This window comes from Hylobates moloch, unplaced genomic scaffold (assembly GCF_009828535.3).
Source record: "Hylobates moloch isolate HMO894 unplaced genomic scaffold, HMol_V3 SCAFFOLD_15, whole genome shotgun sequence".
NCBI classification, from domain to species: domain Eukaryota; kingdom Metazoa; phylum Chordata; class Mammalia; order Primates; family Hylobatidae; genus Hylobates; species Hylobates moloch.
The window spans coordinates 54,269,970-54,329,931 of NW_026652290.1; the positions used below are offsets into that span (position 1 = coordinate 54,269,970).

A 59,962-nucleotide genomic window follows, 5' to 3' on the forward strand; every position below is an offset into this window, starting at 1 on the left:
AAATTAGCTGGGCGTGGTGATGCATGCCTGTAATCCCACCTGCTTGGGAGGTTGAGGCAGGAGAATCACTTGAACTTGGGAGGCCAAGGTTGCAGTGAGCTGAGATCGCACCGCTGCACTCCAACCTGACAGGCTGGTCTCAAAAAATAAAAAATACAAAAAAAGAATGTTGGAGCTTGGCGCAGTGGCTCATGCCTGTAATCCCAGCACTTTGGGAGGCCGAAGCAGGCAGATCACCTGAGGTCAGGAATTCGAGACCAGGCTGGTCAACATGGTGAAACCCTGTCTCTACTAAAAATATAAAAATTAGCCAGGCGTGGTAGTGCACACCTGTAATCCCAGCTACTTAGGAGGCTGAGACAGAATTGCTTGAACCCAGGAGGCAGAGGTTGCAGTGAGCCAAGATTACACCACTGCACTCCAACCTGGGCGACAGAGTGAGACTCCGTCTCAAAACAAAAAATGGGTCTATAACTAATGTCCTAGTATTATCAGTTGAGAAAAGCTTGTGGTTGCATGATGGGTATAAAATGATCTCATGCCTCTTTTCCTTTCTCCACCATCGTGGGGTGTTCTTGACTCCGCCTCACCATGTCTTCTCACAAAACTTTCACGATTAAGTGATTCCTGGCCAAGAAAAAAAAGCAAAATCATCCCATTCCCCAGTGGATTCAGATGAAAACTGGAAATAAAATCAGGTACAACTCCAAAAGGAGACATTGGAGAAGAACCAAGCTGGGTCTGTAAGGAATTGTACATGAGATGGCATACATATTTATGCTGTCTAAAGGTCATGATCACGTTATCATATCAAGCTGAAAATGTCACCACTATCTGGAGAGTACGACATGTTTTCCTCTCCGAATCTGTTATGAACGCATTGGTTGGCTGGGTTCAGTAATAAATATGTGAGGCCTTTCATTTAAAAAAAAAATCTCATTTCTGTAATTACAATACTTCACCCAAACAAAAAAGAATAACTAGCACATGAACATGAAGAACAATATAGATGAGAGGAAAATAGGATGGATACAAAACAAAGTTAAACTTGGAGGAAGAGGCTGGGCTCAGTGGCTCACACCTGTAATCCCGGCACTTTGGGAGGCTAGGGCAGGCGGACGGTTTGAGCCCAGGGTTCGAGACCAGCCTGAGCAAAATGGCGAAACCCCATCTCTATGAAAAAATACAAAAAAGTTAGCCTGGCATGGTGGTGTGCACCTATAGTCCCAGCTACTCAGGAGGCTGAGGCAGGAGGATCACCTGAGCCCGGGAGGTAGAGGCTGAGGTGAGCAGTGATTGTGGTACTGCATTCCAGCCTGGGCACAGAGCAAGACTCTGCCCCCCAACCTCCAAAAAAAAAAGAAAAAAAAGATATATGTACCAGGATACAACTGCAACATTATTTGTAATACAATAGATTTTTGAAAAGTAGTAACCTGAATATCCATCAGTGCCAATTATGGTAATTTATTCAATTTACCATCCAATACATTGTGGAACTTTCATTTTATGGACGATTTTGCAACTATTAAAAAACTATTAGTCCAGGACTGGGCGCAGTGGCTCACACCTGTAATTCCAGCACTTTGGGAGGCCGAGGCTGGTGCATCGCTTGAGCCCAGCAATTTGAGACCAATCTGGGCAACAAAGTGAGACCTCTGTCTCTACAAAGAATACAAAAATTAGCCGGGTGTGGGCTGAGCACGGTGGCTCATGCCTGTAATCCCAGCACTTTGGGAGGCCGAGGCAGGCGGATGACCTGAGGTCAGGAATTCGAGACCAGCCTGGTCAATATGGTGAAACCCCATCTCTACTAAAAACACAAAAATTGGCCAGGCGTGGTGGCAGGCACTTGTAATCCCAGCAACTCAGGAGGCTGAGGCAGGAGAATTGCTTGAACCCAGGAGGTGGAGGTTGCAGTGAGCTGAGATCGAGCCATTGCACTCCAGCCTGGGCAACAAGAGTGAAACTCTATCTCAAAAACAAAACAAAAAAAAAATTAGCCAGGCATGGTGGCACGCACCTGTAGTCCCAGCTACTCAGGAGGCTAAGGTAGCAGAAACACCTGAGCCTGGGAGGCAGCGGCTGCAGTGAGCTGACATCACTGCCACTGCACTCCAGCCTGGGCAACAGAGCGAGACCCTGTCTCAAAAAAAAAAAAAAAAAAGCCCGGCGCAGTGGCTCACACCTGTAATCCCAGCATTTTGGGAGTCCAAGGTGGGCGGATCACTTGAGGTCAGGAGTTTGAGACCAGACAGTCCAACATGGTGACACCCCGTCTCTATTAAAAAATGCAAAAATTAGCGGGATGTGCTGGCCCACACCTGTAATCCCAGCTACTAGGCGGGTTGAGGCAGGAAAATCGCTTGAACCTGGGAGGCAGAGGTTGCAGTGAGCTGAGATCAGGCGGGTGGATCATTTGAGGTCAGGAGTTTGAAACCAGCCTGGCCATCATGGTGAAATCCCATCTCTACTAAAAATAAAAAAAAATTAGGCCGGGCATGGTGGCTCACGCCTGTAATCCCAGCACTTTGGGAGGCCGAGGCAGGCAGATCATTTGAGGTCGGGAATTCAAGACCAGCCTGACCAACACGGAGAAACCCCGTCTCTACTAAAAATACAAAATTAGCTGGGCTGGGCGGCACATGCCTGTAATCCCACCTACTCGGGAGGCTGAGGTAGGATAATCGCTTGAACCCGGGAGGTGGAGGTGGCTGTGAGCCGAGATCATGCCATTGCACTCCAGCCTGGGCAACAAAAGCGAAATAAAAAAAAAAAAACTAGCCAGGTGTGGTGGCTCACACCTGTAATCCCAACTACTCTGGAGGCTGAGGCACAAGAATCACTTGAGCCCAGGAGACAGAGTTCACAGTGAGCCGAGACACTGTCACTCTGGGTGACATTCTGTAAAAAAAAAAAAAAAAAACACTAAAAATCCCAAGTGTATACATGTGCATCTGTATAGAGTAAAATGTGGAACATTACAAATGAATCTATTAATATTACTTACCTCAAGAGGGGGAAGAAGATACATTTTTAATATTTTCCTTATGTATCCATTTCATTTCGTTTGTAACACTAAGCACGTTGTACTTTTGTAACTTAAAAACTACTCTACTTAAAAAAAAGTACTTGTGCAATATCCATATAATGGAGTTTTATTTGGGAATAAAAAGGAATGAAGTACTGATACATGTTACAACATGGATGACCCTGAAAAGCATAATGTTAAGTGAAATAAGTCAGTTACAAGAAACCATATATTACATGCTTCCATTTATATGAAATGTCTAGAATAGGCATATCTATAGGGGCAGAAAGACTGGTGGCTGGGACATGGAATGGGATGAGGGACAGCGAGTGTCTGCTAATTGCTAAGGGTTTCCTTTTTGAGGTGAAGAAAATGTTATAAAATTGATTGTGGTGATTTTTGCACACACACTTCTGTGAATAAACTAAAAACCATTAAACTGAAAAACACTTTATATGGATGTCCCAAAAAGGTGTTTTAAAAATACCATCCCCATTAACATTTGTTTTATTCACCATCAAAAGACTAGTACTTGATATCTTTGAAAATAATCTGAAGAATGTGCCAGAGACTCTAAAGACAATCCCAAAAATGAAAATCCAGAATGTATCCAGTCTGAAGAAACTACTTTAAAGAGGACATCACGTTTTTGTTTTTTTGGTGTTTTGTTTTGTTTTTGAGGAGTCTTGCTTTGTGGCCCAGGGGATCACTGCAACCTCCAACTCCCGGGTTCAAGTGATTCTCCTCCTACCTCAGCCTCCCGAGTAGCTGGGATTACAGACATGTGACACCACATTTGGCTAATTTTTGTATTTTAAAGTAGAGACGGGGTTTCTCCATGTTGGCCAGGCTGGTCTTGAACTCCTGAGCTCAAGTGATCTGCCTGCCTCGGTCTCCCAAAGACTGGGATTACAGGCGTGAGCCGCCCCGCTCGGCCGACATCACGTTTTTCGATATGTAAATTATTCTGTTTAAAGAATATTTCGGCCGGGCGCAGTGGCTCACGCCTGTAATCCCAGCACTTTGGGAGGCTGAGGCGGATGGGTCACGAGGTCAGGAGATTGAGACCATCCTGGCTAACATGGTGAACAAAAAATTAGCTGGGCGTGGTGGCGGGCACCTGTGGTCCCAGCTACTCGGGAGGCTGAGGCAGAAAAATGGCATGAACCCGGGAGGCGGAGCTTGAAAAGAAAAATTTCTACAACTTAAATAAACTTAGATCATAGATATTTTCCAGTTCAACACTACAGATCTGATTAATAGCTTTTCAATAACTGCAAAATAGTCCATAAAATGAATCTTCCGGCCGGGAGCAGCGGCTCACGCCTGTTATCTCAGCACTTTGGGAGGCTGAGGCAGGCGGATCATCTGAGGTCAGGAGTTCAAGACCAGCCTGGCCAAAAAAACCTGTATCTACTAAAATACAAAAATTAGTTAGGCTAATTTAGGTGGTGGCGCACGTCTGTAATCCCAGCTACTAGAGAGGCTGAGGCAGGAGAATCGCTTGAACCTAGGAGGCAGAGGTTGCAATGAGCCAAGGTTGTGTCACTGCACTCCAGCCTGGGAGACAGAGCAAGGCTGTCTCAAAAAAAAAGAAAGAAAAAGAAAAAGTTCCACATGTATTCGGTGTAAGTTGAATAAATTACCATAAGTGGCATTGATGGATATTCGAGTTACTCCATTTTTTTCTACTATAAACAATGCTGCAGTTGTATCTTGGCACATAAATCTTTATAAATTAATTCTTTTATTTCTGTAGGATAGATTCCTAGACATAGGATTACTTTAGTGATACATATATAATAAGCAATATGAAATGCATACAGAGTATACTGAATCACATTTCAGAGCTCTAATTTCTCTGCCTCCTAAAGTTGGACTGAAGTTTATGTATCTTTTGACTTGTTTACTTTTAAGATTCTTGTGACCAATTTGCATTAAATAGCTGTTTGTTTGTTTGTTTATTTGTTTTTTGAGATGGATCCTCGCTCTGTTGCCTAGGCTGGAGTGCAATGGCAAGATCTCGGCTCACTGCAATCTCCGCCTCCCAGATTCAAGCCATTCTCCTGCCTCAGCTTCCTGAGTAGTTGGGATTACGGGCCCCCACAACCACGCCCGGCTAATTTTTGTATTTTTAGTAGAGACAGGGTTTCGCCATGTTGGTCAGGCTGGTCTCGAACTCCTGATTTCAGGTGATCCACCCGCCTCAGCCTTCCAAAGTGCTGGGATAACAGGCGTGAGCCACTCCCCCGACCTAAACAGCTATTTCTTAAATGCTTTCCAATGTGCAATCAATACACGAAAGAAATGCAAATATAAATAAAAATCTGGCATCTGGAAATATCCTCCCCGGGCTCAAAAATTTGACTAGCACCGAGGCAAATTCTTAATAAAATCCTTACTTTTTTAAGTAAAACTTTTTTTCTTTTTTCTTAAGTAAACATTTTAAATCGAAATTTTTTTTCTGTACAGAGAAAGTTGAAACATCCATTCTCATGTTTGGGATGAGAGAAGATAAATTATTTATGTTATTGGAAAACAGAAGATTATAGACTGTCAATAAACTTTTACTTTTAAATGAATAAATAATACATGACAATTCTTTTCACATGAAAGCGAACGTCTGCTTCCATTTCCTCCTAAAATACTCTGGCGGCTACACGTGTTAACAGCGCCGCTGGTGTAGTGGTATCATGCAAGATTCCCATTCTTGCGACCCGGGTTCGATTCCCGGGCGGCGCACGAGCGTTTTGCTTCTCGCTCTCCAAAAACCAGATAGCTTGAAGAATCTTTATATATCTTTCCAAAAGAGGAAAGATTTAGGCTTTTTACCGTCCCTGAAGGTTTCCACTCCCTTATAATTCGCGGTCGAAACACTCGAATCCGCAGCCAGAAGACAAAAAAGTTCACGCAAGTCGTGAAGTAGTTAATCCTTGCGCCTGCGCAGTCTGAGACGTCCCTCGTGTCGGGTGGAAGAGCGGCTGCGCAACAAGTGAACCTATGGATTAAGGTGTAGCCGAGCGGCCCGGAGGTTGAGAGTGCAAGGTTATGCTGCGCCTGCGCGGCCCGGGTAACTTTGCTGGCTGCTCCTAGGCTCCCGGCTCGCCGCCATCTTGTATCGGGGCTTCATTGTTCCCGCTGGGCCGGGCGGTTTAGTGTAATTGCCGCCGGAGAAGGAGGCGGAGTAACCTCTGGTCAGCCGAGAAACCCCACTATCCCGTAGCCATAACCGCTTAAACGATTTGGGAGGTAGTGAAGGGCAGGGAGCTGGACCCGGAGGCGCCGCCGCGACAGCAGCAGCCATGGAGGACGAGATGCCCAAGACTCTGTGAGTCTGGGGCAGCGATGAGGGAGGCGGGATGGTGGTCGTCCCGGAGGGAAGGCCTCGGCCCTGCGCCGCTCCCAGCCTATTGTTCTCCGTGGACGCCTCGATGTCGTGGTTTTTGTTTCCTTAGCATGCACTTGGATGCTTAGAACCAAGACCCAATCTGTGAGAGGACCAGGTGAAGAGAGATGGGGCTCAACCCTCTCAATTAATCCCTTCACTTTAGCAACACCATTGCATGACTTTTGCTCTCGCCACGGGCCCTCTGTGGTCTTAGACCTGGAGAAAAGACTTCAATTCAGACCTCTTTTTAGAACTCATCGAACCTTCCTTTTGTCCTATGCTTTTTTTCCTTTTTTTTTTTCCTTTTCCCGCTTCTCCCCCTTTTTGATTAACCTTTTCTTATCTTTACAGCCGTCTCCCTTTAATTTTACTTTTGATTTCCTACTGAAATTCTTCCTTTCATTTTCTTCTCGGTGATTAGATTTTTTCCCCCCTCGAGGCTACTTGTACTCATTTTCAGTGCAGTAAACTTTATTCTTGCAGTTGCCAATTGGAAAAAAGCCAAGCATTTTTCTTTAACCTCTGGTTTTCCTTCTGTAGCACCCACCGACCAAAAAGCCTAACCAGATACCCCAAGGATTTGGAAATCTCACCCAGAAGGAATATATCAATTGAGGGGAAATGGATTTAGTATTATTTTTATAGTCGTTTGCTACTGTTTTGATTGACATGGTGTTGAACGAGCGGGCTGTAAATGCCCTAACATATTTACAGATAATTTTTAGAGTTAGCGTTAAATTATCGGAGCGTGGATATGTTCTTTGTCGTGTGGCTTCCCCCACTGCGTTCTTTGTTTTTCGAAGTATTATCGGATGAGTTGATCCTGCCTTTGTTGGCATTTCTCGGAAGAAGAAAAGCTCAATGAGTTCTTGACATAGCTTTTTGTTTATATTCTTGGAATGCAGTTTGAGAGCTCCATGCATTAAAAATGCAATTTTAGGTTTCTCTTTGCAGCTCTCTAATAAAGTTGCTCTGAAGTACTATGTAATTGTTTTTTTTTACCTCCAAAATTTTTCCACTTTTAAGTTGCTATTTTTTATCTATATTGGAAATGTGGTTACACTTGTTTTCTTAATAGATTGTCAGTTAATCTGTTAGTAACCTTGAAATTTCTTTTCTCTATTCCTGAGGCTCAGAAAGTATCTTTTCAGTAGGACGTAGCAATTAGTGCGCGACCTTTGTTTTAGGAAAGATAGTATCTGTAGATGAATACTCCCTAAAAAACTACTAGCCTCACGGTGTTGGTGGAATCTCTTCCCGCTTGCCTCTTAGCTATGACAGTCATCAGCATTTTGGGTTAAGGCACGGCTGGTGTTTTATAATGTAGACTTAATATTCTCCGTATTAGTTTGAAAATGTTTGATTTTAAAAACTGCCAGAAGTATCTGACCACTTAACTTTTTAACTTTTTAATTTTGTTTTTACTTTGTAATTTTTTGAGATGGAGTCTCACTTTGTCACCCAGGCTGTAAGGCTAGAGTGCAGTGGTGCGATCTCGGCTCACTGCAACCTCCACCTCCTGGGTTCAAACGATTCTCCTGTCTCACCCTCCCAAGTAGCTGGCATTACATGCGGGCACCACCATGCCCGGCTAATTTTTGTATTTTTAGTAGAGATGGGGTTTCACCATGTTGGCCAAGCTGGTCTCAAACTCCTAACCTCAGGTGATCCGCCTACCTCGGCCTCCCAGAGTGCTGGGATTACAGGTGTGAGCCACTGAGCCTGGCCTGTCCTCAACTTTTAACTATTACATTTATGACTTATTTTGCCTTGTATCTCTCACTAAAACACCCCATCCAAGAGACTCTTCCTCAAAGTAGTCATACTGTAAAAGTCTTCTCTTGTTTCTACCTCCCTCAACCCAAACTCCCATTTTTCTAGTCAGGCAAACCTTTACCAAACATGAGGGTACTAATCCCTAAGTTTTCCTAGTAGCGTTTTTAATTTTAATGTAAGATTTTTGCTTTAATGACCCTGGAAGTCAGAGGCTTTTAATATATGTTCTTAGCACAGTTCTTAGCACATTAAAAACTCAGAGCCTCTTAATATATGTTCTTAGTGTGGTCCATGGTAAGTTATGAGTAAATTTGTTTAAGAAACTGGTATAATTGGCTGGGCACAGTGGCTCACACCTGTAATCCTAACACTTTGGGAGGCTGAGGAGGGTGGATCACCTGAGGACAGGAGTTCAAGACCAGTCTGGCCAACATGGCGAAACCCTGTCTCTACTAAAAATACAAAAATTAACTGAGCATGGTGGCGCATGCCTGTATTTTTTTTTTTTTTTTGAGACGGAGTCTCGCTGTCACCCAGATTGGAGTGCAGTGGTGCGATCTCGGCTCACTGCAGGCTCTGCCCCCTGCGGTTCACGCTATTCTCCTGCCTCAGCCTCCCTTGTAGCTGGGACTACAGGCGCCTGCCACCTCGCCCAGCTAATTTTTTGTATTTTTAGTAGAGACGGGGTTTCACCGTGTTAGCTGGGATGGTCTCGAACTACTGACTGCAGGTGATCCACCTGTCTCAGCCTCCCAAAGTGCTGGGATTACAGGTGTGAGCCACCGCGCCCAGCCCACATGCCTGTAATCCCAGCTACTCGGGAGGCTGAGGAAGGAGAATCGCTTGAACCCGGGAGGTGGAGGTTGCAGTGAGCCGAGGTTGCGCCATTGCACTCCAGCCCTTGCAACAGGAGGGAGGCTCCATCTCAAAAAAAAAAAAATATCTGGTAGAATTTCAAGCAGTGAATTAAGATTTTACTCTTTCTTGAGGATAAAATAGAGTCTGAATTTTTGTCACCCGCATACCTAAATGGCTCACTGGAAATTCCTTCATTTGCTACATCTGAGTGGCATCTCCATGTTAAGTTAGAGAATACCAGTATTTGATTTCTTGTCACCAATACTTTGGAATCATATTCTGAGACAAACTTCCCTAAAGTTTATACTGCAGGATTATTTTGAGGAGTATTCAAGGTACAGTTATTAAGTTCAAACATTTGTAGTGAGCATATGGGTGATATATACTACTATTCTCCATGTATAAGTTTGAAATTTTCCACAATAAAAAAAATAAAAATACGTGTATAGTGAGTCTGAATTGGCCTTGGTCACTTTAAAAATACTCAACTAAAAGCTATACACTAGACTAGAAAAACATTGCTGGTGTTAGTTGATGAAAGTTAATTCCCTCAAATCCAGACACCTTAATATCCTTTGTGTGGTTTACTCTCAAATGCATGAATGTTCTCTTTTGAGATAACTATACTGTTATTGTGTGGCTTTCACATTTGCTAAGAGTGCAGATCTATAAATTATAGACCATCTTTAAAAGCCTCCAGCTGGCCAGGCATGGTGGCTCACACCTGTAATCCCAGCACTTTGGGAAGCTGAGGTGAGTGGATCACCTGAGGTCAGAAGTTTGAGACCAGCCTGGTCAACATGGTAAAATCACATCTCTACTAAAAATACAAAAATTAGCTAGGTGTAGTGACACATGCCAGTAGCCTCAGCTACTCGAGACTCCGGAGGCTCAGGAAGGAGAATCGCTTGAACCCAGGAGGTGGAGGTTGCAGTGAGCCAAGATCACGCCACTGCACTCCAGCCTGGATGACAGAGCAAGACGGAGCCCAATTAATTGCTATATACTAATGTGGGCCTTGCCTTTCTTCTGCTCCATGCTTATCTTTCATTCTTGTTGTCTACCCCACTCTCCAAATAGTATTGGCCTTGTAATTTGTATGAAATAAAATCTCTTGTATTGAGAATCAGACCTGTCTTGGAGACGGACGTCTCGCTCTGTCGCCCAGGCTGGCATGCAGTGGCCCGATCTCGGCTCACTGCAAGCTCCGCCTTCCGGGTTCACGCCATTCTCCTGCCTCAGCCTCCCGAGTAGCTGGGACTACAGGCGCCCGCCACCACACCCGGCTAATTTTTTGTATTTTTAGTAGAGACACGGTTTCACCGTGTTAGCCAGGATGGTCTCCATTTCCTGACCTCACGATTCGCCTGCCTCAGCCTTCCAAAGTGCTGGGATTACAGGTGAGAATCAGACCTATCTTAAAGATTAGATTGAAGGCAAGGTTGACTAAAATGAGATATTTATTAGGTAATACTTATGTTTCCAAATAACTGCTAGTAATTAAGAATATGCTAGAAACATTACATTCACTCAGTAATATTGAGAGCATACTACATGGCTGTCACTCTTCTGGAAACTGGGGATATGGTAGTACATATAATAGGCCTTTTACGAATTTACGTAAGTAATTATGTTAGATGGTAATAAGTGCTGTGGAGAAACAATGAAGGGTATGCATGGTAAGGAGGAAGGGGTGGATATTTATAGAGAATAATAAAGGAAAGTCATCCTTTGATAAGTGACATTTGAGGAAAAAAGTGAAGGCAATGAGGGAGAGCTATGCTTCTATCTGAAGGAGGAGCACCCTAGAAAGAGCTAGTGCAAGGGGCCCTTGGGGGCAGGGCATGCTGGTTGGTTAGCCTGAAGAGAGTAAATGTAGTAGAGGAGTAGGAAATGAGGTCAGAGTGATAAATAGGAATGTTAGGGGAGATAGAAAATGCCAGATCATGGCCGAGCGCGGTGGCTCAAGCCTGTAATCCCAGCACTTTGGGAGGCTGAGGCTGGCGGATCACGACGTCAGGAGATCGAGACCATCCTGGCTAACACAGTGAAACCCCGTCTCTACTAAAAATACAAAAAATTAGCCGGGCGTGGTGGTGGGCGCCTGTAGTCCCAGCTACTCGGGAGGCTGAGGCAGGAGAATGGCGTGAACCGGGGAGGCGGAACTTGCAGTGAGCCGAGATTGCGCCACTGCACTCCAGCCTGGGTGACAGAGCGAGACTCCATCTCAAAAAAAAAAAAAAAAAAAGAAAGAAAAGAAAAAAGAAAATGCCAGATCATACGGGTCCTTATGAGGGCTATCTTATCTGAGTAGGAATGGAAGCTGTAAGTGGGTTTCAAGCAGAGTAGTGGTATAGCCTATCTTAACCTTAAAACTGGCAGAAGCAAGTAGCCTAGTCAGGAAGCCAATCCAGGTATGAGAGAAAGCAGCGCCTGTAATTGTAGTTAGTGCCGGTGAAAATGATGGGAAGTAGTTGAATTATGGATATGTTTTGAAAATAGCAACGGGAATTACCAGTGGCTTAGATGGGGCATGTGAGAATGATGTCAACAATAAATGGATTTATTTTAAAATGTGTAATATCAGTTATCTAAAATGTTATAGTTTGTTGCAAAATATAAGTAAAAATGAAAAGTCTTGAGGATGGATATCCCTTAAGATGTCTGCAGGCATAGTATTGGATACATTTGTTCAAGCTGGTTTACCTAGTGAAGGAGGTCCCAACTAATAAGGCAGTTTCAGCCATCTCTTGTAACAGATTATTCTTTTTTTTTTTTTTGAGACGGAGTCTCGCTCTGTCGCCCAGGCTGGAGTGCAGTGGTGCAATCTTGGCTCACTGCAAGCTCCGCCTCCCGAGCTCACGCCATTCTCCTGCCTCAGCCTCTCCGAATAGCTGGGATTACAGGCACCCGCCACAACGCCCGGCTAATTTTTTGTATTTTTAGTAGAGACGGGGTTTCACCATGGTCTCGATCTCCTGACCTCGTGATCTGCCCGCCTCGGCCTCCCAAAGTGCTGGGATTACAAGCATGAGCCACCGCCCCCGGCCACAGATTATTCTTTGTGATGGGTATACATTTGTTAAATAATAAGGTTAGGATGCTGATGTATAGTATATACACAAGCACTTACTATTCTACACAATTTTTTATTTTTTTAATTGAGATAGAGTCTCATCCTGTTGTCCAGGCTCTGGTGCAGTGGTGCGATCACAGCTCACTGTAACCTCGACCTCTCAGGCTCGAGGGATCTTCCCACCTCAGCCTCCTGAATAGCTGGGACTACAGGCATGTGCCACCATGCCTGGCTAATTTTTAAAAATATTTGTAGAGAAGCGATCTCACTGTGTTGCCCAGGCTGGTCTCCAACTCCGGGGCTCAAGCGATCTTCCCACCTTAGCTTCCCAAAGTGCTGGGATTATAGGTGTGAGCCACCGTGCCTGGTGTTCACACAGTTTCTTCATTAGCAAAAGACATAACTAATCTTTTCCCCCCAGGGTAACTTAAGCAAAATGAGAGAATTTTCTAACAAATTGAAAATGTTCAGAGACAGTATATTTAACTCCTTAACAGATATTTATAGAGCAATAAATATCACTGCAATGATATGCAATGTTCCAGGCAGTGTTCTAGACTAGTAGTCCCCAGCCTTTTTGGCACCGAGACCAGTTTTGTGGAAGACAATTTTTCCATGGGCGGGATGGTTTCAGGATGAAACTGTTCTACCTCAGAGCATCAGGCATTAGATAAATTCTCATAAGGAACACAACCTAGATCCCTTGCATGCCCAGTTCACAAATGCTGCTGGTCTTACAGGAGGCAGAGCTCAAGCAGTAATGCTCCCTCCCCTGCTGCTTACCTCCTGCTGACCCATAATGGTCCATGGCCTGGGGGGGAGTTGGGGACCCGTGTTCTAGATAGTAGATACCAACTAAGAATAAAAATGAAAACCTCTTATGGAATTTATTATTAGGTAAAAAACTATTCATACTTTTTACTCAAATTTTCAGAGACCTTACCAAATTCTGCCTTTTTTTTTTTTTTTTTTTTTTTTTTTGAGATGGAGTCTCTGTCACCCAGGCTGGACTGCAGTGGCGAGATCTCAGCTCACTGCAACCTCCACTTCCCGGGTTCAGGTGATTCTCTCGCCCACCACCACACTTGGCTAATTTTTTGTGTTTTTAGTAGAGACGAGTTTCAACATGTTGGCCAGGCTGATCTCGAACTCCTGAGCTCAAGTGATCCGCCCACCTCAGCCTCCTAAAGTGCTGGGATTACAGGCATGAGCCACCGCTCCTGGCTAATCCTGAAAATTTCTTATAGGCACAAGAATGAGGTGAGAGTAGACACAGAAGAGATGCAGAGATAGTATACAGAGTTTTGTTTTTTGTGGGGGAGGGTTTTGTGGAAGAATGGCATGATAACCTTCATCTAGCATCCCTTAATGTTACCATCTTATATAACCGTGGTATAATTATCAAAATTAAGAAATTAACACTATAGGCTTTATTCCAATTTTTCCACTGATATCCTTTTTATATTCTAGGATCCAATTCAGGAAAATACCACATTGCATTTCGTCATCGTCTCTTTATTCTCCTTCATTCTGTGAGATGTCTATCTGACCTTAACACTTTTTTTCTTTTTTTAGTGGTAAGGTCTCACTCTGTTGCCCAGACTGGAGTGCAGTGGCACAATCATTGTTCACTTCAGCTTCCCAAGTGGCTGGAACTACAGGTGTACACCACCACACCCAGCTAATTTTTTCTTATTATTTATAGAGACAGGGCATATCACTATGTTGCCCTAGCTGGTCTCAAACTACTGGCCTCAAGTGAATCTCTCACCTCGGCCTCCCAAAGCACTGGGATTACAGGTGTGAGCCACCACACCCTGCCAACACGTTGGCCTCACTGATTTTTGTATTTTTAGTAGAGATGAGGTTTCACCATGTTGGCCAGACTGGTCTCTAACTCCTGGTCTCAAGTGAACTGCCTACCTCGGCCTCCCAAAGTGCTAGGATTTCAGGCTTGAGCCACTGTGCCCAGCTTTCTGTTTCTTTTATTTATTTATATGTTAGAAATCAGGTCTTGCTATGTTGCCCAGGCTGGACTCAAACTCCTGGGTTCAAGGGATCCACCCACCTCAGCCTCTCAAGTAGCTGGGACTGCGGGCTTGTGCCACCACTCCCTTTTATTCAAGAACAGTCATCTGTTGTTTTTGTTTTAGGACAATTTTTTGAAGAGACTGAGTTGTCTTATAAAATGTCCCACATCTGGATTCGTGGAATTTTTTATTTGCCTGATATCCTATAAACTTAAATCTAATTTTCAGCTTGGTTAGATTTAGGTTAGACTTTTTTATGTAAATATTTCATAGGTGATACTGTGTAATTCATATTATATATACACAGTGTCTCATTGGCCGTTGCCCATCTATAAAATAATTGAAAATTTTATCACTGGGTCATAGTGGTAACAGCCAAAGCTCTCATTTTTAAGGTAAGGTTTTCCCTTTGCAATTTATTAAGTAATCTATGTGATAACTTTGACACCTTGTGACTATTTCCACACCAACCGTTCATGTAGTAGTTTAAGCATAAATTAAAGATCCTTACCTGAATCAGTTATTTCATTAGGGTTTACACATTGTTAATTTAATACTATCTTTCTACATTTATTAACTAACATTCTTCTGTAAAGGAGAACTTTTCTAAACTAGAGCTATTAGATTACACTATTTAGTAGGAGTTTCTACTTAATAGGATAAATGCTTAATTCTGTCTCTTTTTCAGAATAAAGACTTGGTGTAGTAATAACTCCCAATACTGGTAAATTGCTGTTGGGTAAATGTTGCTGTTACTTTCTCTTTTGAGTACCATTATTTTACCTGATCTTTAAATGTCATTTGTTATTAAGACTCAGCATTTCTTCCTTTGCCATCTTAACCTTTTCTGAAGGCTTCGTGTTAAGCACTCAATATGTGTTTATTGAATGGTAGATGGAAAGAAGAAATTGAATCCACACTTTGTGAGCATGTATGAATATTTATTTTTCTGGGGAGAAAGTCCATACCTTGTATCAAATTTTCTGAAGGGTACCTGAGAGACAAATGAGAAACTACCATTCTGGGGAGACTGCATTCCCTGATTCCAGAATTGATAAACCTCTAACTCTGTAAAATGACTAGAGGTAATCTCATTTCAAAATCTCATTTAAAAACTTATTTATAAACCCTTTATTGGCCGGGCGCGGTGGCTCACGCCTGTAATCCCAACATTTTGGGAGGCCGAGGCAGGTGGATCATGAGGTCAGGAGATAGAGACCATCCTGGCTAACATGGTGAAACCCCATCTCTACTAAAAATACAAAAAACTAGCCGGGCATGGTGGCAGGCGCCTGTAGTCCCAGCTACTCGGGAGGCTGAGGTAGGAGAATGGCATGAACCCGGGAGGCGGAACTTGCAGTGAGCCGAGATCGCGCCACTGCACTCCAGCCTGGGCGACAGAGCAAGACTCCGTCTCAAAACAAATAAATAAATAATAAACCCTTTATTTTCTTTTTAGAGATAGAGTTTTGCTCTGTCACCTGGGATGGAATCCAGTGGCATAATCATAGCTCACTGCAGCCTCTTAACTCTTGGGTTCAAGTGATCTTCCCACCTCAGCATCCGAAGTAGCTGGGACCATGCCATGGGACATAGTGACACCATGTCCAGCTAATTTTTTATCTTTATTTTTATTTTTTGTAGAGACGGGGGTCTCACTGTATTGACTGGGCTGATCTTGAACTCCTTGGCTAAAGTGAGCCTCCAAAAGTGCTGGGATTACAGATGTGATCCACTGCCCCTAGTCTAAACCCTTTAAATGAAGATCATCACAGTCTTATGGTCTTGTAATGCACTATTTATATTTTTATTGATTACCAACTCATAATCTGTGATCTTTCTACTCCCTTTCACCCTTCTTCTACCAATCAGTAATGTTAAATGGAAGGTTTCTCATCCCACTGTGAGCATTCAAAGCAACTGATAATTTACCTATAACTTTTCAAAAATGTGTTCATTGCATAACCAAAGTCTACCTAAATTGAACAAATAAGGGAAATAATGTTAATATAAAAATTGGGGGTACCAGCCTGGCCAATATGGTGAAACCCCGTGTCTACCAAAAATATTAAAAAATTAGCTGGGCGTGGTGGCGGGTGCCTGTAGTCCCAGCTACTCGGGTGGCTGAGGCAGGAGAATCACTTGAACCTGGGAGGTGGAGGTTGCAATGAGCCGAGATCGTTCCACTGCACTCCAGCCTGGGTGACAGAGCGAGACTTTGTCCAAAAAAAAAAAAAATTGGGGGAACGTCAGTGTTCTTAGTAGTAGTAATACCATAGAAGTAGAAATAATTGCAATGCCTCTTAGGTTTGATTGTATAAATTTTTTTTTTTTTTTTTTTAATTGAGATGGAGTCTCACTCTGTTGCCCAGGCTGGAGTGCAGTGGCACCATCTCAGCTCACTGCAAGTTCTGCCTTCTGGGTTCACGCCATTCTCCTGCTGCAGCCTCCCGAGTAGCCGGGACTACAGGCGCCCACCACCACGCCCAGCTAATTTTTTATATTTTTATTAGAGACAGGGTTTCATCGTGTTAGCCAGGATGGTCTTGATCTGACCTCGTGATCCGCCCGCCTCCGCCTCTCAAAGTGCTGGGATTACAGGCATGAGCCATCGCGCCCAGCCTTTTTTTTTCTTTTTTAAGACAGTCTTGCTCCGTCACCCAGGCTGGAGTGCAGTGGCATGATCGGGGCTCGTTGCAACCTCTGCCTCCTGGGTTCAAGCAATTCTCATGCCTCAGCCGCCCCCCAGTAGCTGGGATTACAGGCAGGCGCCACCATGCCTGGCTAATTTTTGTGTTTTTAGTAGAGAAGGGGTTTCACTACGTTGGCCAGGCTGGTCTCAAACTCCTGGCCTCAAGTGATCCACCCGCCTCAGCCTCCCAGAGTGCTGGTATTACAGGTGTGAGCCACCGCACCCAGCCATTATTGTATAAGATATTTTATATAACTAATGATGATTCATTTGAGTGTTTTTAAAGCTTGTCTTCCTAAGGTAAGCCTGGAAACTGAGAAACAAGCAATCAATTTGCAAAACCATGACTAAGACATGCACATACTAGCTTCCCCTTCACTAGCAAGGTGTAATATATTTTCTTTTTTCTTTTTTGAGACATAGTCTCATTCTGTTGCCCAGGCTGGAGTGCAGTGGTGCAACCTCAGCTAACCCAGCCTCTGCCTCCTGGGTTCAAGTGATTCTCCTGCCTCAGCCTCCCAAGTAGCTCGGTTTACAGATGTGCACCACCACGCCTGGCTAATTTTTGTGTTTTTAGTAGAGACAGGATTTCACCATGTTTACCAGGCTGGTCTCAACTCCTGGCCTCAGGTGATCCTCCCACCTTGGCTTCCCAAAGTGCTGGGATTACAGGCGTGAGCCACCACACCCAGCTAATATATTTTCAAATAACATACTTTACATCTGTTTTCAAAGAGATTTTGAAGTGTTGGCAAACTTTTAAAAGTTACTCCCAAATATTATAGTTTAAGGCAAAGACCTGCCTATTTCTCAAGTTTAATTTTTAATGAACAACTTTAGAAACTGATGGAGAATAAGCAAATTAAAAATGGTAAATCAAGGGCTGGGCACAATGCCTCATGCCTGTAATCTTTAAGATTACACTTTAGGAGGCCGAGGTGGGCAGATCACTTGAACCCAGGAGTTTGAGACCAGCTCAGCAACATGGTGAAACCCCTTCTCTACAGAAAATGTAAAAAAATTAGCCAGATATGGCACACACCTGTGGTCCCAGCTACTTGGGAGGCTGAGGTGGGAGAATCCCTTGTGCCCAGGAGGTGGCGGTTGTAGTGAGCCAAGATTGCGCCACTACACTCCAGTCTGGGCAACCCAGCAAGACCTTTTTTAAAATAAATAAATAAATAAATTGAGGTAAATTGAGCTGGGTGTGCTGGTTCCTGTAGTCCATTACTCAGGAAGCCGAGGCAGTAGGTTTGCTTGAGGCCGGGAGTTTGAGAGCAGCCTGAGCAATATGACCAGACTATTTCTTTAAAAAAAAAAAAAAAAAAAAAGACCGGGTGCAGTGGCTCACACCTGTAATCCCAGCCCTTTGGGAGGCTGAAGCAGGCGGATCACCTGAGGTCAGGAGTTGGAGACCAGCCTGACCAACATGGAGAAACCCCATCTCTACTAAAAATACAAAATTAGCTGGGTGTGGTCACGCGTGCCTGTAATCCCAGCTACTCGGGGAGGCTGAGGCAGGGGAATCACTTGAACCCTGGAGGCGGAGATTGTGGTGAGCCGAGATCGTGCCATTACACTCTATCCTGGGCAACAAGAACGAAACTCCGTCTCAAAAAAAAAAGGTAAATTGTTTTTCTTTGTGTTTCAGATACGTCGGTAACCTTTCCAGAGATGTGACAGAAGCTCTAATTCTGCAACTCTTTAGCCAGATTGGACCTTGTAAAAACTGCAAAATGATTATGGATGTAAGGGTATTTTACTTAGTTAACTTTATTCTTTTTTTTTTTTTTTACACATTACTTAAAGCCATTGCTTGGAAGGAATTCTTAGTTTACCATGGTCTAAATATAGTATAAATTCTTAGTTTACTGTAGTCTAAATATAGTCTTAGTTTACTATATTCTAAATTAATAGGGATTTTAGTGAATTTGTAATGAACCTGTTTTGACAGCTGAATTTAATTTGTTTTATTACATAATGGAAGATGACAATAGAACTAGTTATTTCTAGATCAGATGGGAACTATATACATGTGGGCTCTTTCAGGTGCATTGAGGCATCAGAAATGTTTTTTTTTTTTTTTTTTGAGACGGAGTCTCGCTCTGTCGCCCAGACTGGAGTGCAGTGGCGCAGTCTCGGCTCACTGCAAGCTCCACCTCCCGGGTTCATGCCATTCTCCTGCCTCAGCCTCTCCGAGTAGCTGGGACTACAGGCGCCCGCCACCACGCCCGGCTAATTTTTTGTATTTTTAGTAGAGACGGGGTTTCACCGTGGTCTCGATCTCCTGACCTCGTGATCCGCCCGCCTCGGCCTCCCAAAGTGCTGGGATTACAAGCGTGAGCCACCGCGCCCGGCCCAGAAATGTTTATATGCGGTGTCAGTTGGTTGACTAATAAATTCAGCTCTTACAATTAAATTGGAAAACAGGTTTAAAAATAATAGGCATTTGATACAGTGAAAGTATTTTTAACTTTATTTTTAAAGGTCATCATTCAAGTTTTTCTTGTATTTAGGCAATTCCTACTTGGAGACCTTAATGTATTAAAACACACACACACACACACACACACACACACACACACACACACTGAACTCATTCATCTAATTGGTGTTAACCCTGAATCATAATATGTATAAAAAGACATTTAGGGAATACTTACCCCATTTCCCTGGAGTCTTTGTCTCCTGGTGGGGGGGAAAAGACTTTAAATTTTTTTTTTTTTTTTTTTTTGAGACGGAGTTTCGCTCTTGTCACCCAGGCTGGAATACAATGGTGCAATCTCTACTCACTGCAACCTCTGCCTCGCGGTTTCAAGCAATTCTTCTGGCTCAGCCTCCCAAGTAGCTGGGATTACAGGCATGTGCCACCACACCTGGCTAATTTTGTATTTTTAGTAGAGATGGGGTTTCTCCATGTTGGTCAGGCTGGTTTCGAACTCCCGACCTCAGGTGATCCACCTGTCTTGGCTTCCCAAAGTGCTGAGATTACAGGTATGAGCCATCGTACCCGGCCTAAATTTTTTAATGGGAAAGCCAATGTTAAAGAGAAATCCTTCTGTCCCATGGTCTCTCCTTTCTGTAAACTTTTGGGTTGTTTGTTTGTTTGTTTGTTTGTCTTGAAAGACAGGGTCTTGGTATAGCCACTGCACCCAGCCTGCTATAAACTTTCAATTTTCTTTTCTCCAGAAAAGACAATCATGTATGTGTGTATGTGAATCTGTTACCTTCTTTCCTGTTGTATTCCAGCTCAACTTTTTTTTTACTTGATATTTTTAAAAGTAATTATTTAGCCGGGCACAGTGGCTCACACCCGTAATCCCAGCACTTTGGGAGGCCGAGGCGGGCGGATCACGAGGTCAGGAGTTCGAGACTAGCCTGACCAACGTGGTGAAACCCCGTCTCTACCAAAAATACCCACATTAGCCGGACATGGTGGCAAGCGCCTGTAATCCCAGCTACTCAGGAGGCTAAGGCAGTAGTAGAATCGTTTGAACTTGGGAGGCGAAGGTTGCAGTGAGCCGAGATTGCGCCATTGCACTCCAGCCTGGGCGACAGAGGGAGACTGTCTCAAAAATATATATTTATCCAATTGGCTTTGATTTGTTGTCTTAGATCTTAAAATGTTGTCAGACCTTTGTTCTGATGGTACAAAATCATCTGCATATTATATAGATGAAATCAACAAAGAGTTATGTTCTTTTATTCTATCACGTTTAATATCGGTATGCCTTTGGATAAAGGAGAAAAAATCCCTGTACCCATAGAGAAAGACGAGGGAAAGATGGGGAAAAATGAAGAGGAATTTAAAGCCAGTCTTTCCTTAATCTAGATCTCCCTATTTATCCCAATGGTAGCATTTATGGAAAATTTGCTGCCTGTCAGTTACTTTAATACATTGTCACAAATGCTCAATAGAAACATAAAGAAGGTGTTATTCTCATTTCATGTATGAGGAAATGAGGCAAAGCAAGGCTGTAAACCCCAGTTGATTTATCCGAAAATAAATCTTCTCCATTGGTTTGCCTGCTGCTACTCTCTCTGGCTGGTCATATATTTCCCTGGGGAAAGATCATTAGACAAAATGTTAATGATTGCCTTGGCTACAGAAAAAAACCAGGTTAGCTTTTGCCACTTTTTATCATTTGTGGATTCTGATCGCCCAAAAGCTTAGATTTTTATTCTTCAAATCTAAATTCCAATCTGTTCACATTCTGAGACTAATGTTCACATTTATAAACTTTATACTCCCTGGACTGATAATATGCTGATAATATGTATATATGCTTTGATTCTTATTTAAAAAGTTAAAGTTTTTTCTGCATATAAATTAAGTAAAACATATTCTTTTTCATTTATTTACTCTTAAGTGCAAGTGACTTTTTCTTTTTTCTTTTTTTTTTTTTTTTTTGAGACGGAGTCTTGCTCTGTCGCCCAGGCTGGAGTGCAGTGGCGCCATCTCGGCTCACTGCAAGCTCCACCTCCCGAGTTCACGCCATTCTCCTGCCTCAGCCTCTCCGAGTAGCTGAGACTACAGGCGCCCGCCACCACGCCCGGCTAATTTTTTGTATTTTTAGTAGAGACGGGGTTTCACCGTGGTCTCGATCTCCTGACCTCATGATCCGCCCGCCTCGGCCTCCCAAAGTGCTGGGATTACAAGCGTGAGCCACCGCGCCCGGCCTTTTTTTTTAGACAGAGTCTCACTCTGTTGCCCAGGCTGGAGTGCAATGGCACGATCTCAGCTCACTGCTAACTCTGCCTCCCAGGTTCAAGCTATTCTCCTGCCTCAGCCTCCTAAGTAGCTGGGATTACAGGCACGCGCCACCACACCTGGCTAGTTTTTGTATTTTTAGTAGAGACAAGGTTTCGCCATGTTGGCCAGGTGGTCTCAATCTCCTGATGTCATGATCCGCCCACCCCCGCTTCCCAAAGTGCTGGGATTACAGGCGTGAGCCACCACACCCAGCCGCAAGTGACTTTTTCTAACTTCATTTCAGTGTTGCCTGTCAGCATTGATCTTGGTAATAGAATTCCCACTGTGTTTTGTTAGTTTGAGTTATATAATATTTTTATTCTCTAATTTTTTTAGACAAAATATAGTCCCAATATATTAAACTTTGTCGTGGCCTCCTTGCTTTAAAATTTTTACAAGTCATTGCCAGTGACTCTCAAACTATTAATTGTGGATGTACACAGTGACTGATGCCTGTAATCCCAACACTTTGGGAGGCAGAGGCTGGAGGATCGCTTGAGCCCAGGAATTTGAGACCAGCCTGGGCAACATAACAAGACCACATCTCTAAAAAAAATTAAGTAAAAAGTATTAATTGTACTTGAAATAAAATTGTATATTCCTCTATTTTAGTAGCTTTCTAGTCTTTTGAATTAGTTTTTTATTTTAACAAATCTGTTTAGGTTATGGAAAGAATTTTAAAATGGTCTATAATGTCATTTGGTATTTTGCACTATAGGTGTAAAAATTGGAATTTTTTTCTGCTACTTTAATTTATAATTAAACATCCAGGTTCTACTTATCACATAGCCTTACCTACCTGGAATACCAGCAGAAAAGGGAAGTTTTTTTTTTTGTTTTTTTTTTTTGAGACGGAGTCTTGCTGTGCCCCCAGACTGGAATCCAGTGGCACAATCTTGGCCCACTGCAACGTCTGCCTCCCAGGTTCAAGCAAATCTCCTGCCTCAGCCTCCCAAGTAGCTGGGATTACAAGTGCACGCCACCACACCCAGCTAATTTTTCTATTTTTAGTAGAGATGAGGTTTCACCATTTTGGCCAGGCTAGTCTCAAACTCCTGACCTCAGGTGATCCACCTGCCTCATCCACCCAAAGTACTGAGATTACAGGCATGAGCTATTGTGCCCAGCCAAGGGAAGATAATTTTTTTTTTTTTTTTTTTTTTGAGACAGAGTTTCACTCTGTCTCAAAGTTGCCTAGGCTGGAGTGCAATGGCGTGATCTCGGCTCACCGCAACCTTTGCCTCCAGGGTTCAAGCAATTCTCCTGCCTCAGCCTCCTGAGTAGCTGGGATTACAGGCATGCACCACCACGCCCGGCTAATTTTGTATTTTTAGTAGAGACAGGGTTTCTCCGTGTTGGTCAGGCTGGTCTCGAACTCCTGACCTCAGGTGATCAGCCCACCTTGGCCTCCCAAAGTGCTGGGATTACAGGTGTGAACCATCACGCCTGGCCAGGAAGATAATTTTTTAAAGGCTTCTGAGCAAGCAAAAAATTGATATCAGAAAGCTCACATTCTAAAACCTATTCTAAAATCTTACTTACCAGAGAATCTCTTCAGTTTTCAGAGCCTATTTACCTGGATTTTAAAACAGGTTTAAGAAGGTTGGCTAAGATTTTCTGCTACTCAGCAAGCTAGTATCAGCAAGGAGCTATGTACATTTGTAGCAGTAAAAGGTGACTTATAACAGGGAAGGGATAGAAAAATCATAAAAAGCCGAAGTGAGACTTCAGAACCTAGGAGTTCAGTCAAACTTAATCTGTGTAGCTTGAACAAATGGTTATATGATAATGGGGTATGTATAGCTATATATCCAGTTAGGATACCTAGTCATTAATATTAAATTATAGTATTATAGTATAACCTGTTGAAGAAAATAGCTATGTATAAAAGCAGTGTGATTTTAAGTGTTTGCTTTTTTTTTTTACTTTTTAATTATTTTAGAGACAGGATCTTGCTGTGTTGCCCAGGTTGGATTCAAACTCCTGGGCTCAAACATTCTTTCCACCTCAGCCTCCTAAAGTTGCTGGGACTACAGGAGCTCTCCACCAGGCCTGGCTGTTTACTTTTTTTTTTTGAGATGGAGTCTTGCTCTGTCACCCAGGCTGGAGTGCAGTGGCACAGTCTCTGCTCACTGCAACCTCCACCTCCCGGGTTCAAGCAATTCTGCCTCAGCCTCCCGAGTAGGTGGGATTACAGGAGCCTGCCACCACGCCTGGCTAATTTTTGTATTTTTTTTTTTTTTTAATAGAGACAGGGTTTCACCACGTTGGCCAAGCTGGTCTCAAACTGCTGACCTCATGATCCACCTGCCTTGGCCTCCCAAAGTGCTGGGATTACAGGCGTGAGCCACCTCACCCAGCCTACTTTTTTAAATCTAAAATTTACTTGTGGAATAGATCATTCTCCATGGCTTGATAACTTAGATGTATAAAACTTGGTTTAAGATTTTTTTTTTTTACATAATTTTAAGGTAATGGGTGAATAAAGCTTAAAATTGGCTTTTGTGTTTCTTCTCCCACAGACAGCTGGAAATGATCCCTATTGTTTTGTGGAGTTTCATGAGCATCGTCATGCAGCTGCAGCATTAGCTGCTATGAATGGACGGAAGATAATGGGTAAGGTAAGCTGTCATAATTAAAGAAGGTGACTTGCACTGAAAAAATTTAAGTTATATATTGATTTTGTTTCCTTTTTAGAAACATTAAACACTTTTTTTCTTTTTTTTTTTTGAGACGGAATTTTGCCCTTGTTGCCCAATCTGGAGTGCAATGGCGCAGTCTTGGCTCACTGCAACCTCTGCCTCCTGGGTTCAAGTGATTCTCCTGCCTCAGCCTCTCTAGTAGCTGGGATTACAGGCACGCATCACCACACCCGGCTAATTTTTTGTATTTTTAGTAGAAATGGGTTTCGCCGTGTTAGCCAGACTAGTCTCAAACTCCTGACCTCAGGTGATCTGCCTGCCTCAGATTGTAGGTGTGAGCCACTGCGCCTAGCTGAAACATTAAACACTTTATAACAAAAGGTCAGTTATTGACATATAATATTTAAAAGATAGGACAAAGCTTTTAGATGCCAGAGGCCTGTGTTTATGTTAGTATTTTCTTTTTTTTTTTTTTTTTTTTTGAGACGGAGTGTGGCTCTGTCTTCCAGGCTGGAGTGCAGCGGTGTGATCTCAGCTCACTGCAAGCTCCGCCTCCCGGGTTCATGCCATTCTCCTGCCTCAGCCTCTGGAGTAGCTGGGACTATAGGCGCCTGCCACCACGCCTGGCTAATTTTTTGTATTTTTAGTAGAGACAGGGTTTCACCGTGTTGGCCAGGATGGTCTCAGTCGCCTGACCTCATGATCCGATCTGCCCGTCTCTGCCTCCCAAAGTGCTGGGATTACAGGCATGGGCCACCGCACCCAGCTATTTTTTTTTTTTTTTTTTTTTTTGAGTTGGAATCTTGCTCTGTCACCCAGGCTAGAGTGCAGTGGCACCATCTTGGCTCACTGCAACCTGCGCCTCATGGGTTCAAGCAGTTCTTCTGCTTCATCCTCCTGGCTAGCTGGGATTACAGGCACCCACCATCATGCCCAGCTAATTTTTGTATTTTTGTAGAGACAGGGTTTCACTCTGATGGCCAGGCTGGTCTTGAACTCCTGACCTCAGGTGATCTGCCTGTCTTGGCCTCCCAAAGTGCTGAGATTACAGGTGTGAGCCAGCAGCCTATGTTAGTATTCTCCATGGTGGATTGTACATGGTAAATACCAAAATATTTGCTGAATTACTCAAGCTTGGATGCTAATGGAAAAGAATGAAAGGAAAAAAATAATATGGGTACTTTAGGTAAGAAAGGTTAATTGAATGATAACAGACACATAAAGATTAGGATTTGTCAACATTATTTGCCTAAATGTAGGTCAGAAGATTAAGTATTGAAACTTGACCAGAGCTGGTATCTCCTTCAGTGTTTCATCTTAAAAAGGTATCTTCCTATGTGTTTATAGATGCAAATGTGATTTTGGGCTTTATTTTTGTGAAGTATAAATGTAGAAATTTTTTTTTAGGAAGTCAAAGTGAATTGGGCAACAACCCCCAGCAGTCAAAAGAAAGATACAAGCAGTAAGTATATTTTATGCTCTTTGAACATTTGTTTTTATTATACCCAGTAGTTTTATTGTAAAGCCTATAAACATCATACATGTTTGCAGTAATGTTTTGATCGTTATCCTAAGATATGATTGAATGTGTTTGTGTTAATAAATTTAAGAACAAATCTAATCTTTGTCATCAGGTAGTACCGTTGTCAGCACACAGCGTTCACAAGGTAATTGTATCTTCTTAAACATAAAATGAAATCTCTTGAAAGGGTATTCACTAACCACCTGAAGTTTTTTTGTTTGATATTTGGGGGAGGGGGGCGGGAGGAGATATTATTTCTATTTGTCTCTCTAGCAATACTTTTCTCCCTTCTCAGTGTTGACCAAGTATAGCTTGTCCACTAGTTTGGTGCTATTTCAAACTTTCTGACCCGTTTGGTAGCAGCTGATGCCTTAGAACTACTTTCACCAACTAAGGGGCAAAATACTCTCCTTTCTTGAGGTCACCATCTGGGCCTCATACCCAGATCTTCCGAATGCTTGAGTTGCTCCTCAAATTTTGTTTCCCAAAAAGCAATCCAAAATGTTGTTTAAGGCCTGTCAAATATGGGTAACTTTTCTTTCCAAATATGCTTTGTCAAATTGATGTATGTGTCCATTTTAAAGTTTTGGTCCAACAATTTTGCATTTTTAAAGGGTTTCTTTTTTTGATAATTGTCTTTTTTAAAAACTTCAGATATGGGATGGTTATTTCTCTCCAATGCGTTTTTAATGGTTCTGATATAAAGTGAAGGGATTACTGTTTTCATTCTGTTGCCTTCAGTCTTAGTTCACTTGCACATGGATTCACATAAACTGAATGGTGTAATGTCTGGGCAACCAAAACTGTTGGCTTTTGAGAAAACTGTCAAATACTTTAACATCAAACTGTTGCAATGCAAGGTATTTCTTTGATTGTTCTTCACAAAATATGGTTAAACCAAGTATATATCATGTAGCTAGCTTCAGTAAATTGTGTTAACTGAGGCAAATCTAGTCTACATAATTCACAGTACCACTATTTTATTTTAATTTGTAAAGCCTTAATATAGTGGTAAACTGAATAAAAGTAAATAATTATTATTAGAATGGTAACTAAGTCATTAAATTTTTTTGCAGAACTGAAACTTGTATGTTATTAGTTTATTTTCTTAGACCAGTGTAATAATTGACTGTAAATAGAAATATAAATGTCACTTTACAGTTAGATGTATCACAGTCATTTCAGGAGAATTTTTCCTATATTGTTACCTTGATTCATTGTTTAAAATTGATAGGATTTGTATAGATATAGGATAGTGTTTTATTTATACTTTATCATAAGCCATAATCATTTTAAGAATACTTTATTGGACAGATTTTAGTACTTTTTAAATTCTAAAGTTCTGTTTTTCTTTTCACTTCCCCTTCCTTCCCCTTATAAGATCATTTCCATGTCTTTGTTGGTGATCTCAGCCCAGAAATTACAACTGAAGATATAAAAGCTGCTTTTGCACCATTTGGAAGAATATCGTAAGTAACAGAAGATAAATAAAATCTTTTTAATTAGAAACAATTAGATGTAGACATAACTTGAAAATAATTCTATTGTGAATTTTGTAGATTAATTTTATCACTTGACTATAATGTATTACATTGTTTAGAGATCATTCAAGAAGTTAACAGCAAAAGATTGTTTTCCCATTGATGAATAAACCTTTGATTTTCAATTATCTTAAAATCCTTTTTCAATTAGCATAGCTCTTAAGAGACAAATTTGCCATTGTACATGTTATACTTTCTTATATAGGTATCAAGCTAGCTTAGTGACAATCTTTAGTAAAATTGTGCTGTAACTAAGGAATTTAGATCTGTTGGGTACTTCTATGATACCATGCATTTTGTGTTAATGTATTTTAACAAAAAGAAACTTTAACAATTCAACTTAAAAAGCAGCTATTGAATATTATTTTCTAGATATTTACACCCTTTTAAAAATACTGCTAACAATAATAGTGCCTTAATAATATTTTATGAAGCACTGCCTTGCTTGCACTTGTTATTAATCATACATTTTAGGCCCTTATGAATAAATACCTTACTTGAGATAGCATTCTTCATAGAAGAACTTTAAAATTTTGAAAAGCATGCCATATTAGAGTAAGAATAACAAGTTGTTTATAGTACTTTCTGTAGAGTAATTAGCTTAGAAAACTTCAGGGTTTCCGGTTACTTGGTTATTTTTCCACCTAGAAGAGTAGTAAAAAGGCAGTGCTAGCCGTGGTTTGGTTTGAACAGACCAACAGCAGAGATGAGATGAGGAGACTGGAAAGTAAATGCCAGTAGTATTGGTGAATTTTAGGAGCTTTCGTTTGAAGAGTTATCCTTCGTTGATTAGGGGATGACAGTGCATGTGACCAGTGAATTACCAACTTTAAAAGTGGTCACAGAATTAGGGCTTATAAATGGACTTCTTTCAGATGACATTTTTCTTTGTGAGACCTGATCAGGAAAATAAGTACAGCTTTCATTTCTGGATTGTCCCTGTTAATAATATCTTAGAGTTTCAGTAATAATTAGCTTGCTTTCAAATATCTGGACTTAGACAGTCTTAGCCTTTGGCCTCTCAAGGGCTCTAAATCTCTATGCACAATTTTGTGTTTTCATTTTGGTGTGGAAAATCTTTGTAAATTTTATCCTATTGTCAGAGTAGTCATAGGATCATAAAAGGATAAAGAAGCCTGATCTAGATCTTTGCTGCTGCTTCTCCAGAGAATCTTTTCAGAGAGAAATAAATACGAGTTGAATATTTTTCAAGGCTAACATTTTCTGAAACTTTAAGAAGAAAAAATTTTCTAACATTGTGAACAAATAAAGTAGCTATTTTATTAAATGCTTTGATTTTGATTGAGGTAGTTTTTTTTGAAAACACGGGAATTTTAATTTGGAATTAGGCAAAGATTGTTTAACAGTTGGTGAGTTTAAGTTAAGTGACCTTCAAATTTTAGCAATTTCATGATTTACAAATCATGGGTTATAATTTTTTCTCTTAAATATATTTCTGTGTCATATTTTTAGTCTGTAGATTTTCTTATGGTCCCATGATTATTGGTGTATACTTTTTTTTTCTTGGTAAGACCTTTAAGTTTTACGATTTTCAATTGAGATAATGTATAATGTTTGAGTTTTAGGCTATATAAGGAATTAGCTTTCCTACATTTAAAGGAATCATTTGGCCGTCAGTAGCATATTTTCCTGATTTTTTGTTGTTAAAGGAGATAAGTTGATAACTGTATGTTGAAGGGTTCTCATGATATTCTCTGAAAAGTGAAAATATCAGTGCTTGATTTATAGATGTGTAATAAACAGTGGTCTGTAAAGGCATTTAGTATAAAAAATATGGTGCTTTCCCTTATATACAGCCTATAAACTCTTCGTGTTCCTTGAGTTTAGGGTAGACTCACAAATTACAGCGTAGAAGAGTCAGCTACCAGATTAAATGCATGCGTACCATACAGATAATTTATTAAGTATTTCTGCATATTGAGCATTGACTTACATTGGTTTTCCCTTTTCACCACCAAGTCTTTGTCATTTTGACCCTGAACACTTAATAAATCACTCAGATTGATCTAAAATATGCTTATGTATACTTTAATAGAAAATTACATTGCATGGCTTTCTGACTTGGGTTTTTGTTATAAAAGTGCCTGTTTTGTTCATGTGTCCTGAGAGAGCAAGCATTGTGACATACCTGACTAACTTAAAAGCAGATTGCCTGTGAAGCACAATTTGAGTCCAATTTTTTGAGGTATGGAGTTTTAGCTATCATGGCTGGGTTTTTACTCAATCTCAAATAATAGGGCTCTGGTTATTTTGCAGAGTGTCTCTGAAGAATGGACAGAATTGCCCTGGCTAACTACAAGCTACGGTTCACAGTGGATAAATGTTGGCGTGCTTTTTTACTTTCTGACTTTTTAAAATTTTGCTTTTATATCTTGTAGTTCCAATCAATTTTATATGAATGCTATTATAAAATTCAATGTAAAATCTTTTCTTGTCTAGCTTAAAACTTGTATGTGTCTAGTATTTTTCTTCAATGATTTAACATTTCTGAAAATGTCAAGTTCTCAAAATTTAGACAAAAAGGGGGGTATAAATTGATCTGAAAAAATTAAATAGTTTAATTAGTTTAGGGAATATACAACTTTTTCATTCTTTTGGTTTCCAGTTTTCTTTTTTTTTTTTTAATGATTAGGTAGAATATAGTGTCAAATAAGTTATAAATTGCATGGTTAAAGAAAGCCATTCATCTAATGTCCTGTGAACTTTATAAGTGGTTAAGTAGTTCATGTGAGTAGTGCTTTCACCATGCTTAATATTTAAAAATTTAAAAAGTTTTTTGAAGAGAGAGGCAATTTCTGTACAATATAAATATACATATATACTTAAGTTATTGATTTGCATGTCTGTAAAATTAAGCCTCATTTCCTAATACATGATAAATTTTGTAGAATAAAAGGTGAATTTGCATTAAAGGTTCACTTTAATGAAGGTGAAACATGAGAATGAGTTGTGTGTGAAATTCTCATTTGATATCCAGAGGACAGTTTGCAAACCTAAACTTCTGATTGTTTCTGATTTCAGAGATGCCCGAGTGGTAAAAGACATGGCAACAGGAAAGTCTAAGGGATATGGCTTTGTCTCCTTTTTCAACAAATGGGTGAGCTCAATGAGAAGTGCATGGACAATGCTTAAAGAAGTAAAGAATGGAAACACTCCATTTTAATTACTAATCTTTTTTTCGTCTGCTGTTTATTTTACTGATAATTAAAATAAACCCTCACTAGAAGAGATCTTCTTCTGTTTTGTCTGTTTAACATTTATTGGCACCTGAGGCATGCAGAGTACTGATAAGATGTTTTCAGAATGTAGAAAGTAAAGTTGTTTAAATTATCAGCCAAAGGTAGATGTTGAAAATCCCATTTATGGATTTAATTCATTATCTCCCTAGTTTATATTCCCATGGTAGTTTAAAAGTAGCTAATAAAATACTGTGAGGAGGCTGGGCGCGGTGGCTCACACTTGCAATCCCAACACTTTGGGAGGCCGAGGCAGGTGGATCACCTGAGGTCAGGAATTTGAGACCAGCCAGGTCAACCTGGTGAAACCCTGTCTCTACTAAAAATACAAAAATTATCCGGGCATGGTGGCAGGCGCCTGTAGTCCCAGCTACTTGGGAAGCTGAGGCAGGAGGATCACTTGAACCCAGGAGGCAGAGGTTGCAGTGAGCCGAGATCATGCCACAGCACAGCCTGGGCGACAGAGTGAGACCCTGTCTCAAAAAATAAATAAATAAAATACTGTGATGGATAGGAACTTTTTTAAAAATTATATATTACCCGGGCACAGTGGTTTATGCCTATAACCTCAGCACCTTGGGAGGCTGAGGAGTTTGAGATAAACGCTGGCAGTATAGTGGGACCCTATCTCTGCAAAATATATATATATTTTATTTTACTTTTCTTAAATTTTTTTAATTTTTTTATTTTTTGGAAATTCTGAAAATTCAGCCGAGCCCAGTGGCTCATGCCTGTAATCCCAGCACTTTGGGAGGCCAAGGTGGGTGGATCACTTGAGGTCAGGAGTTCAAGACCTACCTGGACAACATGGCAAAACCCCATCTCTACCAAAAATTAGCCAGGCATGGCGACGCATGTCTGTAGTCCCAGCTACTTGCGGGGCTGAGGCGGGAGAATCACTTAAACCCAGGAGGCCAAAGCTGCAGTGAGTTGTGATCAAGCCACTGTACTCTAGCCTGGGTGACAAAGTGAGACCCTGTCTCAAGAAAAAAAAGAAAAGTTGAAAATTTTAAAGTATATTGAGAGGTGAAAACAATACAAGCTCAATCATGTACATGTCCCATCTACCAAAGATTTTTTTTTCCTGTAAGATGAGAAAATAAAAATTAAGAGAATTTATTTGGCTCTGAAAACTTTACTATAAGCATAGCATAATATTTTAGAAAGGTAGAAAAATACCTTCTATAATGGATTGATAGCTGTGATTAATTTGAGTTCCTTAGAGGATTGATTCATAGGTTTTAGGATGTTTTAGTGCAACTTAGGGAAATAAATTGGGGGTTTGATGGGCTAGGAACTCATTTTTCACATTTTCGAGATTGTGGACTATAGGGTTCTGCTATATAAAAATCACTGTTGAATGTGTATTTAGTATGAACTAGAGTCAAATAGCAAAGGATGTCTATTGATAACCTGTGTATGGCCTCTGGAGTTAGCCAGAGATGTATACAAATTCTGACAACCATTATAAAACAGATGTAACTTTGAGTAAATAATATAATCTTTTTTTTTTTTGAGACAGAGTCTCGCTCTGTCGCCCAGGCTGGAGTGCAAGGCACGATTTCGGCTCACTGCAACCTCCACCTCTCAGGTTCAAGCAATTCTTCCGCCTCAGCCTCCCGAGTAGCTGGGATTACAGGTGCCGCCACCATGCACAGCTAATTTTTTGTATTTTTAGTAGAGACAGGGTTTCACTATGTCGGCCAGGCTGGTCTCAAACTCCTGACCTTGTGGTCCACCCGCCTTGGCCTCCCAAAGTGCTGGGATTACAGGCGTGAGCCACCGTGCCCGGCAGTAAATAATACAATCTTCTATAAAATCTTCTATAAATTTCAACTTATGTAAAATTTGTGATACGTGCTTGGCTCTGTTACGCCGTGCTACAGCCCTGATTGCAATTACCCCCAATCTCTCTTCCTGTGTTCTATATGCTAGGAAAACCACAATACTGATTGAGCTTAGCTTCTCTGCCTACCCCAAAATAACTGAATGTTGCTGGAAAAAAACTGAGTTCAGGTGGTTTTGCTTCTAATTTAATGGTCACACACTTTAGATGAATACAGAGTACCGTCTTGGCAAACGTGTTTCTCATCTTTCAACCACCAAACTTACATAAAATTCATCCACCTTCCCATTCTTCCTCCTATTATAGTACAGGAAAGGTCCTTCCTGTCAAAGGCAAAATCACTTATGCTTGTGTCCCCACCTCTCTTGCCTTTTCAAGGACTTTGAGCCTATGCTGCCACTGCTTCATTGTTGTTGTTGTTGTTTTTTTTAAAACAGCAGCTTTATTGAGATATAATTCAAGTATACAGTATGGCCGGGCACAGTGGCTCGCACCTGTAATCCCAGCACTTTGGGAGACTAAGGCAGGCAGATTACTTGAGCCTAGGAGTTTGAGAGCAGCCTGGGCAAAATGGCAAAACCCCTTCTCTACGAAAAATGAGCCAGGCGTGGTGGCACACACCTGTAGTCCCAGTTACTTGAGAGGCAGAGGTGGGGGAATCACCTGAGCCCAGGAAGTTGAGGATCCAGTGAGCTGAGATTGCACCACTGCACTCCAGCCTGGGCGACAGGCTGGAAAAATTTTTTTTTTTTTAATTCAGTGGTTTCTAGGTAATTCACAGAATTGTGCAACTATTACCAAAATAAATTTTAGAATATTTTTACCACCCCAAAAAGAAGCTACATGACTCATTAGCAGTCACTATCCTTCTCCTTTCATGCCCCTCCTGCCAGCCCTGAACAATTGTCAATCTTCTGTCTCTGTAGATTTCCCTGTTCTCAACATTTCCTATAAATGGAATCATGATGTGCTGTTCTTGTTATTACTACTATTCTGTGTCATCACTGTATTCCGTCTCTACTGGATCATTCTCATCAACCTAGGATCTCCTTTTTTTTTTTTTTTTTTTTTTTTTTTGAGACAGGGTCTCACTCTGTCACTCAGGCTGGAGTGCAGTGGTGTGATCATAGCTCACTACAGCCTTGAACTCATGGGCTCAAGCCATCCTCCTGCCTTAGCCTCCGGAGTACCTGGGACCACAGGTGTACACCACCATGCCCAGCTAATTTTTTTTTTTTTTTTTAAAGGCTGGGCACAGTGGCTCACACTTGTAATCCCAGCACTTTGGGAGGCCGAGGCAAGCAGATCATGAGGTCAGGAGTTCGAGACCAGCCTGACCAACATGATGAAACCCCGTCTCTACTAAAAATAGAAAAATTAGCCAGGCATAGTGGCATGCGCCTGTAATCCCGGCTACTCAGGAGGCTGAGACAGGAGAGTCGCTTGAACCCGGGAGCCAGAGGTTGCAGTGAGCCGAGATTACGCCACTGCACTCTAGCCTGGGCGACAGAGCAAGACTCCTTCTCAAAAAAAAAAAAAAAAAAAAATTTTTTTTTTGTAGGAACAATCTCACTTTGTTGCCTAGGCTCGGCTTGAACTCCTGGCTTCCACCATTCCGCCCGCCTTGGCCTCCCAAAGTGGTGGGGTTATAGGCATGAGGCACCGTTCCCGGCCATCTAGTATCTTTTAATCAAAACCACTGTTTATCCTCACATCCCTTCCCTAACTATATCCCCATTTCTGGGCTGTAATTCTCAAGAGTTGTTTGCATATGCTTCTACTTGATCTCCCATTCACAACCACCAACTTAGATAGATCTCTGTTTTTTTTCCACTTTTTTGAGTGAGTAGTTTTATTTTTTTCCTGTGGAGCTGTATCAAAGTATCATAAACCGGATGGCTTAGAGCAACAAAAATTTATTTTCTCAATGTTTTGGAGGCGTGAAATTCACAATCAAGGTGTCAGCATGTCCATGCTCTTTGGAAGGCTCTGTAGAAGAATCCTTTGTTGCTTCTCCCAAGCTTCTGATGGTTGCTGGTAATCCTTGACATTCGTTGGCTTGTAGCTGTATAACTCCAATCTCTGCCTTCATCTTCACATGACCATCTTCTCTCTTTGTGTATCCATATAATCATCTTCTTTTTTTTTTTGAGACAGGGCCTCACTCTGTCTGTCACCCAGGCTGGAGTGTGGTGGCACAATCACAACTCACTGCAGCCTTGACCTCCCAGGCTTAGGTGATCTTCCCATCACAACCTCCTAAGTAGCTTGGACTACAGGTGTTGCACCACCATGCCCAGCTAATTTTTCTATTTTTTGTACAGACAGGATTTCATCATGTTGTCCAGGCTGGTCTCGAACTCCTGGGCTCAAGTGATCCACCTGCCTCAGCCTCCCAAGTGCTGGGATTATAGGTGTGAGCCACCGTGCCCAGTCTAATCTTTACTTCTTATAAGGACTTGAGTCATTGGATTTGGCGCCCACCTTAATCCAATATAACCTCATCTTAATTACTTCTGCAAAGACCCTGTTTCCAAATAAGGCCATATTTCACAGATACCAGGGTATAGGACTTCATATCGTTTTGAGGGACACAATTCAACACAAAACATTAGTTAAGCATCTCATGGAGTTCGGACTAGTTAGGGTGATAATATTTGTTTCTTTTTAAGAATGTGCATTTCCTACCAGGAACAGTGGCTCATTCCTGTAATAACAGAACTTTGGGAGGCCAAGGCAGGAGGAGGACTGCTTGAGCCCAAGAGTTAGAGACCAGCCTGGGCAACATAGCAAGACCCTGTCTCCATTAAAAAAAAAAAAAAAAAAAAAAGCCTGGCAACCTAATCTGTGGACCCCGAATCCCTCTCGTTGCCTGTTGCAACCAGTAAAGGCCGTTCCTACCATAGTAAAAAATAAACAAATAAATAAATAAAATAGCCAAGCATGTTGGTGCATGCTTATAGTCCTAGCTACTAGGAGGCTGAGGTGGGAGTATCACTTGAGCCCAAGGAGTTCAAGGCTACAGTAAGCTATGATCATGCTTGGATGACAAAATAAGACCCTATTTAATTTTTTCTTTTAAAGCATTTCCTTTTCGTATTTCAAGAAAGGCCTTGAATTTGCCTGTTCCTTCAGTAGTAGGTTAAGCTTACCTTTGATGTGTGCATACAAAAGTTACACTCCATTTACTTTTTAGTCTACTCTAAGCTGGTTTTACACTCACTTTGTACCAATGCTACTCTATTTTCAAGGTCACCTCTTAACCTCTGTTTTCTTGGCTCCCTGGACCGTACACTTTTGTGGCTTTCTTCCTTCATCACTGGCTACTCCTCCGTAGTCACCTTAGCTAGTGATTTTTCCTTTACCCATTTTTCAAGTTTTGCTGTTTTTCCGGACTCTGTCCTAAGCTCTTTCTCTAGTCTGCACGAATTTTGTATCTGCAGTCTACTTCTCTATGTTCCACACTTATTAACAAATGGTCTTCATTTATATGTCTCACAGACATCTCAAAGATTTTCTTAATGGAGCTTTTTGTTTCTTCCTCAGACCTGTTCCCCTTTTCTTTCCTTGTCTTTCTCCCCATTTCAATAAATGCTGTCTTTCCAATTTCTCTAGAGGAACCTAAGAGTTATCTTTTCTCTCCTTTTGCTTGTGTCCCCTCCAGCCCCCATTATTGTGGCCCTGAGTTTAAGTTACATTCACTGCTACTGCAATGCTCCTGGCCATCAACACTTTTTAAAAATCTAGAATATTGCACAAGTTTCATAAAGTATCTTTATCCTCTTACTACCCATTATCCTAAGCCATTCTCCTCTTAGCACTAAGAATGGCCTTCTTGCTGGGTGCAGTGGCTCACTGCACTTTGGGAAGCCGAGGCAGGCGGATCACAAGGTCAGGAGATGGAGACCATCCTGTCTAACACGGTGAAACCCCGTCTCTACTAAAAAATATAAAAAAAATTAGCCGGGCTCGGTGGCTGGCACCTGTACAGGAGAATGGCGGGAACCCAGGAGGTGGAGCTTGCAGTGAGCCAAGATCGCACCACTGCACTCCAGCCTGGGAGACAGAGCGAGACTCCATCTCAAAAAAAAAAAAAAAAGAATGGCCTTCATAAAACATAGGTCATGATGATTCCTTGCTTAAAATCTTTCGGTTTCATTCTCTGACATTCTTTTTTGCTCGCTAGATTCCACTGAAACTAGTCTTTCACATGCTGCTTTCAGATGCATACCAAACTTTTGTGCTTTAACACACTTTGCAATACTTTTCTCTCCACTGGGGCTTTCTTCCTCATTGTTTTAACTTGGCTATCTCCTATTGCTGTCAGGCTCAGTTTAAGTGTCATTTCAGAAAGACCTTTCTTATTCATCCTGTCTGTAGTAGATCCTTGTGCCCATATTCTCTATCTCAGCCTTTTGTTTCTGTCATAGGTCTTACCACAATTTGTAATTGCTTTATTTGTTCCGCACAAAAGAATGTAAGAGATGATGTATGCTTGTTTCCCAGTGTATCCCTAGCTCTTAACCGCATGCCTGGAACATAACTGTTCAATATTTATTTGTTGGATGAATGAGAAACCATATATTGTTAACAAGCTTGTTAGATTGTTTAAAGTAAGATTTTCTTCTGTAGTAGTCTGAGTTGCATGAACTTTATGATATCTACCTCATTAGGGCTGCTGGGCTCAGGACCTTTTCAGATGATTAATGTTCCCAAAGTTTAATATTCAAATAAGAGAAAAATAATGTAAGAGCACCATTGGGTTGGGCATGGTGGCTCATGCCTGTAATCCTAGCACTTTGGGAAGCTGAGGTGGATAGATCACTTGAGGTCAGAAGTTCGAGACTAGGGCCGGGCACAGTGTGGCTCACGCCTGTAATCCCAGCACTTTGGGAGGCCGAGTTGGGAGGATCACAAGGTCCGGAAATCAAGACCATTCCTGGCTAACATGGCGAAACCCTGTCTCGACTAAAAATACAAAAAATGAGCCAGGCGTGGTGGTGGGCACCTGTAGTCCCAGCTGCTTGGGAGGCTGAGGCAGGAGAATGGCATGAACCCAGGAGACGGAGCTTGCAGTGAGCCGAGATCACACCACTGCACTCCAGCCTGGGCCACAGAGCGAGACTTAAAAAAAAAAAGAAGTTCGAGACCAGCTTGGCCAATATGGCAGAACCCCATCTCTACTACAAATACAAAGATTAGCCAGGCATGGTGGCAGATGCCTGTAATCCCAGCTACTCAGGAGGCTGAGGCAGCAGAATCACTTGAACCCAGTTGGCAGAGGTTGCAGTGACCCAAGATCACACCACTGCACTCCATCCTGGGTGACAGAGCAAGACTCTATCTCAAAAAATAAATAAAATAAAAAATTTAGGCCGAGCATGGTGGCTCACGCTTGTAATCCCAGCACTTTGGGAGGCCGAGGCGGGCGGGTCACGAGGTCAGGAGATCGAGACCACGGTGAAACCCCGTCTCTACTAAAAATACAAAAAAAATTAGCCGGGCGTGGTGGCAGGCGCCTGTAGTCCCAGCTACTCAGAGAGGCTGAGGCAGGAGAATGGCGTGAACCCAGGAGGCGGAGCTTGCAGTGAGCCGAGATCGCGCCACTGCACTCCAGCCTGGGCGACAGAGCGAGACCCTGTCTCAAAAAAAAAAAAAAAAATTTAAAAATATAAAAAGCACCATTGCATTTTAGGAAAGCTATCATATGTTGTGTATTTCATAAAGCATTTTCACTTAAACATTTGTGAAAAGCACCAAGTTTTCTCTACTGCTAAAAGTTGTTTAACATCAACTAATAGTGACTTCTTTATTGTTTCTAATGTTGTACGGAACAGGATGCTGAAAACGCCATTCAACAGATGGGTGGCCAGTGGCTTGGTGGAAGACAAATCAGAACTAACTGGGCAACCCGAAAGCCTCCCGCTCCAAAGAGTACATATGAGTGTAGGTGTATTGGAGAAGAAAAGGAAATGTGGAATTTTGGAGAAAAATACACTAGATTTTAAATGTTAGAGCTGTTCCCGGAGACTTATTGCAGAAATAGATGAGAAGCAAATCAAGACTACTATTCAAAAATGTACTTAGTTTTCATTTTTGTAATTATAAATAATATTATTTCTAATGTCAAGTCTCCTATTAAATAGAAAATACTGGGTAATTTTTTAGACATTCATGGGGGAGGTTTAATCCTGAACTGAAGTATAATATGTGTAATATAAGCATTTTGATCAAGGTTAATGTTACCTTTACAGTAGTGTAGTGAATGCTGCTTTTCTCTTTCTGCACATTTTATTTAATGAATTAAAGACATAAACCTTTTCTCTCACCAGCAAATACCAAACAGCTATCATATGATGAGGTTGTAAATCAGTCTAGTCCAAGCAACTGTACTGTATACTGTGGAGGTGTTACTTCTGGGCTAACAGGTATGGGAGCCTGCCCTGTGTGGCATTAATTTTTAAAATGCAAAGCTTAATATTTGTAGGATTTTTATATAACTTAGTGTGATTTGTTTGTTTTGGTTTTTTGTCTAACAGAACAACTAATGCGTCAGACTTTTTCACCATTTGGACAAATAATGGAAATTCGAGTCTTTCCAGATAAAGGATATTCATTTGTTCGGTAGGGATGGTTTTTTAAAAAAACTTTTCTCTTGGTGATATAACTGGAAAACCAGGAAATAAATAAAAATAAAAAATAAACTTTTTCCTCCAAAATATTTTTTGAACATTTACCTCGTTTTCTTAAAGATTTACCTTGGTTGTAAAGAAGTTGAAATTTTGGCTGGGTGCGGTGGCTCACGCCTGTATTCCCAGCACTTTGGGAGGCCGAGACGGGTGGATCACCGTTATGAGTTTGAGACCAGCCTAGCCAACATAGTGAAACCCCGTCTCTCCTAAAAATACAAAAATACATGGCGGTGCATGCCTGTAATCACAGCTACTCGGGAGGCTGAGGCAGGAGAATCACTTGAACCCAGGAGGTGGAGGTTGCAGTGAGCCAAGATCACAATCACTGTACTCCAGCATGGGCAACAGAGCCAGACTCCGTCTCAAAAAAAAAAAAAATTGAAATTTCTCTAGCATCTAGCGTATTTGCCTCTGTGATTTTATAGCTCCCTCCCTAACACGAGGCCAGTGAAACACACATTCTCTGTTAACACAAGTTTCCCCAGAACTACAAGATCTTTGAAAAAAATAGCAAAGAAAATACACCATGTTACACAAACTGTTTTACCCCAGACACCTTGATTTTTAAAAGTAGGTTTTATTCATAAATATTTAAAAGAATTTGTATTGGTGATTCTTAATATTGTTTTCAATAGGTTCAATTCCCATGAAAGTGCAGCACATGCAATTGTTTCTGTTAATGGTACTACCATTGAAGGTCATGTTGTGAAATGCTATTGGGGCAAAGAAACTCTTGATATGATAAATCCCGTGCAACAGGTGAGAGGGTTCTTAACTTTGAGAAGTAATTGTTGGGCTAATAATGTTATTTTAAGGTGAAGATTGTTGATAATCCTTGTTAATAAGTTTCTAGCTAAAATGATAGTATATAAGGGCTCTTCCTACATGTATTATAGTTCCAGAATGGTGTTTCATGGATTGCAGTGGTGACATGATGAATGTGACCGCCTCAATTGACTCATGCTCACACAGTGGATTTTAAAATGCTCCGAGAAACCTAAAAGGGTATTAAATCTTTTTTTAATACTTGGTAGATTTATTCACATACTATTTGGAGAACTCACAAGCATGCTTGACTCAACTGAAACAAAAATAAAGCTGTAAATATAGTTATGGCCTTGGCATTTTTCTTCCAGATTTTGCTGCCTTTTTTTTTCCAGGCAGCTTTAGTGGTTCAAACTTGATTCCACAAAGATTTCTATGAGGAAACTGTAAATGGAGCACAGAGATGGGAGTAAGCAAATCCTAAACTATATAAGTTTCTTAAGTAAGCTGAGTATAGAAATAACTAATCACATCTTCCCTATCTAAAGGAAACAATCATGTGGATAGTATACCAAACACTTAAACATTCTACTAAGTTTAACATTTATTACTAGGGTATCAACTGATGGCTTCCAAAAACTATGCCATTCAGAGTATCACGTAGAGTTACAGCAGTATAACCTCACTTTTTTTTTTTTTTTTTAAGCAGTCAACTCTTGTTTATCCTGTCATTTTAATTGTAATGATGGCCCTGTGTGTTTTGGCTAAGAATTTGTGGTATCAACATATTAGGATTGTATATATACAACTTCAAGTAATACTAAATTTTATTTAATAGCAGAATCAAATTGGATATCCCCAGCCTTATGGCCAGTGGGGCCAGTGGTATGGAAATGCACAACAAATTGGCCAGTATATGCCTAATGGTTGGCAAGTTCCTGCGTATGGAATGTATGGCCAGGCATGGAACCAGCAAGGATTTAAGTAAGCATATCTGATCTCTTCCTTTACTAACCTTTGAAAATGTCTAAAGAAATTTTAAGTAGGAAGAAATTTTAAGAATTAGTGGCTAATAGGGCCTCTTATGTAAAGCGTAACTATAGCCTTGAAAGAACTTAAAATTGTTTTTTAATAAGAAAATAAGAGCTTAATAGTTGTTAAGCTTTTCACATGACTAATGGTCACTTGGCCATTCTTATATACACTGACTTTGATACTAGTTGTTGTATTCATTATGCTTTTTTCTGTACAAAGGGTTTTTTCAATATGCATTGTTATATTGCAAGCTTCCTTACACACCCTGAATTACACTATTTTACTTACATTTCTGAAAAACACACTGGAAATAAAAATACTTGGGAAGTTAAAAAGGAATTTAGTGGGCCGGGCGTGGTGGTTCCTGCCTGTAATCCCAGCATTTTGGGAGGCTGAAGTGGGTGGATCACTTGAGGCCAGGAGTTTGCAACCAGCCTGGCCAACATGGCGAAACCCCACCTCTGCTAAAAATACAAAAATTAGCCAGGTGTAGTGGTGCATACCAGTAGTTCCAGCTATTTGGGAGGCTGAGGCAGCAGAATCACTTGAACCTGGGAGGCACAGGTTGCAGTGAGCTGAGACCATGCCACTGCACTCCAGCCTGGGCAACAGAGCAAGACTGTCTCAAAAAAAAAAAAAAAAAAAAAGAATTTTGTGGTCGGGCACGGTGGCTCATGCCTATAATCCTAGCATCCTAGCACTTTGGAAGGCCAAGGCAGGCGGATCACTTGAGTCCAGGAGTTTAAGATCAGCCTGGGCAACATGGCGAAATCTCATCTCTACAAAACGTACAAAAAAAATTAGCCAGGCATGGTGGTTGCGTGCCTATAATCCCATCTGTTTGGGAGACTGAGGTAGGAGAATCGCTTGAGCCTGGGGAGATGTAGGTTGCAGTGAGTTGAGATCATACCACTGTACTCCAGCCTGGGTGACAGAATGGAAACCTGTCTCAAAAAAAAAATCTTGTAATGTTATGAATTTTTATGAGCTTTCATATGCTAATAATTGTTTTGATTTCTTTGAGTAGTATAATGTTCTTTTTTCATTGTAGGGAACCTACCTGACTCTTTCAGGTAGTGGTTTCCTCAACAGATATGTTCAACCAAGATACAGAGATGAGATGGACAGTTTTCTTTTCCAAGAATGGGGTTAGGTTTTTCTATATTCAAAGGAGATGAATATTGATAAGTTCAGGGTATTTTCTTAGCTTTAATTTCTAACAAAATTAAACTGTCCAAATTAAACATACAGGGATGCTTGTTTTTAAGAGAAAAAAACTTTAGTAAAAGCTTTCATTTTCCCTGGCATAAATTATTCTATTTGGGATTAAGAAAAAGTATGTTTCCCATTTCCCAGATTTGTTCTTGTTGTTTGTTCTTGCCAATATTTTATTTTAATCAGTGGATTTCCTCTCCCCTCTGCTTCTTTCACATTCTCCACCAGTCAGACACAGTCTTCTGCACCATGGATGGGACCAAATTATGGAGTGCAACCACCTCAAGGGCAAAATGGCAGCATGTTGCCCAATCAGCCTTCTGGGTATCGAGTGGCAGGGTATGAAACCCAGTGAAAAAGGACTCCAGAATCTAAAGCCAGTGGCTTGAGGCTACAGGGAGTGTAGTAAAGCCGTTGTTTACTTAAAGATTTATCAAATCAGTCAGTGCAAATGTCAGATACAATGTATTTATTTAAAAGATTCATTTTTAATCATGAAATTACTTATCATCCACATTGTTTTAAAAAGAAACAAGATGCTGGATGTCTGCCAATTTTTGCCTTCATTACCTTTTTTGATAAAGTTTCTCAGATCCTTGTTTCAAACACAAATGCAGGGATTGCTGCCACTTTTTAACTATTAAGAGGCAGAAAATTGCACAATATTGAACTTTTTTCCACTGAAGTAGTGTGCAGTTCTAGTTTGCATTCCTGATATGATTTAAAACATGTAATATAAAGATGTTAAAAAAAAAAACCAAAACTGTGCAGAGTCTAGAAGTTCTTTGTCATCTTCAGCTTGTGCACAATTCTGTTTTAGGTTAAAAAAAAAAAGGCATTGTTTGAGCTGTCCCATCTCCACTGTTATCCCTTTGGGATTTTTTAATATAAATTATTAGTTTACATCATTTTTGTATCTACATCTTTTTTCACAAATTTGTCTTGCCTTATTAGAGTTCTGTAAAATATACTTAAATGGAAAAAATGATGTTCATTTAGATTGAAAACTTTTCTCAGATGGATTGATAATTGCATTCATCTTGTGTTTTATATGAGAAGGTGCCTCAAGAATTTCCTGTTGGATTTGTTTAAAAGGATTTTTATCTTTCGTGATAAACTTTGCTGTGTACCAGGAACTATAAAAACAAAAACTTGTTACTAAAGAAAATATCTGAAATGTGATAAGTTCTTATGCCATGTTAATTTCATGTGTCAACTTCAACATTTACATGTATTATTTCATTATGTAAAATGTTTTAGCAATTTAATATTTTGCACAGTTAGCAAACTTTGTATGTCATTTCCTTCAAGGCATCATGCAGAGTTGACATGAGATTTGTAAGGTTTTAAGTTGTTTGCATGTGAAAATCAAATACATACTTTGGTAGTCTTTGAATACAAAGTCATCTGCTCTTGTTTTTCAAGAATTTTGAGACACAAAGTTGTATGTAAAGGAATATATTAATTTGCCGTTTTCTAGGTAGATTTGCTCAAAAAGAGTGAATCAACTTAATATGTACAAATGATAGCTGTGAAACTGTAGAATATCTTTGTGTCAGGCTTGGAGTTCATTGTGACCTCCAAATTTTGCCTGAAGGACCAGCTGGGCAAAGCATTTTTTAAATGTTCAGAGGCCAAAAGAGAAACAAAAACCTTAAAATCCTACCTCTTTAAACAGCCTTCAAATAAGAGAATCCTCAGTGCAATCGTTATTTTGATTCTTTTGGTACCTGTTTTCCTGGAGTTCCCGATTTTATTATTTTGGGGTGGCTCCAAGCATTAAGAGGTTTAATCTTTGTTGGCATTGTTCTAGTTTTGAAATTTCTAGTATATTTCAGAGTCTCTTAGAAGACTTGTATGGGAAGTTTCACTTTGTTTTCAGTGAAGGTCACAAACCTCCTTCTTCCTTGACTCAGAGAGGAAAGGTCCCAGTATACATATTTGAACGGTTGATGGTTTTCAAGACCTTCAGAGAGCTCCCTGCATTTTACCTAGAAACAGAAAAGGCCTGCAAAATCTTAAGTTTCCTGGCCTGCATTTCCCGGGTAGGGGCAAATGACTCCAAGCTGGTCTCTGAGCCAATACCCTTGTAAACCAGAGCCCAGGAAAGACAGCTCGAGTGTATAATTCTCTGGAGCTCAATTCTATGCAGTTGTGCTGATATTTCATTAAGTCACTGTGTATTTTTAAGTGTTGATACATTAAAAGTCGCTTTATGGAAGATGAGTAAATTTTTTAAATACTTGGAAATTTTATTTCCTTGTTAACTTCTACAGATCAGGGCATGCAACCAAAAGCAGCTTAAATTAAATATTTTAAAAAAATAAAATGTCAGGAAGCTATTTTTAGATTTCTTCTGGCTTATGTTTCTACTTTAGGACCCTCATTTTTCTCTTATTAAAAAAATTATTTCCTGTACATCTCATGGACTGCAGGGTAAATTATTTGGGCATAAATAATTTAAATAGTTTTCTTTCATTCTGACTATCTCCAGTAATAGCAGTTTTTATTATCCAGCATATTGGCTTATTGCACAAATCTTAAAATGTACATTGACTACTTTTTGAGAAGAAAGTGGTATCAGTACTTAAGATGAAAAGGTTACTACTGAACAAATTCACATTTCAGGAACACCTCTATCTTTGGTTTAAGTCTTACTCTTAGTTTTTCAGTCTAAAAATCATACTGGTATTAGTATCAGGTAGGGAAATTAAAGTTTTTAAAATGGTTTCATGCGCTGCAATATGCAAAATTTAGATTTTACTTTCTGGTACTGTAAAGAACCTGAAGTGATTCACACTTAATAGGTGATTAATCCAGTATTCTTTACCCTGAATGTTTGGATATTAAAGTTCCTTTATGTTTTCTATAACCTATGGGATCTTCTTGCAGTGATTATTGTGTGTGAGATTTTTTTTCTTTTTGGTCTATCCATATTGTTATATTCACTCGGGTATTTGTTATTTTTTTTTAATCTTATTCCAGAATCGTGGTTTACATTGGGTTACTGTTTAACACCAAATGGAATTGGCATTCTGCAGATTTAATTAATTATGAAACCAGGGTCTCATTTTCCTTGCTGATACTTGTTAAAAATAAGATTCACATTCTAGTCTTTATTTTCCTCCTGTTTTTCCCTGTGTGTGTACATCTCCCTTTTATTTGTGTGTTATAGTTCTATTCCATTTGAGAAGGCAGTTAGTAAGAACTAGATTGCATGTACAAAGACAGGTTTACTAAGTGCTGTACAGTGGTCCTGAGGTTACAGTTGAATTAGAAAAACAAAATGTACTTACAGGAAATAAGAAAGCAAATCTTTCAAATGAGAGTGATGATTTCTTTAAAAAAAAAATCAGTTTTTTTCTCACTTAAATAATGTTCTTTATTTCACGAAATCATCAATCTTAAGCATGAGCAGGATAAACAACTCCTAGAAGGAACTCAATTCATTCTTCCTGGATTTTCACTGTGTTATTAAATCACAAAAGTGATAGTCCCCAATCGTTTCTTTATAGGAGGTTATTACATTTTATTACAGTCACTGCATTTTGACTGTTGCGTTTAGAATTTGAATGTACATCCAAAATGATGAGTTTCAATTTAAGAGCCTTAATAAAATGTGTGAGTGTGTCTCAATTGAATAGGTTTTTCTACCTTCATTTGAAGACCTTAATTCATATGAATTAACCAAACAGGAAATTCATATGTATTATATGTATTCATATGTATTAACCAAACAGGAAAACAACAGATGTCAATGGTAGCAGGTTTTTTTAAACCTTTTTTTTGTTTGAGATGATGTCTCACTACTGTCTCCCAGGCTGGAGTGCAATGGCGTGATCTCAGCTCACTGCAACCTCCGCCTCCCGGGTTCAAGCCATTCTCTTGCCTCAGCCTCCTGAGTAGCTGGGACTACAGGCACCCACCACCACACCCAGCTACTAAAAATACAAAAAATTAGCTGGGCATGGTGGCGGACGCCTGTAGTCCCAGCTACTCGGGAGGCTGAGGCAGGAGAATGGCATGAACCCGGGAGGCGGAGCTTGCAGTGAGCCGAGATCTCGCCACTGCACTCAGCCTGGGTGACAGAGTGAGACTCCATCTCAAAAAAAATAAGTAAAAATAAAGTTACCAAATGGAAAAGGATTGAAATTAATATCAGCCTTAGATTCTCAAGCCAGGCACAGTGGCTCAGGCCTATAACTCCCACACTTTAGGAGGCCAAGGCAGAAAGAGTTTAAATAGTGCCCCTAGTCAATCACTTGTAGGGCCTGTGCTTATTGAATAGCCCACATGGCTGCCAGAAAGGCTGTTTTAGCTTTATCATCCCAATCCCAGGTAACCCCCTTTTTTGTCAACTAGTACAACGGTTTTGTCATTTGAGCCAAATGGGGCATGAACGCCTGCCAATACCCCAACAGGCCCACAAAGGTCTACAGCTGCCTCGCGTGGTGGGCTGGGATATGCCTGAATTTTGTCTACGATGACCTCTGGTATGACTTTTGTCTTACCCGACCAGATAACTCCCAAGAATTTGGCAGACAATCCAGGCCCTTGGACCTTGGATTCATTGACAGCCCAACCTCATGCTGCCAAATGTCATTGCAAGAGGGGCACCACAGCTTCTAAATCTGCAAGAGAATCAGAGGTTAACATAATATCAATGTAATGGAATAGGCAGATCCCCTTTGGACATTTCCAGGCGGCTAAATCCATAGCAACGAGACCATGACATATGGTGGGACTATGCACATAGCCCTGTGGCAACACTGTGAAAGTCCACTGTCGCCCTTCCCATGTGAAGCCAAACTATTCCTGGCTCTCTGGAGTGATATCATCTGAAAAGAATGCATTAGCCAAGTCCACTGCATAATGGTACTGTCCCAATTCCATCGTCAGGTGGTCCATCAAATCCGTGATAGACGGGACAGCTGCAATGTAAAGGGGCTGTTACTTTAGTTCTTGATAGTTCACTGTCATCCACAAAGTCCCAACAGGCCTTTTGACTGGCCATACCAGAGAATTGTAGGGGCTGTGGGTGCCATGCACTATCCATACCTCCTCTAGCTTTTTTTTTTTTTTTTTTGAGACAGAGTCTCACTCTGTTGCCCAGGCTGGAGTGCAGTAGCGTGATCTTGGCTCACTGCAAGCTCTGCCTCCTGGATTCACGCCATTCACCTGCCTCAGCCTCCCGAGTAGCTGGGACTGCAGGCGCGTGCCACCACGCCTGGCTAATTTTTTGTATTTTTAGTAGCGATGGGGTTTCACCGTGTTAGCCAGGATGGTCTCAATCTCCTGATCTGCCCGCCTTGGCCTCCCAAATGCTGGAATTACAGGCATGAGCCACAAAGCCCAGCCCTCCTCTAGCTTCTTAATAGTCTCAGTTATCTCCATATGCCCTCCTGGCAAGCAATATTGACAAGCGGAGGTAACCCATCGGGGTTGTGGCAGAACCTGGGCAGGTAATGCATATGTCCCCATAGTACCGGCTTTCCTACATGTACTTGGAGTCTGAATTCTCCGGCTGTGGTGTGTAAGTTAAGACCGTGCAAAATATCCATCCCCAGAATGTATTCTAGTATGGGAGAGATATGCACAGTGTATAAATGGGGAGCCAAGCTGCCAATGCCGAGGTGCAAAGATACAGGTTTTACTTTCACTGACTGGCCTCCATAACCATCTATGTATGCAGCCTTGCCCAAAAACTTATCCCTTTTCCCGTAGACGAGGCTATAATCTGCGTCAGTACCTACCAGTACCAACACCTGCTGTACATTGGTGGGGTACCAGTGGATTGCCAATTCCACATGTGGCCTCTGATCTCTGGTGTCCTGCCAAGCCGAGCACCTTGGCCAGTTCCCTAATCAAACACAAAAGGCTTTATTCTTCCACCCATCTGCAAGTAATCCTTGAGCTGAATTGTCCGGCAGGACTGGGTCGAGCAGCATCATCCTGCCCCATCTTGGGCATTTTCCAGAATTGCTGCTCCAGGGACAATTGCTTCCACAAAGTTAACAGCACTTCATTGAGTTGCCTGTCAATTTTCTCTCAAGCAACCCCAGCCAGTATCAGATCAATTCACATCTGCATGGGGGTCACCTGCTGGGGCCACTTTTTTTCCTGTGGGGTGGCTCCCTATGGGAGGGATACCTTCCCCTTCTTTATAGCACAGACTCCCTGCTCCCACTGCTGGCTTTCTGCTTCCCCAAGGGCTGCCATGGCAGTATCACCTTATGTATGGTAGTCACTTTATGCCCCATGTATGGAGAAGGACAACGGCCAGAGAGCCAAAACCACTCGGGGATGCAGAGCCCAACAAGGTCCCTCGTGTAGGAGGTAAAGCGTTCATCATCTGGCCCTTGGGTATTCAAATCAAACATAGCCTGCCACATACCCATCTTCCGAATTACCTCCACCAGCTCTGCATATGATCGCCATTTACTCACAGTTTTTGATAATTCTCTGGCACCATTCCACCCTGTCCACATGGCTGCCATCAGCCATTCAATCAGGATATGGTCACCTTTCCCTTGTGCCAACTGCCTGCTCACCTGCAACCGCTGACGGAGGGAGGGGTGAGCTGTGACAGAAGCCAACTTTTCCATCTCAGCAGTGGAACCGGAAATACTGTCAGCTCCTTTGTCCCAGAAGTGGAGCATCCAGGCCGGTAGGGGCTTCCGCTACTTACCTAACTCCCGCAACTCAGTGGGGGTGTAGGCACTATATGAAGTGTGCTCCACCACGGTAGGGGGTCCCTGGGCCCACCCTTGGGGCCCAAGTGGCTGTTTTCATGCTCTATTTTCTGGCAGACCACAGGGTTAGTCTGTAGCAGGGGTTCTTCCTCCTCGGTATCAGATGGAATGGGAGTCTCTGGCCAGGAAGGCAGGCTCAAGCCTGCACTTAAAGCAGTTCCCAGTTCTCATTCCAAGCTGTGTATTTGGGCCTCCAGGCACTCAGCTAGCACCTGGAGGTTCCTTATCTGTGCTGTATCCCGCAGGGACTGGGCATTCACTTTCTATAGCCAAAAATGCCCATCCAACTCTGCCGGCAAAGGCACCCTCCTTCTCGGTGCTGTGTGCTTCCAGGTGCTTCAGGGCCTTCTCCATGGACCTCTACCTCTGCCCATGTTTCCACCAGGGCCCATCCGAGCAGCACAGCTGCCACCAGGTACCACAACCCATGTTGGGGCCACATGGCCAACCAGGGATCATCAGGTGCTGAGGACTCACTCACTTCAGAATACTGCCAACTACGCCAATTGTCAGGTTCCAACCCAAGCTGGAGTCCGAGGGGAGTTGGTGGACAGGTGGCACGTACTTGAAAGAACACTTGGGGGTCCGGAGGCAGGTGGGATATGGCTTTATTATGTGCCCCTCTCACAGTGTCAGTGATACATTTTTGCACCTCAGAGCCAGGTGATGAGCTAACTTATAACATGGTTACATAACTGTGATTATATAATGCACAGGATTGTGCACCCACACTCCAATCCTGCTGTGTCATGCTGCACCGGATGTTTACTTTGGCCTACTCTTGACTGCCATGCAGCCCTTTTCCTTACATATTTATACCATGGAATAGTATGCAGCCGTAAAAAAGAATGAAATAATGTCCTTTGCAGCAACATGGAGGAAGCTGGAGGTCACTGTCTGAAGTGAATTAATGTAGGAATAGAAAACCAAACACTACATGTTCTCGCTTATAAGCGGGAGTGAAACATTGGGTACTCATGGAAATAATGATGGCAACAACAGAAACTGGGAACTACTTGGGGGAAGGTTGAGAGACTAACCATTAGGTACTATGCTCAGTACCTGGGTGATGGAATCATTCATACCACAAACCTCAGCATCATGCAATATACCCAGGTAACAAAGCTGCACATGTACCCCCAATCTAAAATAAAAGTTGAGAAAAAAAGAAAATTTGATTTTGTGCATTCTATCTTATGCTCAGTTTTGGTCTAAGTTTTGTTGTTGTTGTTGTTGTTTTTTAATTTTTTTTTTTTTTTGAGACAGGGTATCTAAAAAAGGCCCAAGCTGCTTTCAAACTCCTGGGTTCAAGCAATCCTGCCTCACCCTCCCAACATGCTGGGATTACAGGTGCCAGTAAAAATCTGGGATTACAAAGCCACTGCCCCCAGCCAAGTTGTTTTTTATATGAGACAATTTGGTAAGGGATCAAAAGATGAAAATACAGAAATAAATGGCATATAAATTTTGCATAACAAATGAAGCTTCTAGTACTGATGATGGCAGCTCAAGAAATGGACTTTGCTTTGGAAGGAACAGAGTAGTCCACAACTTTCCTTCCTATACTTGCAGGAAACTGCCACTTGAAAAAGATGAAACATTTTTAGATAGGGTTCTCAAAAAGTAGTCAAGTGCCCTTAAGTAAGTACTTCCATTAATCTCAAGATGCCTTTGAAAATTACCCAAAGAAGATCTGATTTCTATGGCTTCAGTGCTTTTTCACCTGATTTGTTGCAATACAAATAATATAAGGGTTAAAAAGTAGGGATTTTGCACCTTTCTGAATTCCAGAGTAAGTAAGTGGTCTTTGAAGTGGTTTTCAAATACAGGTAGGTTAACTACCATTTAAGGCAAAGTCTTTAGTTACATTGCAAACATAAATTAAATACTTAGGAGGTAATGTTTTGGACTCTTCCTGGCTATCACTCATCAGTTTATTAGGGTCTTTTAGAATTTGGTTTGGCTGGGTGTAGTGGCTCACACCTATAATCTCAGCACTCTGGGAGGCCAAGGTGGTAGGATCGCTTGAACCAGGGAGTTCGAGAGACCAACCTGGGCAACATAGTGAGACTCCATCTCTACAACATAAAAAATTAAAAAAAACAAATTAGCCAGGCACAGTGGCATGCACCTGTAGTCCCAGCTACTTGGGAGGCTGAGGTAGGAGGGTGATTTGACCCCAGGGAGTTGAGGCTGCAGTGAGCCATGATCATACCACTGCACTCCAGCCTGGGCAACAGAGCGAGACCCTGTCTCAAAAAAAAAAAAAAAATACAATGCCAAATGTTGCATGGGACACACTAAAACTAAAAATAAAAATTAAAAATTAAAAAATTATTGTTTAGCTGAAATTCAAATTTAATGGAGTGTCCTGTATATTTTTTCTGTTGATTCTAGAGACAGCTGCAGGTGGGACACATGAGGGGCAGCTGGGGCAGGTCCTGAGGACCATTGAGGTGAGCGCTGCTAGGGCTTCTGTACACTGATCCATTGGCTCCCACACTGAGTATGAGAAGAGAACAAGAACCCATGAAGGAAGTGCCTTCCTTCCACTATCACTGCATTGTTCCCCAAGTGCCCTCTATTGACAAAGTGTAACATTGAGCCGACAAAGGAAAAATGTTTAAAAAAAAAAGTGAATTGGGGGCTGAGAGACTCCCTTCTCAGGGCCTTGCACATGAACAGATTTTCCCTATTTTGTGCTTTCAAGTCTCCACTTAAGTCACTTCCTCTAAGAGGCCTTCCTTTCTTCACCCCACAATCTAAATCACTAGCGTCTCAATCCATCTTATACTTTTCCTTTATAGCATTTGTCATAATTTTTAATTCTATTTAATTATTCATGTAGTTATTTATTTAAAACCTGTCCTCCTCACTAAACTAAAGTACTGATGACTATTTCCCTTTTTTTTTTCTTTGAGACAGAATCTTGCTCTGTCTCCCAGGCTGAAGTGCAGTGGCACAATCTCGGCTCACTGAAACCTCTACCTCCAGGGTTCAAGTGATTCTCCTGCCTCAGCCTCCCAAGTAGCTGGGATTACAGGTGCATGCCACCATGCCTGGCTAATTTTTGTATTTTTAGTAGAAACGGTGTTTCACCATGTTGGCCACGCTGGTCTCGAACTCCTGCCCTCAAGCGATGTGCTGGCCTCAGCCTCCCAAAGTGCTGGGCTTATAGGCATGAGCCACTGCTCCTGGCCTGGTGACTATTTCTTCAATGCCATAATATCCAGTACATGGTAAATAATAAAGCTTAATAAATGTTGAATTAATTGATTAATGAATGAATTGGTTAAATTGTTTTTGTTTTGTTTTGTTTTGTTTTGAGACGGAGTCTCGCTCTGTCGCCCAGGCTGGAGTGCAGTGGCGCAATCTCGGCTCACTGCAAGCTCCACCTCCTGGGTTCACACCATTCTTCTGCCTCAGCCTCTCCGAGTAGCTGGGACTACAGGCGCCCGCCACCACGCCCGGCTGATTTTTTTGTATTTTTTTTATTAGAGACGGGGTTTCACCGTCGTCTCGATCTCCTGACCTCATGATCCGCCCGCCTCGGCCTCCCAAAGTGCTGGGATTACAAGTGTGAGCCACCGTGCCCGGCCTGAGTTAGTTAAATTGTTATTTCAAACAATCTAGTTTTGACCAAATGGCTTTCCACCTCCTGTGGACAGTACTACCAGCTGGAGTACTGGGAGTAAGGTAATAAAAAAGCTGGCATTGAAGGACCAAATCAGGGCCAAGTTCTTTAAGCCATGTGGTATAATTTAAACTTTTTTTTATCCTGAAGACCCCAGGGAGCCACTGATCCAATTTGTATTTAGTCAAGACGTGTTCCAGGTTGCAGACTTGATGAGCAGTTAGATGCATGGTGGATCCTTAGTTACTGGGATGTGAGAAGGGAGAGAAGCATGTTTGTAAGAGTGAGTAAGGACAGGCGCTATCATGGTGAGAGAGCAGGAGATGAGAGAGCAAATTAGTCTTACCTTTTTTTTTTGGAACAGAGTCTCACTCTGTTGCCCAGGCTGGAGTGCAGTGTGTGATCTCGGCTCACTGCAGCCTCCGTCCGCCTCCTGGGTTCAAGCGATTTTCGTGCCTCAGCCTCCCGAGTGGCTGGGATTACAGGTATGTGCCACCACACCCAGTTAACTTTTGTATTTTGGGTAGAGATGGGGTTTCACCATGTTGGCTAGGCTAGTCTTGAACTCCTGACCTCAGGTGATCCGCCTGCCTTGGCCTCCCAAAGTGCTGGGATCACAAGCGTGAGCCACCTCGCCTGGCCTTATCTTTCAATATGTGAGATTGGATGTGGGTGACACAGGTAGAAATATCCAGTAGGTAATGACATGGAATTTTGGAGGGTGATCTGGGCTGGATATAGAAATGGGAATCGTCTGTGTTTACGTGTTAGTTCAACCCTTGGAGTAGAGATCACCAAGTGAGATGAGGACTGAGGATAAAACTCAGGATCATTAGTGTTCAAGGAGGCAGAGGCAGGCCGGGTGCGGTGGCTCATGCCTGTAATCCCAGCAATTTGGAAGGCTGAGGTGGGCAGATCACTTGAGCCCAGGAGTTCAAGACCAGCCTGGGCAACATAGCAAGACCTCATCTCTACAAAAAGAAAAAAAATTAGCCAGGCATGGTGGCATGTGCCTGTGGTTCCAGCTACTCAGGAGGCTGATGTAGGAGGGTCACTTGAGTCCAGGAGGTTGAGACTGCAGTGAGCTGTGATCATGCCTCTGCACTGCAGCCTGGGCAACAAAACAAGACCCTGTCTCAAGAAAAAATAAAAAGAGAGAATTCATGTGTTTTTGTGCATGTCTATACTGTGTTTCTAGGATACTTAGAAATTGAATAGGTTAAGGAAATGTGAATTGTAAAAATTGTATTGCATAGTGCCAAATTACCCTATTAAAAGGCGGTATACAAAAAAAAAAAAAAAAAGAAAAAAGGCTGTATACCAGCTGGGAGCGGTGGCTCACATCTATAATCCCAGCACTTTGGGAGGCCAAGGTGGGTGGATCACCCGAGGTCAGGAGTTCGAGACCAGCCTGGCCAACGTGGTAAAACCCTGTCTCTACTAAAAATACAAAAATCAGCCAGGCATGGTGGCACACACCTGTAGTCCCAACTACTCGGGAGGCTGAGGCAGGAGAATTGCTTGAACCCGGGAGGTGGTTGTAGTGAGGCAAGATTAGGTCATTGCACTCCAGCCTGGCTGACAGAGCGAGACTTCGTCTCAGAAAAAAAAAAAAAGGTTGTATACCGTTTTACGCTCCAACCACTTATGTCAGAAAGCTCTTATTTCCCTTACTTTCCTTCACCAATGCTGGTTGTTATCAAGCTTTTATCTTTTGCCAATCCAATGAATGTAAAATAATCTCTTTAGTTGTATTTCCCTGATTACAAGTAAAGTTAGTCATTTTTCATGATAATTGGCCATTTGTATTTATTTCTGTGACATATATGTTCATCTCCTTTGTCTATTTCTTCATTAGATTGTTTCACTGTTTTTTTTTTATCAATTAGTAGGAATCCCTTATATAGTTTGATATGCAAAAATCCTCTCTGAGAAAATGTGTCCTCCACGGAGGTCACTCAGGATTACCTCAGATTAAAATAATCATTTGAAGCCAGGTGCGGTGGCTCACGCCTGTAATCCCAGCACTTTGGGAGGCCTAGGTGGGTGAATCACGAGGTCAAGAGATCAAGACCCTCTGGTCAACATGGTGAAACCCTGTCTCTACTAAAAATACAAAAATTAGCTGCGCGTGGTGGTGCGTGCCTGTAGTCCCAGCTACTTGGGAGGCGGAAGCAGGAGAATCACTTGAACCCAGGAGGCGGAGGTTGCAGTGAGCTGAGATCACACCACCGCACTCCAGCCTGGTGACACAGCAAGACTGTCTCAAAAAATAACAATAATAAAATAAAACAAAATAATCAGGTGTGAGTTCACAATAAAAAACTATCAAACACGGCCAAGCGCGGTGGCTCACTCCAGTAATCCCAGCACTCTGGGAGGTGGGCAGGTCACTTGAGGTCAGGAGATCGAGACCAGCCTGGCCAACATGGTGAAACTCCATCTCTACTAAAAATACAAAAATTACCCAGATGTGGTGGTGCATGCCTGTAATCCCAGCTACTCGGGAGGCTGAGGCAGGAGAATCTCTTGAACCTGGGAGGCAGAGGTTGCAGTGAGACAAGATTGCACCACTGCACTCCAGCCTGGGTGAGAGTGAAACTCCGTCTCAAAAAACAAGCAAACAAAAAACCTATCAAACACATGAGGAAACAAGACTCTACAAGAGATTCAACAGAAAGAAAGAACAGCAGAATTGGACCTACAAGAACTTTAGAAAATCACATATTAAATTTGTAATAACTACCTTTCATGTCTTTCAAAATAAAAGATGTAATACAAATAGGAACAAGGAAGAAATGACTGTCAGATGATTAGGCAGATTTTTGAAAAACTAATAGAACTTCTAGAAATTAAAAATACAATAGCTTAAATTACAAATTCAATAGGCTGACTAAAATTAGATACAGCTGAAGAAGAGAATCTGTAGTTTGGAACAGTACAAGAACAGGGTACAAAATATGAAGGGTACAGCCAGACACAGTGGCTCACACCTGTAATCCCAGCACTTTGGGAGGCCAAGGTGGGTGGATCACAAGGTCAGGAGTTCGAGACCAGCCTGGCCAATATGGTGAAACCTGTCTCTACTAAAAATACAAAAATTGGCCGGGCGTGGTGGCAGGCAACTAGAGTCCCAGCTACTCAGGAGTCTGAGACAGGAAAATCAGTTGAATCTGGGAGGCGGAGGTTGTAGTGAGCCAAGATCGTGCCACTGCACCCCAGCCTGGGTGACAGAGCAAGACTCCCTCTCAAAAAAAAAAAAAAAAATTAGCCAGGTGTGGTGGTGGGTGCCTATAATCCCAGCTACTTGGGAGACTGAGGCAGAAGAATTGCTTGAACCTGGGGGCAGAGGTTGCAGTGAGCCGAGATTGCACCACTTCACTCCAGCCTGGGCAAAAGAGCAAAACTCCATCTAAAAAAAAAAAAAATAGTGATTTAAGGGGATCAGGAAGGGATGAAGAAAGGTTGATTAATGGGTACAAGTATACAGTTTAGTAGAAGAAATAAGACATCATGTTTGATAGATCATAGGGTGACTATAGCTTACAATAATAATCTGTTGTACATTTCAAAATAGCTAGAAGAGAATAATTGAATGTTTCTAACATAAAGACAAATATTTCAGGTGATGGATATCCCAGTTACACTGATTTGATCTTTACAGATTATATTAATTTATTAAATTATTACATGTACCCCCAAAATATGTACATCTATTATGTATCAATACTTTATTTTTAAGAGAAGGGGTCTTGCTATGTTGCCCAGGCTGGCCTCAAACTCTTAAACTTCTGAGCTCAAGCAATACTCCTGCATCATATTCCCAAATAATTGGGATTACAGGCATGTACCAATACTCCAAAAAAAGTTTTAAAACAAAAAAATATTGGATTAAAATGACAACAGGGCACCATGTGCGGCGGCTCACGCCTGTGATCCCAGCTCTTTGGGAGGTCGATTCGGGTGGATCCCAGAGGTCGGGAGTTTGAGGACAGCCTGACCAACGTGGAGAAACCCCATCTTTACTAAAAATACAAAATTAGCTGGGCATGGTGGCGCATGCCTGTAATCCCAGCTAGCAGGCTGAGGTAGGAGAATCACTTGAACCTGGGAGGCAGAGTTTAAGGTGAGCTGAGATCACACCATTGCACTCCAGCCTGGACAACAAGGAGCGAAACTCCATCTCAAAAAAAAAAAAAAAAAAGACGAAAAATAAATGATAGCAGGGGCTAGAAGGATGAGAGAAGTTAAAAAATAACTATTGTCAGTTGGCAAAAATCAAAGAACTATGAATATCTGCTCTAATGTGCAAATAGCACACAAATTCTTTTTTTTTTTCTTTTTTTTTTTGAGACGAAGTCTCACTCTGTCACCCAGGCTAGAGTGCAGTGGCGCGATCTTGGCTCACTGCAACCTCCACCTCCCGGGTTCAGGTGATTCTTCTGCCTCAGCCTCCCCAGTAGCTGGGACTACAGGCGCCTGCCACCACGCCCGGCTAATTTTTTAATATTTTTAGTAGAAACGGGGTTTCACCGTGTTAGCCAGGATGGTCTCGATCTCCTGACCTCGTGATCCACCTGCCTTGGCCTCCAAAAGTGCTGGGATTACAGGCGTGAGCCACCGTGCCCACCCTTTTTTTTTTTTTTTGAGATGGAGTCTTACTCTGTTGTCCAGGCAGGAGTGCAGTGGTGCCATCTCAGCTCACTGCAACCTCTGCCTCCCAGATTCAAGCGATCCTCCCCCCTCAGCTTCCCAGATAGCTAGGATCACAGGCACCCGCCATCACACTCCGCTAATTTTTGTATTTTTAGTAGAGAGGGAGTTTTGCCATGTTGACCAGGCTGGTCTCAAACTCCGGACCTAGGTGATCCGCCCACCTCGGCCTCCCAAAGTGCTGGGATTACAGGTGTGAGCCACTGTATAGCTGGCCAAATTCTTTTTACTGAAAATGGCTTTAGCCGAGCATGGTGGCTCATGCCTGTAATCCCAGCACTTTGGGAGGCTGAGGTGGGAAGATTGCCTGGGGCCACTTCAAGACCACTGCCTGAGCAGCATAGACCCGCCACCACCCCCAATCTCTACAAAAAATACAAAAATTAGCTGGGCATGGTGGCGAGCTCCTGTAGTCTCAGCTACACAGGAGGCTTAGGAGGGAGGATCAATTGAGCTTGAGAGATTGAGACTGCAGATCACGCCACTGCACTCCAGCCTGGGCAGCAGAGTAAGACCCTGTTTCAAAAATTTAAAAAAAAAAAGGGGGAGGGGCCAGGTGCAGTGGCTCACACCTGTAATCCCAGCACTTTGGGAGGCCAGAGTGGATGGATCATGAGGTCAGGAGCTCGAGACCAGCCTGGCCAACATGGTGAAACCCTGTCTCTACTAAAAATACAAAAATTAGCCAGGCGCGGTGGCGTGTGCCTGTAATCCCAGCTACTCGGGAGGCTGAGGCAGGAGAATGCCGTGAACCCGGGAGGCGGAGCTTGCAGTGAGCTGAGATTGCGCCACTGCACTCCAGCCTGGGCAACAGAGCGAGACTCTGTCTCAAAAAAAAAAAAAAAAGGAAAAAGGAAAAAGGCCAGATGCGGTGAGCCACCGCGTCCCGCCTAGGGATTCTTTAGTTGGCAGTTGGTTGAAAGAGTTCAGTTTTGGTAGGGCGCAATGGCTCACTGCCGTAATCCTAGCACTTTGGGAGGCCGAGGCGGGCAGATCATTTAAGGTCAGGAGTTCGAGACCAGCCTGACCAAAATGGTGAAACCCCATCTCTATGAAACATACAAAAATTAGCCAGGTGTTGTGGCATGCACCTGTAATCTCAGCTACGCAGGAGGCTCAGGTGGGAGAATCACTTGAATCACAGAGGCGGAGGTTGTAGTGAGTGAGATCATGCCACTGCACTCCAGCCTGGGCAACAGAGGGAGACTCCTTCTCAAAAAAAAAAAAAAAATAGAGTTAAGCTTTTTCTAAAGACTCGAAGTCAGTACAAAGGAATACTTACATTATTAGGGTGGGGCATCTGCTGTTTATCATGTGATGCTGTACCTGAGCCAGGCTGGAAAGTAAGCCACATGATACAGGGTTAATTTAAAAACTCATTTAAAGAGATGTTATGGTTTGTAGGGTGTGGCTTAACTCTTGCCTTGCATGGCCTTTGGTCTTGTTTATTATTTGGTATTCTATTGCTACAGACAGTCTGTTCTGCCATTCTTATAATCTCTCTTTTAACATTAATGGTGGTCAGTTGTGCCTAAACTCCAAAAGAGGGAGTATAAGGAGGCATGTCCGACCTCCCTTTCCACCCAGGAGAATTCAGTTTAACATCCCCTTGGCCAAGGGGTGAGGGTTCATTCAGTTGGCTGTGGGGCATGGGATTTTATTTTTAGTTTACATGATAAATGGAAAGAAAACTAGTAAGTGTTCTGGAAAAATTGTGCCCCTTTCCCTCTCTTTCCAGTTTAAGAACTAATACTACAAACATTAGTCCTGGAATGTTCCATTTCTCTTTTTTTATTTTGTTTTATTTATTTATTTTTTAGACGGAGTCGCTCTGTCGCCAGGCTGGAGTGCAGTGGCGCGATCTCGGCTCACTGCAACCTCAGCCTCCCAGGTTCAAGCGATTCTCCTGCCTCAGTGCCCCGAGTAGCTGGGACTACAGGCATGCGCTACCATGCCCAGCTAACTTTTTTTTTTTTTTGTATTAGTAGAGACGAGGTTTCACCATGTTGGCCAGGATGGTCTCAATCTCTTGACCTTGTGATCTGCCCGCCTCGGCCTCCCAAAGTGCTGGGATTACAGCCGTGAGCCACCACGCCGGCCGGAACATTCCACGTCTCTTATAAATAGTTGACTAAGGTTTCCCAATAGTAAATTAACCTGCTACCACTAGTAAGTAGCCAGACTAGGGTCAGGAGAGCAGAAAACCTCATTCCAGGGTTTTCCAACACACAGGCCTCACCATGAACACATTGCACTCGGGAGCTATCTTCAATCATGAACGATGAGCATTTAGATTTATTCTGTGATTCCAAGGACCAGAACTAAGATGTACATGAAGCTTTTTTTTTTTTAATCTCATTTTAAGAGAAAACGTTCAAGTATAGTTCAAAGTGTAGTTAAGGGAGAAAAAGTTAACTTGTCATAAACATACATGTGATAGAGGTGAATACTCAGGTGGGCAAGAACCTCCAAACAAACGCCAAATTCGCAGCTGACATCTGCTAATAATGTAGAAAATCTCGGGCGATTTTTTTTTAATTATCATTTTTTGTAAGGACACGGTCTCGCTATGTCGCTCAGGCTGGTCTCGAACTCCTAGCCTCAAGCGATCCTCCGCCTCGGCCTCCCAAAATGCTGGGATTACAAGCGTGAGCCACCACGTCCAGCAATTCAGGCCATTTTTGCATCAATTACCAGCAAAAGTCTATTCAGAAATAGCACTCAGGCCAGAAGGGAGTCAAGAC

The 59,962-nt window shown here is 41.9% G+C and overlaps 1 protein-coding gene, 1 non-coding gene and 1 pseudogene across 17 annotated transcripts; all 3 read left to right on the top strand.

Annotated features, from left to right (window-relative positions):
* The first annotated feature begins 591 nt into the window (after positions 1-591).
* On the top strand, positions 592-748 carry LOC116483987 (large ribosomal subunit protein eL39-like; annotated as a pseudogene).
* Positions 749-5,702: 4,954 nt separating this feature from the next.
* Positions 5,703-5,773, top strand: TRNAG-CCC (transfer RNA glycine (anticodon CCC)). Its single transcript has one exon. It is a non-coding gene; the product is annotated as a tRNA-Gly (tRNA).
* Positions 5,774-6,104: 331 nt separating this feature from the next.
* On the top strand, positions 6,105-44,993 carry TIA1 (TIA1 cytotoxic granule associated RNA binding protein). 16 transcript variants are annotated; one of them, XM_058429061.1, is made up of 13 exons: positions 6,105-6,359; positions 18,503-18,605; positions 24,127-24,225; positions 25,654-25,708; positions 25,881-25,913; positions 27,150-27,237; positions 30,352-30,427; positions 38,250-38,358; positions 38,745-38,840; positions 38,952-39,036; positions 39,740-39,863; positions 40,708-40,853; positions 42,348-44,993. In XM_058429061.1, exons 1-13 carry the CDS (start codon positions 6,334-6,336, stop codon positions 42,472-42,474), a joined length of 1,167 nt encoding a protein of 388 aa, XP_058285044.1. In that variant the 5' UTR covers positions 6,105-6,333; the 3' UTR covers positions 42,475-44,993. The 16 variants fall into 16 exon arrangements, 14 of the variants coding, with proteins under 14 accessions (XP_058285044.1, XP_058285045.1, XP_032034921.1 ...); XM_058429062.1 differs by having other exon boundaries at positions 40,711-40,853; XM_032179030.2 differs by having other exon boundaries at positions 18,503-18,599.
* Positions 44,994-59,962: the final 14,969 nt, after the last annotated feature.

Bases quoted from the DNA above. Each gene is read 5' to 3' on its own strand.
- TIA1 (XM_058429061.1), top strand. From the start codon at position 6,334: ATGGAGGACGAGATGCCCAAGACTCT. The intron at 27,238-30,351 runs GTAAGTAACAGA...TTCTGATTTCAG, and splicing joins GCACCATTTGGAAGAATATC to AGATGCCCGAGTGGTAAAAG. The intron at 39,864-40,707 runs GTGAGAGGGTTC...TTTATTTAATAG, and splicing joins TGATAAATCCCGTGCAACAG to CAGAATCAAATTGGATATCC.